Below are 71,379 nucleotides of genomic sequence, written 5' to 3' on the forward strand. Positions count from 1 at the left end.
CTCCCCGCCGCCTTCCGGCTTCCCTCCCTCCCCGCGCTTTAGGAAATGTTCTGCACAGCAAGCTGTCATTTCCAAAAGCAGAAAAACAGCAAGCAAAAACAGTACGAATCTACTCTTAACCAAACCCCAGCGCAGTGCAACGCGCTGTGACTAGGATGCATCCTCCCACATTTCTCTGGGGACAGGTTTTGCTGACGCAGTGCTCAGAGGCGTTGGTGAAATACAGGAGAAACACACGTGGAGCACGTGTACAGAGCTGAGGTTCTGGATTGTGCTGAAGAGAGTCCGTCCTCAGCTGACACAGTAATTGCATGCCTTGGTTATTCATTATTCTCATAATTATTCACGTTACAACAATTCATTATGTACACCGCCTGCATCGTGGAAAGAAATTGACTTTGCTTGGTTTCTAACAAAATAAAACCTAACAGCAACAAGTTTGTTTTGTCTCAGGTTACCTCTCAGCAGTAGACTTTGGAACCCAATGCCATTTACTTATGTAAATATTGATATCTGCCAATCTGATAAAATCCACTCAGTGCATTTCTCTTTCCATTTCTTTTAATAAAAAGAGAACAAACAATTGTGACTTCAAATGAATAGGCTTTTATGCCTAGCCAACGGTTATAGAAAGGCTATAGCAATGGCTGTAATTTTCAGTGCAGTCATTAGTTTCTGACTGAAGCAAGCACACGGTTCAGCGTTCAGTGGGGGAAGGCTCCCATTTTGTTCAGATCACTGAATGCCTTTCTCTTTAGCTGCATTAGTTGGGAGTGGGCTGAAAAGACTGTCAAGCAGTTCACCTCTGGGCTTGATTTGAACACGCAATTCTTTTGAAACAGCAAAACAAGAAACTCAGGAGCTATTCGCTGGGCCTCGGGCAGCCACTACGACGAGCTGTGCTGTGTGTGATCACCACGAGCGCTCACTCTCCGTGTTCTACTGCAGTAAGAACCGTCGCTCGCTCCCGGCTTGATCCCCCGGAGCACGCGTGCTCGTTTTTCCGCCCCGCTCAGCCATTGCACCCCGCGCTCTGCCCGCCCCGCTCACCGCAGAGCAGCGGACACGCGCTCCACGCCGCGCTTTTCGCTCTCCGTGAGCGCCCCCTGGTGATGCGTCCCAGTAAAGAGCGGAGCGGCTCCGACGCGCAGCGCTACGAAGCCCGGATCGCGCCCCCAAGCGGCGGGCGCGGCGCGCAGCCTCCGTGCGGGCGGGCGGGACTCGGCACGACGCATGCGCAGCTCCCGATCCGCGCGGCCGCGGCGGGAAGCGGGCAGCGGTAGCGCCGGTGCGGTGCGGTGCGGTGCCGCGGAGAGCGGCCCGTGGCGCCATGAACGCGGAGAACTTCGGTTCCAGCGAGCGGCTCGTGACCGCCGCCTACGTGCGCCAGGGGGCGCAGGGCCGCCGCGGGCACGAGCTGCGCCTGCGGGCGCTGCTGGAGCAGGTAATGGCCCCACAGGGGAACGGGCGGCCGCCCCGAGGGCTGTGCCCGGCCCTGCCCGCTGCTGCGTGCGGGAGCGGCCCCTCCGAGCCGCACCGCGGCGCCGGCGGATTCCTTCTGTTGTCACGAGTTAAGCGACCTCTGACCCTCTGAGTAGCAGTAGCAGTGCTGTGTGGGCTTACAGCAGCTGCACTTCAAGGTGTGCTTTGGCGGAGGTGAGCACAGCTCTTCGTGTTGCAGCTGACAGTCCGCTCCTGCCAGCAGCTGCCGGGCGAGCCGGGTCAGAATGCAAAGGAAAACACGCAGGTGTTCAGACGTGTTACAGCTGAAACCGTTTCCTTCCTATTTATAATCACTGTTTTGGTTTCTGTGATGTCCCAGTTCTCTGCATAGAGTTCTGTCCACGGAGTTTCTGTAGTGTTACACTTGTGTGTTGAGAATACATTGAATAACCCGCAGTGTTATAGGCTGTGATGAATGGCTGTGTACTGCAGTGGCTCAAAGAGCTCTTGGAAATGAGAAGTGCTCCAACTTCTAATATCAGGGCACCCCAGTGCCATTGCATTGGCTGTATCTGAAAATCATTAACTTTTTTTGGAACACGAGTCTGTAACGTTACATAATAAACAGAAAGCACAGCCAGAGAGAAACTGCTTTTCAACATCTAAGCGTGATGTCATTAGAACAAGTTATGTGCTTGTTCTTGATTTCCAAGTTTAAGAACTATTTTTCTCTTATTATTAAGGGAAAGTGCCCTGAAGATGGATGGGATGAGAGCACCATCGAACTCTTCCTTCATGAACTTGCCATAATGGACAGCAATAACTTTCTGGGCAACTGTGGTGTGGGAGAGCGGGAAGGCAGAGTGGCATCGGGGCTAGTTGCCCGAAGGCACTATAGGTACAAGTTCTATTGGCTGCTTGGTTTATTCTGTTTTATTATTAATGTCTCCAAAGTGCTTATTTTAATTGTGAATTGTTATCTGAGACCTAGATAGAGAAAAACAGTATGATGCAGCATGATTTTCTGTGTTAAATTTTCATTAATAACTCATTGGGCAGTGCTGAATGTAACAAAAGTATGTTTTTGGGTGTATGTCCTGTAAAACAAGTAGAAGCCTAAGATGCCAAATTAACTGAATGCAAGGAGAAGTCTTTCTGTTTTAAAATAATCCATCTATTACTTGCTTTTTTAATACTGTACAGCTTTTTATCAATGTATCCATCAAAACTACCAAATATTGTATTTGTAAAGTATTCCATGTCCCCAGTGAGCAGCTATTTGTATTTTTTGTATTCATTACTATGCTTATAATGTGAAAAGTTGATACACACATAAAAAGTCTATATGAAATGTATTTTATATGAAGTGAGCTGAATTTTGAAGACAAAAGGAGCTATTAATAGCTCACAGCCATTATGCTTGACAGGTACTTTGGAAGCTATAACTCTAGAGGCTCTGCATTAATGTCAGTATGAAGATAAACTTTTTTTATTTTTTGCAGTGCTCTGTGCTGAGTGGATTTGCTGTTTCATCCAACGTAAATGGAACAGAGTGAAATTTCTTGGAATGCTTCTCCTTGAAATATTAGCACAAAAGCATATTAGAGACCAGAATTTTAGTGATCTTTACCATATGGAAACTGAATTACTTCGGCCTAATGGCTTTCAGAAGCCCTAACTACCATGAAAAATTAATGAAGAAAACCACTAACATCACTTTGGGCTTTCTGTTCCCCATACTGCTCCCTGGTCCAAGATACATGAGGTGTGGGAGGCAGAGAGTTGCGCTGGGGAGAGTGCCCAAGTAATTGCTGGTGTTACTGGAGAGGGCATGCCCAGCTTCTGGCCAGAGTGAGCTTGGGCTGTCATTTAGCTGCTGTTGATCTCAGGCAGCTCTGTCACCTGGCATCTCACCTTCACCTGAGATTCAGCAAGAGCAAGGGAAGGTTTAGAGGCTTTCCTCCATGCACTGATGGCGAAAATAGTTTACCAGGTAGCTTTGGGAGTGGGAGAGGTGGCATAGCAGGAGTTGGTTGTGGAATAGTTCCATTATAATTAACTCTAAGGCCCAGCTGTAGGGAGCAGAGCTCCTCAGAAACAAGTATGTATGTGCAGAAAAGAAAACATAATGTGAAAAAGTTATTAGGAAAATAGTAGCAGAAATTAAAGGAGAAAATATTTTTGAAGGAGTGGGGCTTAGGTGCAAGTTTCAACAGATAGTCAAGCTAATGTTGATTTCAAGTTTGAAATGGGAAAAAAAAAGTAAGCTGCAAAACAGTGCTCATCCACTTTATTCACAATACAAAAACAGAATTAAAGCCATAAATAGGTGTGTATTGTTAGCAGCTTACTTTAATGGCTGTTACCTTTCAGGCATGACTCAGAGTATTTCTGTAAGCTTGCATTTTATAGATATTCTCAGGAACCATCCATCTTGAAAGATGGATCCTGAAAGAATATCTGGCGTTTATAAACATAGTTTTTAAACATTATTTATGAGTGAGAGATGGCATTGCATGGTATGTAATACTAAGTAGTAGAATGAGGTAGGTGAAGTGAAGGAGTAGAAAGAGATCAACAATATGATACGTTCACCTAAATGTCTTTCAGTTTATTTTGCCTTGTGGAGGTGAAACGTTTATCAGGGGAGTATCTCTGTAATACCACTGTGCCTATGCTATGCTCCACTGTAGGCAGCTGACTCTTGTTTTCTTTGGATTTACATGTCTGGACATAACTGCATTTATAATGCTAGCTCAGCAAGCATTGAGAAGTTGCTGCGGTGGACTTATAAGTTAGCCTGCTTGATGCTCAAGCTGTTGCTGTAATGGGTCTTCTTGAATTTATTTGCTAGATGGAATATTGCAAGTCTACAGTTCAAAACAAAAAATCCTTACCATTTCATAATAATATATGCAGTTTGTTGTAATGGCGCTCATGATGGATGCTGCATTGGATACAATATTTTCCACAGCTGTTTATGAAATCAAATTCTTTCCAGACAGCAAGAATTATTGCTTTGGGACATGAAAAATCTTGAACTGTGTTTTCAACCTTTTTTATGTAGGTTGATCCATGGAATTGGAAGATCAGGAGATATTTCTGCAGTCCAGCCTAAAGCTGCAGGGTCTAGCCTTCTGAACAAGCTTACTAATTCAGTAGTTCTGGATATTATAAAGCAGGCTGGTAGGTGTACATTGAAAAATCTCTCTCTTTTGTGGTGAAATGTCATGTGTTCTTCATGTTAATTTCTGATTTACTTTTTCACGTGCAGGTGTCCGGACAGCGACCAATTGCTTTGTGGTTCCTATGGCAACTGGCATGAGTCTAACTCTGTGTTTTTTAACATTGCGGCACAAGAGACCAAAGGCAAAATACATTATTTGGCCACGTATAGACCAGAAATCTTGCTTTAAATCGATGATAACTGCAGGTAACAGGGGGATGACATGGTGTGCTCTTCTAACAGATACAGAACTTTATCTTTCCGTGTGATGCTGAATTCATATGCTTGGAGTCATATCCAGAAAAGGTCTAACGTGTAGTAGTTGTTGATGCTTTATTTCTACACACCTGATTTCAAACACAAAATCAGACATGAGTTTTCCAGTTGCCTTATAGAATGTGGGAGAATGCTGAAGCAGGGAGATGTATACAGCATTGTGGTTTCTTAGAGAGGACAATGCTGAGGAATTCAAGTTCATTCTTCAGTTAGGAGCCTAATAAGCTTTCCTGAGAGTGATGTACGTTTTAGGTTCATGGTTCAAATCCTCCTCTGAAATTTATGTAAAACAAGCTGTCTGACTATTGAGACCCTTTGTTTTGGATGATGGCAAGTGTTAGCTGCCCCTTTTGTATTTAATCTTGGTGTGTCGATGCTCAGTCGGGAAATAAGTTTGGTGCTTTTCGTATTGCAAACTTTATTTTCTTCTCAAATGAAATTCCTTGTCTACCAGACTGTAAGTAAACTCAGGATAGAAGCCCATCCCTTTTCTGAAACTGTTCCCTCCTGCAGACAGACTCATCGGGTCAAGGAAATGGCAGGTAATGGATAGGATCATTTTCCAGCTCCTGCACGTAGCTGAGCAAGTAATGGCATAGGTTCTTGTCTAGTTCCTAGGAAATGTTTCTTTTCAGGGCCAGATTGGATGGGGCCCTGGGCAGCTTTATCTAGTGACCTTTAATTTAGTGGTTGGCAACCCTACCCACGGTAGAGGGTTTGGAACTAGATGATCTTTGAGTTCCCTTCCAACCCAAGCCACACTGTGATTTTGGATTTTGGCATAAAAGACTCATTGGGTTAAAACAACTAATTTTTTGCCAACGTGTCTATACTACTAATCCAAATCCGAAAGAATCTGTTAACGGAAAAAATAGGTTTTTTTTTTTATTATTTATGGTAGAAATGAGAACCTCACAATTGGAGATTTGTTCACGCATCCGGATCTTGTTTTTGTTGGTTAGGTTTTGAGCCTGTGGTGATAGAGAATGTATTAGAAGGCGATGAGCTCCGGACAGATGTTAAAGCAGTGGAGGCTAAAGTCAAGACTCTTGGTGCTGAAAATATTCTTTGTGTGCATTCTACAACATCTTGCTTTGCTCCAAGGGTACCTGATAGGTAAGTAGTATTCATAAGAAGTGCATTATTTGTTGTCAGTGAAAATACCTACATGTCTGGAATGCTCAGATACTGCCAACAGCTAGTGAAGATGCTCCAGTCCCTGTGCTTAACGGCAGGTTGTGAAACAATGCTCCAGTTCCAAGAAAGTGTATTAGGAAAATGAGAGTAATAGAGGAGGTCTTCCTTCTCTCATATGAATGAGGTTAATAATGGTCACTTTGGTTGAAATTAATGCTGCTTTGGCAGAGGTTTCTCATGTGATTTCATGGAAGTGGTAAGAGTAGAATTTCACAGAAACATAGTCCAGAAAATACAGTTCCACAGCTAATGACAGATTTCAGTATTCATTTCTACCCTTCTCCTCTAGTTAGCGACGAATTTTCACTGTTAAGAAAAATAACCTATCACCAACATTTAAAATCATGGCTTGAGTTGCTCTTTCCTGCATTGCACTGATGTCTGTAGCATTAATAAAAATGTACTGATAGAGGGAAACCCTTGAAAGCGTGTAGGGCAGCACTGTATAACATAAGATTTGCTCTACTGTGATGTATCTGGGTTTGAACGTCTACATTTGCTGCCTGATTGCTCAGTGCTACAGCTTACAATTTCCAGCTGGTAAATCGTTAAAATAAATTTAAACCACCTTGCACACTTTCTTCCTATTATGTGTTCATATGTCTAACTTCTGTAGTTGCTACAGGTGCATTGTTTCAAGCACTTGCTGAAACAGAGATGAACACTGCAATTATGAGATGAGAGAATGTTGGAGACATTATTTCTACACGTAAATTAGTCTTAAAATATTTGAAAACAATATTTATCATAGGTTTAGCCTAGTTGCTAGAGGGAAGTTAAAAGCTAATAATTCTGTCAGAATACTATGAACGCTGTTTGAAGTTGAGTTGCAGATTTATTGGCTAGCTTAAATCAAAACTATCAAAATTGAATGGTCTATTTTATAGCGTTGGTAAATGAATCTTTTCCTTATCTGCCTCCTCTTTTTGACATGCAATTGTTTTGTCCTCTGCAACTAAGATGAAATATTAGGTAGTGGTACTGTGTTATGATATACCACAGATATAAGAGAATTTGAACACATTTTCTATTTAAAGGATACTGTCAACTACTGAAGGCCATAACATCCATCTTCCTACAGGAAGGAAAATACAGCATTTCTGGAGGATGCCATTTTTTATGTGTCTGCTTTTAAATAATTTACATTGTTAAGGCTTTGTTTAGTTGTGATGGTGATGTTTTAAAATTTTAAGTGAGTTAGGATTGTTGAAAGATTAGGGTAAGAAGTTTATGTCTGTATACCTGTAGCTTCTTTGAAGTGTTACGTGACTTTGTTGATATAATGTACTACTGTATAAATCCCCTTTATTAGGGAGACATCAGTTCTCTGATGGTCTTATACCTGTTGCTTCAGGCTGTCTCTAGAAGTACTGTATTTAGGAGAGAACTAAGGGAAAAAGGTGACTTGTGAGTTCATTAATGAACTTCATAGAATTCTCTAGCTTGTCACTTTCATTAGTATTAGAAGAAAGACCAAAGTTGTTTTTTAAGAACTTTCACAGGCAGGAGAGAAAGAAAGGACTTGGAATGAATTGCAGAATATTTCTCCATTTGTGGCTTTTGGGAACTTGAATAATAACCAAACTTTCTCCAGTGCTTTGTTTTTCTGATATGACTAGCTGCTCTTTATGGTTTAATTTAAGCTTTAGAAGGAAACAAGTGGTGTGCTTTATTGTTTGCTTCCTATGCAGAATCACATATTCTTTTCAAACTGTTAACTCTCATCCTGCACTGTAGCATGGATACGATTATTCAATGACATATTTGTAGGAGAAGTGTTTTCAGGATCAGTAGAAGCTAGCTTATTGCTTTGGGAAGACTCAGCATGTGAGAAAGATGATTGATCATTTGAGGTGAAATTCTTTACCTCCACTTGAAGAAAAAAAACACCTGTAAGATTGGAAACTATTTTCTCTGAGTGTTGTTGGAAGGTGAGGAATGAATCTGAACAAGATCAGCAGATTAGAAGGCAAAAAATTTGTCCTGTGTAATGTTTCCTGTTAATTCAGGATTCAGAATGTTGTTAAATAGGAAAAATTAATGTACATGCAGCTCTTGCTGAATATCTTTACTGTCAAAGATGAATACATACATGATACTTATTAGTGTTACCTTGTCAGATTTGTGCTTTACATACTTGTTATTTCTTTAGGAATAATACTGCAATGTTTTTGTTTTCCTAGAGATTGAGGTTCAGAAAATTGAATCTGAGGTTTGTAGCTGAGTTTTGCATTACAAAAGAGCACAAGGCAATATAATAGAAATAGAATACAAAAGAATGTCACCTCTTGGGAAATGTTTTCCTACTCTTGTCACATTTTATATGGATGTCAGTAAATCACAGTGAGAGGCTGCATGTAAGGAGATAGGGTAGAAACGCATTGAAGACTTGGATTTTTCAGGTGCTTTTTTAAAATAATCTTTATCATCACTTTACAATATTATGTATTACCTTATTTTTGAAATAGATTTTCTTTTTAACAGCTATTCACAAGTTTGTTAAAAATCAAGGTGTTAATAAGAGCGTGTTTGGGGTACTTGGAAAAGGGTAGCGACTGCGTGTGTGCTTAAAAAGCTGAAGTCCCTCAAAGGAAGTGACCTCTGCATTCAATTAAATCCTAGTTTGACTGAGAAATAATCTGAGCTTTCCTCACTGTAATTGCGGGAATTTCCAAAGGCAGATGGAAAATTTCCTTTTTTTCTGAGGAATTAGTTGAATCAAGTTTTAATGTTTTGATCTGCACATACAGGCACTTTAAGGCTGCCCATTTAATGGTATTGTTTTAAGGGTATCCATCCCTTTTGAAGAATTTTTTTTCTGTTGATTAATTTAGCTGAAATATGCAAGTGAGATTTTAGCCAAAGGGCTGAAATAACAGTTCTTTGAAAAATAAAATAAAACAGAAGACTTTCTCTTTTATGAAGCTCTGAATTCTTCAAATACATTATGAAACTTCCACTGTACTGTTTTCATGCTGAGTGTTAGAAGAAAAGGAAAATGCATAAATAACTGTAATTCTGTTAGTTGTGGTTAAGGTAGGAAAATATCCGAAACAGTGGTTTGGGATCTGCATACTGGGTTCTGGAGAAGAGTTTTAGTGGAGCATGAAAAATCTCAGTTCACCAATTTGTAATACATATAAAAGTTAATTTAATTTTCTTCTTAACCTTTGTTGCTAGAGATGACTAAACAAGAAAGTTTATTTTCTCATTCTGACCCTGTAAACCTTTCAGTCTTTTAATGGTCTGATTGATAACATGGATTACAGTTATTAGTATTTCTCTAAATTACAATTTTATGCTCCCAGGCTGGAGGAATTGGCTATTATTTGTGCTAATTATGACATTCCCCACATTGTCAACAATGCATATGGAGTTCAGTCTTCAAAATGTATGCACCTTATCCAGCAGGTAGGAACTGTGTATTTTAAATATATTTATATATATGTGTTTTCTTTTTAACAAGCATGAGAAGACCTCTAATCATAGATGATGCTAGCAAGTTTTATCATGTGTCACAGCTTTGAAACTAATCCCATTCATATCCTATAGTTGGACTATTTTCTGAGAATATCGAGCAGAGGGGAATAATACTTAAAATGTTTGTTGTTTCTATTATGTGCTTTTTGTGTAATTAAATGTGTTTAGGCTTCATTTATGTTCAGGTGTCTTTTATAATGGAAAGATATCCTTATTAATCTTTCTTAAAATATTTCATGAAGTTATTAACACAGGGTCCTCTAATTATTAAATAATGGGTTGTTCTTGAACAGGGATTAAGGCTGCAGCAGAATGAGGCACTGATTTTCAAATTTTTTTTCAAGTTTTAAATTTTCCAAATGAAACTGCTGGGCACAGTGAAGGCACAAGATGGTACAGCCACGCGATGTGAGTGTTGTCACTTGTCAGTATTGTTGACACAGAGGACACCTGAGAAAACTGTTAAATTCAGTGTTGTATTCAAAACAAGTTCAATTTCTTGTTGCTGTTTTTGCAAAGCAAATTGCTTAATACCTAAGATCAGCCCCAAAACATACATTGCCTGCATTTTTGCTCATTGCAAACGCATGCAATGTTTTTTCAGTGTTTCTCTTTTCTCTCTGTTGCCTGTGTATTTCAGCAGGATCCAGGGAATCCTGAACTATTATAAATTTTAAATATGCTGATAAAATTTTTTTTTTCTGATTGAGAAGACGTGGTTATAAATGAGCATAGACCATCTTGATCTTGTTAGCATTTCTACGTTGATCTTGAGAGACTGAAATAATGTGACAGAAGCTGAAATGGTATGTGAAATAGAACACTGTATGTTTGATTTGTGATGGTTAACTTGTGTAACTGTAGAGAAGTTCTGACTTGAAGAAGGCTGTGGGATTGCTGAGTTTTACTGCATATAATGTCATGTCTAATGATGATTTTCTCTGACTGCAAAACCACACATGGAACTGTTTGTGTTTTTGTGTCTGTGTTTTTCCCTGGCTTCTTGGTGGGTGGTTTGGGTTTTGTTTTCTCTTTTTTGCTTATGGGATTGTATACATTTGAGCTCTCATTTGTTTCACATTTATTTACAAAAAAATACTTTCTCTGATGGAAAATGTACTGTCCATGAGGAAGCTATTCCTAATGAAATCTAGTGTATACCTGTCCCCCATGCACTAAGGTATTAAACACAGAAATAACAGCTATGTTTTAGTTTTTCTGGCCTTTTTCACTCTTTGTGCCATGGATGTTAGCTCTGCTTCTGTTTCTTGGGTTTAATATAAGTACTTATGTATGTATAATGTGTAAGTACTTGGATATCCTTTAATATGTATGATAATGAATGTACTTTCCAGGTTCTGTTATGATGTGTGCTTCTTAATTGCACAGTTCATTGATACTGTATTACTAAAACTAAAGTTGCACAGCAGAATCTACCTTCTTTTTGTTTTTCCTTTAAGAATATCTCATTGTCTCAATCTCAGGGCAAAAATGTTTTGTTTTCCAGGAAGGAGTCCTTTGGGGAAGTTATCTGGATCTTAATTTTGCAGGCAGCGCTATATGAAGGAATGCTGTCACAGTCTGCTTGTTTTGATGCAGATTATATGTATATGTCAAGAAAGATATTTTTAATTGCTGATGAAGCATTAACCTGTAGCCCTTTACTGACAGAATCTGTGAAACATTTTGAACTGGGCAGTGGTAACTGTAGAATTTCCATTAGATTCCAAGAGAAATTTTTAATAGTTGCTCCAAATGAGCTACGCTTTAGAAGACGTGCAGGAACTAAAAACAGTATTTTAAATCATAGCAAATTAAGATTGCTTAAGATAGTATCTTACCAGGCAGCAAAAAAAAATGGTAAGCAACGCTATGCAAAGGTAACTGCGACTTAGAATTTTTGATCACAAAGAATATATCTGGGAAAGTTTTAGGAATTACATTTGTTTTATTGCTGGATTATGGGCAATTATGGTGCTGTCCTATGTTTTTTACTAATCCATGCTGTGGATTTTTTTATTCCTTTTGATAAAGGGTGCTCGAGTAGGCAGAATAGATGCTTTTGTTCAGAGCTTGGACAAAAATTTTATGGTTCCAGTAGGTGGTGCTATCATTGCTGGCTTCAATGAGTCCTTCATTCAGGAGATCAGCAAGATGTATCCGGGTAAGCACCAATTGATTTCATCCATACAAAACAAGTGTAGAACACTTGATTATCAATTTTCTTTCACATAAATTTTGATTGTTTTTGTTGTTGTTGTTAATGAAAACTTAATCTGTGTATTTTTCTTTTCTTTTACTTTGCTTTTTCAGGAAGAGCTTCTGCATCTCCTTCTTTAGATGTCCTCATTACACTTCTGTCTCTAGGTGCCAGTGGCTACAAACAGTTACTGAAAGAGAGAAAGGTAAGCTTTTTGGGAAGCCACGTTTTCTTCAGCTGTTAAAGTCTTGTTGCAGAACTGCTTCATGTAGTAAATCCTGTTTCTGTCTTGAAAGCCGTTAAATTTCTTCGGAGTTTACAGCCCTTAATCTGAAAAGGCAATTACTGCTTGGCCAAATGATGTTCATGCATAAGTTTGATCTCCTTGTTGTATTTCAAGTGAGAGATTTTACATCATTTTAACTATCTCATACAGTTTTCATATGTATTGTTCAAGAGTATGACTGATGCAGAGGAATTTTGTCCAGTACAGTGTGAGAAGTGCTGTGCTGTGTAACGATGGTGGCAGTGCTTATCCCTGGGGGTCTTTGCTCATCTTCATTTGGCTGTATTATGCTTCTGTGCTATGGTAGTGTTAAATGCTCTGTACCATATTCTCAAGAAAGCGACAGCTTCTGATATGTTACAGGTACTCTTCTAAGCCACAGAAAGATAAAAGGCTGTCATTTAAGGCATCCAGCTAGATAAGAGCTAGGTTACTTCTCTTCATCTTCCATTTGTATTCTTGGATATAGGTATGTTTTCACAAATTTTCAAGTGTTCTAAAATTGAAACCTGTACATCTTGAGTCATCTTCAGTTCTAACAAAGGACATACTAAAAGGCTTATTTTTATGTTGTAGCTACTATAAGTTAATCGTTTTAAATCACGTGTGATTTGTTAGATGCAGTATTTTATTTAGGAAGTATGTTGCAGTTGTCTCCCACTGACAGCTTGCAGCTGCTTCTGATATCTGAGCAGGATGATAGCGCTGTATGCCATGACTTGTTTCTAGCTCCTTGTACTGGCATGCAGAAATTCTGTACTAGAATTCAGGTCCCATAGGAATGGCCAGCATATGAGAAAACAGCAGTTGGCTTTCAAAGGCTATGGTGTGATCTGTGCAAGCCAAGTGAAAGCATGGTGTGTGAGACACTGAAAGCAGTCACACTTTTACCACTAGCGTAATATAGTTTTTTATTCAGAACTATTGCACTATCACAAGATGTGAGTTTCTATCTTCATTTAAAGCAAGTTTTTATATTTTTCCCCTCTTCCTCTCATCTGCAGAAGAACTTCAAGTGAATTTATCATGTTTTCTGCAAAACTGATTTTGATGTTAGACTTACACTTACAGCAGATATGTAATGAGCAATATTCATTTTGCCATTCTATAAACAATGTTACTTGTAAGTAAATTGTCTTAATGAATCACTGTATAATATTTTAAATTATGTCATTTTCTTGAAAGTAGGATTCTAAAGTGAATAAAACATTACATTTTTACAATTTCAGGTCTGTTTTATTTCAAGTGTGAGTATACTCTATAAACATAGCATTATATATGGCATAAATATGTTTCTTTTATTGGATTTGCTGTAGAAATAGAAACCTTTTTTTTTTTTTTTTGCTTAAATGTGTTTGTTCCTGAATTGTAAAAATGTAATAATGACAGTTTATTGCCTTTGCTCTGTGAAGGCAGAGGCAGAGCTATTAGGCTCTCAGCAGGAGCTATTTATAGGTTGACATTGAGTACTCCTTTCTATATTGGTGCAGTTACACCTACTTGCACAAAGTCAGCTATAAAAAACTTCCAGTATTTTTTTCTCTTTTTATACTTATTCACTAGTGTTATTTCAGGCTATTTGAGCTCAAGCCACAAAGACCAGAAATATTACAATGGTGATGGCACACTGGAGCAGGTTGCCCAGAGAGGTTGTGGATGCCCCATCCCTGGAGGCACTCAAGGCAAGGCTGGCTGTGGCTCTGGGCAGCCTGCTCTAGTGGTTGGCGACCCTGCCCCCAGCATGTGGGTTAAAACTAGATGATCTTTGAGGTCCTTTTTCAACCCAGGCCATTCTATGACTACAAAGAGATTAATCTCACGCAACCAAGGGAAAGAATTAGTCATAGAATATCCTGAGTTAGAAGGGACCCACAAGGATCATCGGGTGCAACTCCTGGCTCTGTACAGGGCCACCTCAGATTCAAACCCTTTGTCTGAGAGCATTGTCCAGATGTTCCTTGAATTCCAGCAGGTGTCACCACTTGTTATGAAGAGCCTGTTCCATGCCCACCACCCCTCTGATAAATAACTTTTTCCTAACATCCACCTTGGCCCTCCACTGACACAGCTGTATGCTGTTTCCTCAGATCCTGTCACTGTCATCAGAGAGACCAGCATGTGCCCCTGTGCTCCCCTGGTGAGGAAGCTGTAGGCTGTCATGAGGCCTCCTGTCAGTCTCCTTCAGGCTGAGCAAACTGCATTATCTCAGCTGCTCTTCACGCATCTTCTTTCCCTCCTTTGGACCCTATTGAATAGTTTCACTTCTTTGTTATATTATGGTGCCCAAACCTGTACCAAGTGCTTGACATGAAGCTGCACAGAGCAGAGTGGGACAGTCCCTCTCCTCACCCAGCTGGCAGTGCTGGGCCTCATGTTACACTGTTGAAATGTATTCAGTTTGCAGTCAACCAGAACTCCCAGCACTGCAGGGCTGTTCTCCACCCTCTTGTTTCCCCGTCAGTACGTATATCCAGAATTTTACCCCATCCCAGCTGCAGTATTGAGCATGTGCTGTTGATAAATTTTGTGTGGTTGGTGATCGCCCAAGCCTCTCGTCAGTCAAGATCTCTCAGAAGACTTTTCTACCCTTGGGGACATCAACAGCTCCTCCTAATTCAGTACTGTCTGCAAACTTAGTGTGCAATTGAGTCTTGCACCCAGATAATTTATAAAAAACACAGAACTAGGCCCCAATTGAAGCCCCGAGGTACCCCAGCAGTAATTGGCCTCCAGCCTTCTGTAACCCAATCTACTATAAACCTTTGAGTTCAACCCATTAGTCTCTTGTTCACTCATCATACTGTGTGCTTGTCTAGCTGCATGCTGGATGTTTTGTCCAGAAGAATGCTATGAAAGTCAGTATAGAAGTTTTTGCTGAAATCCAAAACATTCACATCTGCTGGCTTTTCTTGGTCAACTAGATGGATAACCTTGTCATAAAAGGAAATTGTTTCTTAACAAGGACTTTCCTCTTTTGAACTTGTGTTGGCTGTGACCAATGACTGCAGTCATTTGTATGTGTTTCAGTAACTCCCATTATGATCTTCTCCATAATCTTACCAGGCACTGAAGCAAGACTGACAGGCCTATAATTACCAGGGTCTTCTTTCTTGCCCTTCTTGAAATTGGACCAATATTTGCCAGCATCCAGTTTCTCCAGATTCCTAAAACCATTGAAAAATAATTGAGAGGTCTCAAGATAATATCATCAAGTTCTTGCAGTACCCTGGGATGAATCTCACTGGGCCTCATAGCCTTTTGTGCACCTAACTGGAGGAGCAAATCCTGGATGTGTTAAGAGTCGGCTGAGACTTCACTGTTTCTCAGGACACAGTCCCTCAACTCAGGGCGGGAGGAGTCTCCTCAGCCTCCCCACCTCCTTCCAGAGTTCTCTCCCCATGCTGAACAGTTTTCCCTGTGCTCCTCCAACAGGCGTCCCAGGCCCTGACAGAAAGCTTGGGCATGCCCTGCTGCCTCAGGCCTGGGCGGGCACATATTGCTTGGGCAGCTCTGTCAGGGAAGCTGAGTCAATTCCAGAGGGTGCAGAGGCGGTAGGGGATGCAGAGGACACAGCTTTGTACTGGCTGGGTGCCATTGCTGATTCAGCTCCTTGTGAGCAGATTAAAACCTCCTTCTGAGTTGACCGTTTAACTGGTACTGTGACAATTTCTCTTGTGTGTCCCTCCTGTCCCTTTTTTCTTCTGTGCAGGGATGCTGTTTAATATAGGAAGGAGATTATATGAGACAGAGGAACATGTGCATGGAATGATATTTTCTGACAGGATGGCACTCACAGAGTATGAGGTTGTATGCTCTGATATGAGAGGGTAGAACAGTGCAATGAATCTGAGGGCCGAAGAGCAAGGGATTAACACACACCCACTGTCTGAGTGTCTGATAAATGTGGCTGTATGCAATAGCATAACAAGGAAAGGATTGAAAGACTATCATCCATAATTTTTCTCACTTGCACTAGGTTCTCAGTATTATTTTTTATATGCGTATGTCATGTTTTTAGAAGTGGTTTTTCTGATTTCAGTGAAGGATTCTAGGTGGTCTTGTAGTGCGGATGATGGCAGCAGGTTCATACTCAAATTTGTTAATACTGTTGCTTTTGAAGAACTCATTGTTACATAAAAGTTAAGCTTTTGAGTTGACTCCTTAGATTTCCTCAGTGCTGGTTATGTTTTGTCCCATATTCTATATTGCCAGGTCTTAAAACTCTGTTTGTGTGTATGTGCTTCTTTGTCCAGGACATATGTAGTAATTGCAATGACTGCACTGCATAGTATCACAAGTGGAAGACTTCAGTTGACGATCACGTCAGAACTGATAGACAGCAGGGAGCCTACATTCCATAACAGGTTTAATACTTGTTAACTATTTTCCAGTTCGTAGGTAACTGGCCTGTTAACTCAGTTTAACTAGTTGGTATTAGTGAAAAGGTAATAGCTTCATTTTGTTTTCAGCAATTAACATCTTTCAGCAGTCTTTTCCTGACAAACTAACGACCAAGATAATTCTGATCTTCTGAAATGAGGTGTGATGAAGCTTTTTATGTCAGCATTCAGCCGTCTGTATGCTTTCCAGAGTGATTAGCTAGAGTCATTCTTATGTCCTTACAGAGTGTGAATCTAAGTCTAAGATATTTAAACCACACTGAGTGGGAAGGAATTGTTTGATTTTTCCTTGTTGGTAAAACACTGTTTTTACATTTCATGTCTTACTATTTATGTATGAAAATGTAGTTTATTCTGATAGGAATAAATTATTTGAGTTTATATTGCTACTCTACTTTTGACTGAATTTAAGAGCAAGAGAAAAGATGTAAAGCTGGATATTAAAAATGTAAGATTCCAAATATTCTTGCAATAAGATTTTTTTTGACAGTTTGCTACACTGTAGTTTGTCAAGCCTGTGGAAGTCTTGCAGGGTTTTCATCATGTGAGATACGTAGAGCTGTGTCAGATTGTAGTCTGGATGGAGGCAACATAGTTTAATTAAATGTAATCACAAACTCACAGAACTGTAGGGGTTGGAAGGGACCTTCAGAGATCTTCAAGTCCCACCCCCCTGAATCATTGTGTTAGTTGGTGTTGTATATACAGCTTTACAGATGCCAAATAATAAATGGAAGCTTCAAAATGGTGGGCATACTTAGAGCATGTTAGAAAGGTATGACCCTCAAGGAGGCAGGTCTCAAGGCCTTCCAAGTGCTGAAGAGAATATTTGTTGATTTAATGGGAAAAAAAAAAGAGTAGTGATTGTCAGCATTAGTGGTTTCGTATTGGGTTGGCAAAATTTACTAAGCTGTTGCTGTTAGAGTTAGAACAGTTCAGTTGGAAGGGACCTTCAAAGATCATCCAACTACGTGTTATTGAGGGCATTTTCCAAGTGAGCACTGAAAGCCATAGGGCATTGAGCACCTCTCTAGGAAGTTCCAGTGTTTGACCACCCTCACAGTACAGAAATTCTTCTGTTCAGCCTGAACGTCCCCTGGTGCCATTAGCTCATGTTCTTTTGTTGGCTGGCCTCTGAGCCTCCTGTTTTCCTGTCTGGGCAGCCCAGGTGTTGTTACAAAGTATTTAGCATTTTGTAATCAATTTCTTTATTTTTTTTTGTTTCCACTGTGTTATGAATTCAGAACAAAATTATTGCTGTAGCAATGCAAGAGAATCTATACATGAGGCTGTGTGCTACGTGTAAGTGTTCCAGATGTACACATGCAGTGTCTCTCATGGTTCTGGCTGCATTTCAGGAATAATGGGGCTCCGTGCTCAGCAGAGCAACCTCTTCTTGTGTGTGTGAAGTGCTGTGCCCAGTGTCTGATCAGGTTATACATCAGATGTAGCTGCTCTTGTCCATTGGTGCAGCGACAGTTCCATCATGAAAAACTACTTTTGCAGCAGCACCAAAGTATCCTAATGAGACCAAATCAGACTCAGGTGCAGTGTGTAAGAGTTGGCAGTGTGTATGGAGCACCAAGAGACTAAAGTTTTGGGTTTGGGGTAAGTTTTTAAGGGGAAAGGAGAATTAATGAAACATAATTGACATTTAGTGCTCAGGTTGTTCAGTGCAACTTCAGCATAATAGTTAGCTCCAAAGGATAAAGCTTCATTGGCTGCCACAGAAATTCAATTCTGTAAGACCTCGTTTGTATATAATTGCTTAGGGTGCTTATAAATAGTCCACATAACAGAAAAATTTTGTAAAAGGGGTTGCTTATAGATTTGACCTCGCAAAAATATTTCGCATTTATTTATTTATTTGGAAAGGACGTTAATCTATTTTGTCACAATCTATAAAATAACAAGAAGGCTTCCAGTGGAAAAATGCAAAATGCTGTAGTTCACAAAAATAAGTTTTTGAATTTGTGTGCAGGTAGTTCCAGTCAAACAGATAACAGTGTAAAAATGTAAGTTCTTCTTTTCCCCATCTTTTTATTCCCTCTGGTTCTGCCAAATTCTTGTCTTTGTGAGGGCTGACGTAGTAACCTAGGTACATAGTTTCATTTAATACATGTGTACAGTGGGTAACTGCTTGTAATAACATAGAGTCCTCTCAGTAATAAATACCTGCTATAAGAGATACAGGAGAGAATTCCTTAGATATGACATACACAGATGAATTACTTGGGAATTTGTTCCTGTTCCAGGATAAGTTTTTCTCAGAACCAGTTGCATCAATACTTCCTCTGTAGTAAGCAGAGTTAATGTGTAGTGCTGTAATACTTTGCTTCACTGTGGAAGTAAGTAGCCAGCAGAGGGAGCACAGATTAATTTATGAAATGCATTATAAAAAGTAGTGGTCTAATGGCTAAATGTATTAATGATGCTCACTGTGGAAAGCAAATAACACATGAGTAATGTGTTTATATTCAGTGATGGAATAGGAGGAAGGGAGATGTGTTTGAATATTTGAGTAAATGTTTTTCAGCTTCTACAGTTGACCTGCAAATGAACTGATGGATTGAAACGACTAAATCATTTGATTTCAGAATGCCCCTGGAAAATACGAATGATTCTTCACACTTTTCAAGTTCTGATAATTAACCATAGATGCCTCCCATATTTTTGTTGCTGTTGTTCTAAGTGTTGTAGAAAAGCTGCATGCTCTTGTTGATAATGAATCTACAACCTCATTTGTTTATACAGCAGCATCCAACTTTTTCTCTCTGGCAGAATTCATCCCGTGGTATTAGGAAGCACAGGTCAGGAGCAGCGGTCATTTGTTTGCTCGTGAAGTGAGGCTGGGCTCTCTGCAGTGGCTTAAGCAGCTGTAACATTCTTCTAACTTAGCTACTACAGAACTCATTTGGTTTCGTAAGACCTGTGGGAGGCTCTGCTCAAGAGCATAATGTTGATCACAAGCTATAATTTGTGCCTGTCAGAGTGTGAGGGTCAGAACAGGATACTGGTCTGCAAACAGGAGAGACAACTCTATTTAAGGAATGAAAAATCACTTGTCAGTCCAGAAATTGATGAGGATGCTGAAACAGGCAGTCGCATTGAAGCGGATGGGCAACACAGTCTTTTTGACCAGAAAGAAGGAAAGGCTGGTGCTTAGTACTTTTTGAAAGAGAATACCCGGTGTCTACATCTTTATGCCAGTTTTCATGAGAAACTAAGCATAAAAAGGACAGAAAAGCAGCCAAAGGGTACAATAAGGAGAATGGTGTTTATTCTTACTGTGTTGTGTTTTGAGCTGATATGTGACGAGGAAGATAATGAACTGAGGAGGACTATGAGCAGCTATCATAGGTTATCACAGAAATGAAACAGAGGTGAAGGAAGAGAAGCAGGCTTTAATGTGAGTGTGAGCTGCATCTTAGCCAGGACACGTATGAACCCCAGTTTCACAACACTTTCACAATAAGAGTGGAATCTAATTAGGAGGTATCAAGAATTCAGTTGCCTCAATTTTTTTTAGGAGGCTTATACAGGAGAGGTTGGTGATGGGAAGAGGACTGGCAGGAGAATGTATGTTGTATGAAATAAAATACAGTCACGTGTAGTCATAGCCTTCTCCTTTAAAAAAAAACATACTGCCTTTCTTGTACAGAAAGAGTGGTCTATGAACCAATGGTAGCTGTGATTGTATAATAAGTGGTAACAAGAAGTGATCGTTTTAGTCTGGAACATACTGATAGAAAATAATGAAGGAAGCAGTTTGCCATATCATGGCCATCTGTGATGGCTCATTCTCTGGTTCATGGGGCTGGAGTGAAGGAAGCTCTTGCAGGAGTGGGGAAAGGTCAGCTCCTTCAGCAGGATACTGACACAGGGGAGGACCTGCTGTACAGTGGTAATCTCTTTAAGATTTTACTCCTCTAGGTTCCAGTTCCACAGAGAGAATGGCTGACCTCCCAGGCACATATATTAGACCAGATAGAGAGCTGTCCACCATCCTGAGGGGAAGAGCAAGGTTAAGGGAATGGAGCTGTTCCTTTATAGATGGGTTTTGGAGAAGTGTCAGTTCAACTTATTTGGTGCACTTATAAAGGATGTAATAGTAACTTAATAGTTTTGTGAAGTTGATAGTATTTTCTCTGATAGCCAGTAACAAAAATATTGTGTCCTTTATTTTTCCAGGAAATGTTTTCCTATCTTTCAAGTGAGTTGAAGAAGCTGGCAGATAACCACAATGAGAGGCTGTTGGATACACCGCATAATCCCATATCCTTAGGTAACTGTGGGGTTTTTAATCTTTAAAAAGAAATTCTAATATGCTGTGCATTCATAATGCACTTACGTATACATTTGCTATACATTAGGCGTTGCACACTGCACTCCATTAAATTATTATAAAGCCTAGATGAAACCATTGAACCCAATAACGTAACCTGCTATCAAAGCAGAGTAGTAGGGTTGTGACTCAGGCCCTTTTTACAAAATTGCTCCTGTACAACATAATCAATTATTGTAGCCAAGGCAGGCAGAAGATGTTAGCACATTACTTTATAAATAAATAGGTTTTAAAATAAATTAGGGTATAATTACTTTACACTTCATCTTATATTGCTGTAAAAGAGATTATGGAATTCCTACTCAGGATATTTGTTCTAACTGAAAATTCTGTTGAACACCAAAGTAACCTTACACCCCGTGCATGGTCTCTGCCTTACATACAGTCCAACCAAGGAAGTAATTCATGCCAGCTTGTGGAAAACTGGGAACAATGAAATGCAATATTTATGTTTTTCTTTTGTGTCTGAGCACAAATTCTTGGATAGATTTTATTGTTGGAAGACACCTTATCCCCTGCAATTCTTTTTTTTTCCTTCTTTTTCTTTTTTGGAAATAAAGAAAGAAGCTTCATAGTTTTAATCTGACCTTTTGTTACTTCAGCCATGTCATTGAAGAATCTAGATGAAAATAACGATGCTGCTGTTACCCAGCTTGGATCTATGCTTTTTACAAGACAAGTTTCTGGAGCAAGGTGAGAATGTTATGAATTTGAAAATTCTGGGGAGTTGCGTTAGGATTTCATAAAATGTATGATACAATGTTTACTTCATACCAACTGACTCTTGATTACAGATTTCAGTCTGGCAATTACAAATCCAGAAGTATTACACCTTTCTTCCTCAGTATTATCTACTAATAACTTTTCTACCTGCCTGAGTTAGCAATGAGGCCTTCTCTGTTAGCTTTGGTTTACTAAATAGATAATCTATCCCCATTTAATTTAGTGTGATTATTTCCTAGGACCCTTTGGTTTCATTTAGTTTCCAGCTGTTGTCTGATCTTACAGTTAAGTTGTAAGCTGCTTAGGGAGGATCTTTGTTTTGTTTCTTGCAGGACAAATGTGGTTGTGCTGGATGTCAGGGGAATAAGCTTTTAATACTGTGCTTAGCTTTTTGTCATCTGGAAGAAAATCCCACTTTCTGAAACTAGCTATGTTTAAAAGAAAAATTCTACAACTTGAGGCAGTCTGGGCTGAATTTATTCTTAGTGATACTAAGACATGGTATGTGGAAATATAAACCAAATCATTTTTAATGATTTTGGTTTAAACCTTTTAGAAGAAAATGATTTAAAATTTGTTTTGGCAGAATTCCTTAATATGAATAGTACTGCTGCCATACTAGCTTCTGCTGTAGACCTGATGTCATTTTCTGTATCAGTGCTGATTGTTTCCACATCGAAAGGTATGCTTCATTAGCTTAGATTATTCCACTTTCTGCGCAGAGAAAAGACAGTAAATCTATATGTTCTGTAGTTAGATGCTCTTTATAATTCGCCTTTCCCAGCCTTGGCATGTCCTGCAGTTTCAGTCATCGTTGGCTGAGGTTCCATATTTGAAAAGTTAGGGCTCTTCACTCTTTGTCTGATTCAGAGGTTTCAGTTTTTTCCTTATATATACAAGTAATTCTTCTGTGGTACGTACACTATTTGACTTCGGTCATTACCCTTGAATTGCATGGCAGCAGGAGCAATAGCAGCTCCCTGCATTGCTCACAAACAGATTTTTGCATAACCTCAGCTTTGAGCACTTTGGCACAGAAAAGATCTGCCAGTTGTAGTGGTATTTGTCTGAATACAGCTTCTTATATGAACTGCAGGGATAACAAATTCTTATCAATTGATCGGTGTTAATTGCTTGTGTAAGCTGTATCTGTAGCCACAAAGTGAGTTGTTCCTTTTACCAAGGAAATGGGTGGTTTAAGGTTGTGGTTATCGGGTAGGAATGTGTACCAGAGTGCTGAGAAACAGTGTAGGAGGCAGTGCTTCTTTGTATGAGGAAGAGGTAAAAGCAGCACTGAAAAGTATCCATTTGAGAAGGGAATGGGTGTAAGGTTACCATCATAGGATGAGAGGTCAGGGAGTTATAATAGCATGGTATGCATGTGAGAAAATCAGGATCCTGAATTGAGGAAGTAGGCTGAAACAGGAGGACAGAAGGTGGTAAAGATTAGGGAACTGATTTGGAAAAATATGTAATGCCATGGAAGTGGTGCACATGTACTTCCAGCTACCTGTGAGGCTGAGCCCTGTGAAGCACTTGAACCCAGACGATTTGGGCTGCAGAACGCGATGCTGAGCAGATGTCTGCCCTAAGCCCACTCTCAGCAGGGTGACCACAGAGAGCTCAGGGTCACCAGGCTGTCGAGGAGAGATCAAGAGAGATCTTGTTACGGAATAGAAAAGTTGGCTGCAGATGTCTTTCATGTCATGCTGGGGAGCTCATAAATGCCAACAGTGAAGACAAAAATTTAGCTGAAGAGGGGGAATGAATGCTCACCTATGCCCACAGACTTTATCTAATTGAGGATCTGCTACTACTGTCACTCATTGCAGTACTTGAGCACTAACTTGGAGAACACCCACTCTGAGCCCTCCTGCAGGAGGTTCTTTAGCAGATATACACTCCATAGGAATTTGTGTAAATATATTTATCATAGTGCATCACAAAAAATTATTTAAGTCATCTTGTAACTGAATCACAATTTTGTTTGTTCATTTCAGGGTGGTTCCCCGTGGGTCTGTGCAAACAGTGAATAACTACACTTTTAAAGGCTTTATGTCACATGCAAACGACTATTCCTGTGCTTACCTCAATGCTGCATCAGCAATTGGAATTAAAAAGCAAGATGTAGACATCTTCCTAAAAAGACTGGACAAGTGTTTGAAGGCTTCTAGAAAAGGACAAGAAAAAAGCATGGATGAAATGTGTACTTCTAACACAGGCACAGAACATCTTGAAGACCAGAAGATACAGACGTAGTAACACAGGAAGATGCACTTTTTTTGAAGTGTGTCAGGTCTGCATTTGGCTAGCACTGTGAATCTGCAGTACAGAAAGTTTGGTCCTGATCTTAAAAAAAAAAACAAAAACACCAGAAAAATGTGGGTTAAAAATTTAGATTTAAAGGAAGTAGGTGATGTTCTCCTATTCTCTCTTACTGGAAAGTCAGGCACAAGCATTTTGCACCACATGAACATAGTTAATATGCCAAAGTAAAGCTCTACATTCATAAAATCCTTCAGCTGTCAGTCTGTGGCTGACTGTTGGGGCTGGTGTTCATCAAATCACAGAATACTTATGCACATGTTGATTAACAACATTTTCTGTAGCAGTGATTGAATTTCTTCTTAGGTCGACAACCAACAAGAAATGTTTTGCTGCTCTCAAAATGTCTTCCTTTTACTCAGCTTACTTTCCATTTTTTCTTTTATTTCCGAAGATTTACATAGAAATGTTGGAGATAACCCTAAGTAAATACAGTGTTTAAACTGGATGAAGAAATTGTAGAGTTGGAAGCAGTCTTTTTAGATACTCTTACCTCTCGTGAACCACCTAAAACAAAGCAGCCCTCAGTGGCAAAGAGCTTACAATACCTAATATCTTGTCAGTGTCATTTGCATAGTTCAGAAACCCAAAGGAATTTTTGAGGGAATACAGTGATGAAAATGAGGCTGAGGAGTGGAGAATTGTCCCCTTTATACATTTCATCTCTTCTTTGATAGTTGCTCCTGAATAGGGCAGTCAGATCAGAGATCCACTCAAAAGGCAGAATGCTTTGTGGGCTGACTGCTGCAGTGAGACCTGAGGGTATTTTGGCATTTTTAGTCCATTGTTTTTAAAATTTTTTAGACATCCACTTCTGAACCCTGAACACTTCCTGCCCTTGGCACTGTGGCCTCTGCGTCCGTGTGCAGTTACTGATTTGAATTCGTTAATGAAGCGATAGATTCAGAGCCTGTTCCTGAAACAAAGGTTCCGTATCACTGGACTGGCAGTGCTGTAGGTTACAGAAATTCTCCTTAATTATCCTTAAATGCAATTACCACACTGTATGGAGATTTTTATGTCATTTACTGTTCAAAGTGAGCTTAGCACGCAAAGACATTGCTCTTTGTTTGTCACGCAGTAATCCTTGGGATGCCGCAGTTAATGAATTCTAAATGTCAGGAAACATTCTAGTGACTTTGTTTGGTGGGATCTGAGACACGTATCCTCAGAGCCCGCTGGAAATTGCCTTATCAGTGTGGTGCTTCGGAAAGAATTGTCCCTCTCCTGTGCTTAAATGAGCTGATACAAGAGGTGATGTTAAGATGTGGAGATTAATGGTATGCTAATCACCATCAAGGTGGTCTCACTTAGAGAAGTTCATTGTATCTTTAGCCTACACTGAACTGCTGCTTCAATGTCATTTTTGCTACAGTTACACTTCAGATGGATTAAAGCTGGAGGAAGGGAGGGCTCTCTGGGCTGCAGGCACAGTTGTTACATGCTGTATTAGCATGTCTTAAGAGAAAGGTAATGCAACTTGACCACTGAGTCCTTATGGCCATAACTAGATGTAAATTTTGTTTTGCTTTTTTCTGAGATGATGCTGTACCACTGTTTTTCCAGTCAGTAGAGCTCTTGTTCAGCCCTGGGAGACAGAGCTGTGCAGCTCACTCTGCCCTCTGCATATTGGAGCAGCCACTGGAAACCACAGAGCCTTACGGATACGTTTCTTCCTGTTCTGGGATATAGTCTCGTGCTTGAATGAGCATGAGTTAGTGATTTAGTTGATGAGTTTCAGACTACAAATATTAGAGCTATTGTTATGAGAGCTTAGGGAGGTGCATGGTAGTGGCTACAATAAGGATTTGATAAGCAATATCCTGAAACTGAAAACAAGAAAGCAGCAATTGCCTTTTCTGAAAGGAAAAGACCTCTACCTTTTATGTTACTGTAATAAATTGTCTGCTGCAGATAATTCACTCTCTTCTACTCTAGATTGAACTGCTTTCTCAGATGGTGTTTTTCCCATCTTCAAAATGTTTCCCATTTGAAACCAAACGTAAAAATTTCAACAAATCCCTCTGAACAGGTATCCAGGGAAAGAATTAGAGGGCTTCATTCCAATTTTCTGCTTCTAAAACTTGGTATTTTCTACTTGAAAAACATTTGAAGATTAGACTTTTGGTTACAATATATATATTTTTTAAGTTTGTGTCACTAAAACTCCTCACAAATCTCATTGATGCCACCTGAAGCCATGCGGTTTAAAATACTTTGAGAATCGTGCCCACTGTGAGGTACCATCTCTTTGAACTAAATGTCAGTGTTACTTTACTTGGCTGAGTTGTACCAGTTCACAGTTTTATTTGCTTGCTTTGTTCCTTTAAGTGTATTAAGTCGTAATGCATATTGAGTTTCTAAGAGACAGAAGCATAATATAATTTCAATTATAGTTATATTTAAATTAAAATAAATGGAGAAGAAATGGTTATTTACGACATATTTGAAATGGGAGATTCAGTAGATAAACTTAGTATTTTTCAAGGAAGAATATGCACCACTTATTCTCTATTCACCGATGTCTATAATAAGGTAATAAAACAATATTGGAACACACAGCTACTGAGTCTTCATTTTCTTTATGTAATAGATAGGGGAAGATTTCATGTCTGTGGCAGGTCTCAGGCACTAAGAGAAGTACTGCTGAAGGATGGTAATAGGTTGGGTATCAAAAACACAGAGTAAAACAGACGTATTAGAGATACTTGCTTTCTATGAAGGTCTCTCTGAGATTGCACGATGAAGTAAGAAGTTCCTTGGCTCAAAAAATTAACTGTGCATCGTGATTCCTGGCCTCTATATATGCACATGGCACTGGAGGTTTCTACGTACCTCAGAGATCTGCTAGAGCCAACCTGTAATCTCCAGCATCCGTGGTACTATTGAGATGTTTAGGAAAGCAGCGTGGGTTCCAGATAATGCTTGGGGTTGTGTAGCAGGAATCCTTAATAAAACACCATGAAGAGTTGCCCAGTTACCAAGGCTGCATCCCAACTGCTGAGTATGAAGCTACCTGTCTCTTGTTGTAGGTCACAGCATGTAGGCTGTTAGTGGTGACACAAGAAGCACATGACATTTTCCAGAAGAAGTTAAGGTCCAGAAATGTAGGTTACTATTTGTGCTCCCAGTTTGTTGCGCTGCCAGCAGGTACTGCCCTGTAGCAGGGGTAGCAAAGCCATCCATCTGCTTGGCAACGGCCGCGGTCCGGACAGTGTTGGAACGAGTGCTGAAACGGAGGTGAGTTGAAGTGAGCACTGAGGGTATGAAGAACTGTGCCTGTGAAGCAAACGTGTTTCCTTCTCTACAGAAAGCACAGACACAGATAGCAGCTTCTGAAGGTGGTAACCTTTGGCACCAGGGCAGTGTGTGTGGGCAGGCAGGAGTCCCTCACACTGCTGCAGTTTGAGTCACTCAAGCAACTCCTTTATGCCCCCTAAGGTGCCTGTAATTGCTCCGTGAGATGCTTTCCTTTCCCTCTGATATGACATCTTATGCTGTCTGGATCTACATAGGTGAAATAAATAAAGGAGCAGATGGACTTGCCTTAGAAAAATAGCACTGGGATAATACAGTGCAAGCAAACTGACACTGAATGACCCATCTCACAGACCCTCTCCTAGTTTACTTTTGTAGTATCTGAGATAATGAACAAAACTAAGGACTATTTGAGCAGTAATATTGCCTATTCACGCTTCATTCGTAACGACTGCCTCAGATACAAAGCAAATAAAAGCTACCAGATGCAGCAAATTCTCTTGAGCCTAAGAAAGCAAAACTGTAATGTTGCAAATGTAAATGCTGGCATTGCAGCTTAATACACATATAAACCGAGCGATCTATATTGTGCCATCATCATTTTTTAAGAAAGGCTGGAGCTCAGAGACTACCAAATGTTCTCATCTGCGGCGTATCAGCAGTTCTCAGTCTTCAGCTGCTGTACAGATAATAATTCTAATTGAAGAATCATTACACTAATCCATATGTGAGTGAGAGATGGGCTGTAGCCTTTTGTTCGCGATGCTTTAAAAATACAGTTGCTGTTCTCACTTTTTATAAAGGGTAATTAGTTTGCTTCGTTTTTTCAAATGCAACATTTTAATCAACCTGAATCTGAAGGAAAAAATAACCCATGCAACTGACAGATTTTAAACAATAGTAATTTAAAGGCTTGATACAGTTACAAAGTGACTTTCCTCTGAGAGAACCTTTGTTCAAATGGCTTTAATTCTGAAACTGGTGCTTGAAAAATTGTGCTGTACGTGCTCTTCTATAACAGGTTTTCATGTATTACACTTTTTTTCCCTCAAACATAGCAACATTTTAGTGGTTTAATGCTATTTAAAATTATAGTTAAAAAGGCATTTGCTCTGTCAGAGTTACTCATCAAGCATCTGTCATATCAAATTTCCAGTGACAGATTTATCTTGATGGACCAGCTCCCATGTTTCAGACCAGTTTCACTATAATTGGACCAAGCTTACGTTGCTCCTTTTGGGGACCTAAAGTCAAGTTCAGAAACAAATAAAAGGGTGGTCTGATAATTTTATCTGCTGCTGAACAGGAGACTTGAGGCTGAAATAAAAGCTGCAGCTCAAATGCAGTGGCAAGGTCTGGCTGCAGGAGGAAAAAGGATGGGGTGCCCAAGCAGAGGAAGACACTCATTTTGGTATTGGACTGCCCAGCAGGGGTAATGAGTAAAATGAGTTTGCAAACCAAATACTGCTGAGCAAGTTATGCTCTAGCTGTTGTTTTTTGGAGTCTTAGGAACTATCATGGAAAGTACACTTAGTTTGGTTCAGTAATGTCAAACAAAGAATGCAGCTGATGAAGAAAGAAGAACCTGTCCAATAGAACTGAAGAGAAGCATCAAAACACAGTTCTCATTTTACACCCTCCTTATAATATTTAGCCTATTAGTTGTTGTATGGCAACTGCTGAGCTGCAGCCTGAACCTCTGATTGAGCACCTGGAGAAAAGACCCGCTCAGCCCTGGGAGCACAGGTGAAGGCAATTCAATGTGACCAGAAAGGGTGGAGTCAAGCTCTTGGACCTCATTTAGGGACTGACTGCCACTGTAAAAGGACCTCTGGGTAGAGGTCCCTCCTCTGTGGAGTTTTCCCATATGAGCCTCAATTATGTGGAGAGAGGTGAGCATCATTTTCCCTTCTTTTGTAACATCTTCTTGACTGCTGTACCTATGCATAAGAAAAATGTGCTCCCCAGCAGTGCGTGACCGTCCCTATTGATCCAGAACTTCACAAGCGTGAGAGGGCAGCAGGTGTGAGCACACACACTGCTGGCTTCTTTCTGTTTGAAGGCTTTTAAGCAGGAAATAGATTTGAATACAAAAATGTTTGTTAAACATGATATAGCTGGTGCCATTAAAACTTGAGTTTGTGCTCCAGGCAGATGGCACAAGCAGTCACGCTCTGGCTTTCTCTTTGTTCTTATCTTTTTAACAATCAGCCCAGTGTTAATTATGTGTTCTGTACCAGGACAGTGCCTCCAGCTGCAGGAAGATGTGCAGCACGTCCCTCCCTGGCAGCAGCCTGGGCCCCTCACAGTGTCTTGGCCCTTTATGAGTCTTTCTACACTTCAGCCTCCTTTGCTCTGAGGCCTCCTGAAGTCACGTGTTTGTTGGTGGCTACTGATGGTCTTTATACCTACGTACACTTTTCAGAATGCCCTGTGGTGCCCTCATGCAGTAATTTCTGAACCAGTGTGTTCTGAGGAGGTTGAGTTTTCACCCTGAGGTTAGCAGGACAATGCTACCTCATTGCCTCCTCAGCAAGACACAAGGGCCACATGGGTTTGCTAAGGGGAGGAGTGGGGTGGAGGTGCTCTTGACTCCATGTGAGTGGTGTAGATGTGTTTCATGCCCTGAATACTGAAATATTACTGCAGCCACCAGGCAGGGAAGGCACTGTGGCACCCAAAGGTGGAAGTTAGGTAGAGAGGAGCTGCACTGCCAGCCTGAGGCTGCCTGGTCTGCTGATCCCAGAGAGATCTGCGATCTCTTCTGTAGGTGCAGCAGCTCTGCAGTCCTTGCAGGAAGAAGAGATTATACAAATGTGTTTTTGTCGTGGAAGCAAGTTGCTGTGACAGTGCTCCTGGGGCACCGCTGAGCTCAGCTAGAATAAGCTGCATGCTTAGTTCCTAAAACTGCATTTCTGAGGCTCCTTTCACATCCTTCTCACGTGAGCTTTTACAGGCCTTTGTTTTCCCCTACCTTGCACTTTCTGCAGGTTTTTACATCTGTGCAAATGGTGCTGAGACTCAACCTTTTCGACGTGATAGCATCTAGCATATATGCTGCATTTCCTTGGCGGTGGCAGGGGCGAGGCAGCAGGGGATCAGCCAGTTGTTTGCAGCCTCCTCGGCAGGCCGCAGGTCAGAGCTCCTCTCCTTGCCCCCAGCACTCCCCCATCAGCAGCTGTTAGCCGTGTTAGCACATCGCGCTTTTCCCCCTCGAGGCTGAACACATTATCTCTGCAACGCTCCAGCACCTTGCTGGGAGCATGCCACCGTTCTGCTTTTGGAGTGTTTTGTTAATGCTGGTGACCTTGACGGTGTGACCACAACACCTGCTTCACCTGATAAGATCATTAATTTTTCTCTGCAGCCTTTGTGTCGAGCGTAAGCAAATCATTTGTACTTGGGAAACGTTGCCCAAACACCAGCTTCCTGAGCACTGGCCTGCATCTCCCTGTATTTTTTAAGGCACAAAGTAGCCAATTAGAAGAAATCCCTTCAATGGAAGTAGGGTGAAGGTGGAGCAGGATACGGGCAGCAGCAGCTGTCCCTGTGCTGCTGTGGCAGCTGCCTGTCAGCCAGCATGGCAGCAGTGAGCTGATCCATACCTTCCCTGAGCCGCAGAGATAAGCTGCGCGCGCACAGTAAGTGCACTCTCAAAATAAACACATTGGGGTCTTTCTGATGATAAACGTTCCCAACCTGCTAGCAGCTCTCTGTTAGCTCACCAACCTGCTGCTGCTCCGTATGCCTGCATCCTCCATCTCTCTGGCTGGGACAGTCCTGGGGCGCGCAGACCACGCTGTCCAGGCCCACTGCTGCCATAAGCTGCTGTGCCTCCCGGTGTGGTGTTGGCCAGGGTCACTGGCAAAAGGCTGCAAGGGTTTCCACCCATAACGAGTCCTGGAGAGCTGTAACCCCATAGTGCCAGGCCCTTGTGCAGCAGGACTTCAGAGTTCACATTTGTTTTTTATTTATTGATCAGGCACAAATGTATTAAACGATAAGGTGGCTCTGGCTTCCTTCTCCAGTTCTGCTCTTCTACCATGGCAGTGCATGGGTCAGGCTCTTCTCTCCCTTGCTCACCCATACTTTGGGTGAAAAGAAGCAGATTTCCTTGGCAGAAGTCCTGTTCTGAAGCCCCTGATCATAGCTTTCCCTACTTTCCCATCACACTTGCACTGAGGCTGACACTGTTCTGTATTTGGGAATCTCATTACCTCAATAAAAACACAGTGGTGTAAGCATGATGTCCTGGAAGTGCAGGGGATGACAGTATCTCAGAAGTCTGGTTGTATCACTGGTGCAGGCCAAGAGCACATGCATCAAAAGGGAAGATCGCTGTCTGCAGGACTTGGCATGGCACGGGCAGCTCCAGCCTGTGCTGTGTCACTTCTGGGAGCGAGGTGCAGATTGCTTCGCTTCAACTCTTCCTTTTTGAGCTTCTTTTGAGCCATTTGCTTATTTAGACAAGGATAAGTACATTTTTGCCTGGATAAGGTTTGCCATAGGATTCACAAGACCAAATGCCACGTTGTGGCAGATACAGGGACAAAATCAGCAGCTCCCATTTTCTAGGCTAGTGTTTTTGACCAGCTGGCATCTTTGATAATTTCAAAGGGCCTTGGATAAAAGGAGCTTAGAAAATATAAAGGCCTCTGATTTCCTTCCAGAGTCACTGTGCAGGAGCAGTAAAGAAACACTTAACCATCAGCATTTCTGTCGTTCTCAGGTTATGGCCATAAAATTCCAGTTTTCAGGCCTGTCAGCAGATATTTCTCTTAAGTATTTGAAGCACTTCAGCAGCGTTATTTACACAGCCTCTTGTGCACTTGCAATCCTGCCTTTGAAGTCCACGGTTTGAGGAAAGTTGCTTACAAACAACTTATCCATGCGCACTGAAAGTCTGTTTGTATTCTAAAACATTTTAAGCCGTTCCTTGTGCCTTTCCAGAGATCAATCTAAAATCAGATTTTGACAGTGAATATTTCAGCCCTGTCAGTTAATCAGAAACGGTTCTTTTTCTTTCTGGTTCTATCTTAGAGCAGATATTGCCCATCAAAGTTTAGTGGAGGGAGTGCAAAGCAGCAACATGCCCAGCATGTCTCAACAATAAAATAGAAAAAGTATAAAAACGCACACACAAAAAAAGGCAAAAAATAACAAGCAGAAACTTCTGAGTTATGTTTCTGAAAAGAATATATCCTAATTATTGGTTTGATTTGAACTGTTGTCTTTATAAAATAAAATGCCATAAATCCCAACCCACCTAAGGCACACTCAATCCAAGCCTATACAAAATGCTTTATATTTTCCTGGAATATTTTCACAAATATATTTTATGGGCTGCCTGTGAAATCCTGGTATTGATAATAGCTAATAGAAATAGTAACTAGCTACATTTAGAAATGCCAAATGTTTAAAAACAAAGTCGCTTTTTCTTTTAAGTAATAAACACATTGTGCAGGGAGAGACATAAATGATGCATTCTGTATTTTGGACAAAGCAGTGTTTGTAAATGGACTGGAACACAGCAGAGTATTGATCGCTGCCTCTTGGGCTCGCCAAGCACAGGCATCTCCCCACAGAATTGTTCCCTCTTGCTGCTGCCCTTTATTTAACCGCTTGTTAAATGGAAGAAAGATAACAAAGGCATGAGATAAAACAATGCTGTTTGGGAACGCCTTTGAACAAATCCAATTATATGCTAAGAGAGCTGCAGAAGCGAGGGCTGATCCTGCAAATTAACTTTGGGGAAAGATGAGGCTCTCACAGGTGCTTGGCACCGTCCCAGGCAAAGACCTCAGTTCCTTACAGGTCATCAAATCTCCCCACACCAAATTTTCCCAATAATATTTAACCCCTCTATGGTGATTTCTGATTCCTCTCAGTGAAATTTTCTAGCTAAGAGGCTAGCAACAAAAGTGGTAATAATAATAAAAAGAAAAAGGAAAGATGGGCAGAAGGAGCAGACAAATTATTGCATACAGCTTGTAGATTTACTATGACAGAAACTGTATTGCTCCAAGTCAGTTGTGCCATTGTAGAAATCCATTTATAGCTGGTCAGTTGACATCTGGTAGCAGAAACCCCCAGAATGCTCAGTTCAACAAGTCCTAGCTTGTTTCTACACAGCTCTTAAGACCACTGAAGCTATGATGGATGGCACCTTGCATGAAATCTCCTTTCCTGAAAGGCACAAGGCTGCCAATATTTGTAAGCTTTACTTACGCAGGTCAGCAAATATAATAGACAAATATGCAGGGCAAAATGCATTTTGATTGATTAGGTCAGCTTTAGAGAGAAGGCACAAGTTCTTTATTAGGGATATTTGTCTTTTCCACTGTGCTGCTTGCTAGAGCTGATGGAGCTTTTTGCATGTATTTTTAAATACTGGTAAGTGTGAAAGACATAGGAAAGGCTTTTCAGTGGATTTTCTCTTACTTTACTGAAATGAGGTCAAATCTAACACTGACCTAATCATATTTTGTTAAGCTCCAATAGAACTTATTTCCCAAAAACTCACTGCATTATTGAGGATCAACCTAAACTACAGCACAAAAAGGGCAACTAAGAATCCTATTTTAAAAATAGTTCGAGTTTTGGTTATTAAAACAAATATCACATTAGCAATATTTTTTTTTTCTGTTTTATCTGCACAAACGTGCTCGGGAATCCTCCAGCTTTTTCCATCTAAAATTGTCGCCAATAGGTGGTGCTAAGAATTTCCAAATTCAGTCCGAGTTGGTCCCCTTTGTTCCTCAAGCAAACACTCCTGCCCGCCTCATCTTCCTGGCAGATCTTCCTCTAAGCCTGTTCTTGATGATATGCGATTCCCAGCAGATTAATCTAATTTTTCATGCTCCTCCTTCACTGCTCTGACCTTTAGTCGCTCTGGTGTGCTGGTCTCTGGGTTTTCCCTGTGCTCCATTTGGTCGCAGCCAAGTGTCAAGCAGAAATTCCTGGGAATGCGATTCCCATGCCCAGGACTTTGGCTATGCTCCCAAGGAACTTACCTTTGTCTTTGTTCAAAGTTCTTTCATCCTGACTGTATTTTTCTCTTCTTTCTCGAAGTGGGCCTTAACACTGCTCCAAAACAAACAAATCATTTTCACTCCAACTCATCTTCAATGTTACTGCATGTAAAAGCAGAAGGCGAAAGGTAAGGGAAGGAGAGGTCGCATAAATGTAAAGCGAAGTCAAATGATACAGAATAACTGGTGGTTTCAGTCTTCTATTTTAAGCAAGGGTACTCCTTAAGATCATGGATTCAGAATTCAGTCCCATAGGTATTTTCTGTTTTCAGTGACTGTCAGTTTCAGACCAACACCCCGTTACTCCAGCCAGCAGATATCGCACAGCTAAATTCTCCTGGTGTAAGACTTGCACAGATGGGCAAAAAAGGCTGCCTCTGTCCCACCATCAGCTCAGTGAGTGGCACTGCCCAGGGCCCTGTGCTGGAGCCAAGAAGTGCTGGTGGCTGTGGGAGCAGGGCAGAACTGCAGGAAACACACTGGACACCAACTTCACAGCTGGAATACTCAGGGAATGTACTGTATTTGTACATTAAGAAAGCACAAAGGAACAAAGTTTTCATGGGAACCGAGGTAAAGAAATGTGCAGTTTCTGAATCTCCCTTGAATTTAAGTATGTCTGATCTAGAGCCCTACATCTTGGGCAGTTTTGGGCATGGGGGCCTTTCAATTTGGGAACTACCAGGCTGAGGCAACAATCAAGCACTCTGAGAGGTGGCCACCTCACTACTGGACCACCTCTGTGGTAATGGTGATGTGATGCATCAGCTTTTATTTCCCCCCAGCCTACCCACATTAGCTGTTATTGATCCTTCCTCCTGCTGGTGAGAAGGAAGCATCTTGTGCCCTCTCAGGTGTCCATCGAAGCAATCTGATATTTTGCTGAAGTTTCTGTGTCCTACACTTAGACCCTGTACAGAGAGATATCACCTTCCTTTCCAAGCCTTTCTTTTTTTTCCCCTTTAACAGAAAGGAATAAGCAATGCCTGAAATGCAGCTTCTAACATCTGCATTGCTCTAGATAAGATCTTGCTGACCCTGCAAGAGATTTCACAACAAAATAAATTATTTTGTTACATCACTATGATTTATGAGTATTGAAATGCAGACAAGGGAAATAAATATCTAATATAAGGAAAAAATATGCTGCTTAGGTATACAAATTGGAAACACTGACTTTCTTGTTATGGATCTGAAGAAACTGGATCAGATGAACCATATGACCCAGAATATAATGGAGTGTTTGCATTAATTTTATAGACCTCAGAAAATGAGTAAATTGGTGTCCAGAAGGGTGAAACAGATGTCCCGAGTTTAAATTCTCATCTTTTGTCTCTAGTAGGTTTTATACGTACTAATTTGTGTTGCAGAGATTGATGAAGCCACCATCTTTCACTTAACACTGCAAGTCCCAGTGTAAGATGCACAAATTCACTGATGGAGCCCTATCATCCAAGAAGAGAAACTTTCCTGATACTTGACTATAGATACAAGGGAAGAGAAAAACACAGCAAGTCAGACTTACCCTGAAGAAAAGCCTGGAGAGGCAGTTTTCAAATTATGCTGTCTGGAAGGGACTTGGTAGAAGCAAAGAAATTGCCTTTGTTTATTTAATCCCTCCAATGCCCAAAGGAACAGGGCTCAGAAATGCTGTAACAGCATTGCATCAGTTTCTCCTGAGCAGAGTAACTTATAAGGCCTCCACGTTTTTGGCCCGAAAAAATCTTGGACTGACTGGTTCACAGCTGCTTTAGGATCAATTTTTTATAGGTTTTCTAAACTTATCCTTTTTTCTTCCCAGTTCACTCCACTTTATCAGGCTTGTTTTGGGTTGGTTGTCACTCCTCTGTCAGTGAGGAAGATTAGAAGCTTTGCAGCTTGCTTTCTTGTTGATCAAGAAACCTGTGCTGCAGAAATTCATCTCTGAAATGTGTTTCCTTTACCTGCACACTGTATGTGTTCTCTGTCTGTATCTACACAGATTTGAGAAAATCCCACGTCAAACCTAACAGCTCCAGACAGACCTGCCACAGCTGCCAGCGGTGCCTGAGCCTCCTTTATGCTGCTGGTAAATCGTTGGCATGTAGTGACCACTGCACGTTTATTTGTTTATTTAACATCGGTTAAAAAAGCTTAAAATAGAGATATGAAAAAGATTACCTACTAGCACTACAAGTAAGATCTTCTCTACTACTGCATAAGGCAATTTCTGTCTGAAGGAATCATGACTCTGTTGTACGATGTCAGCAAAAAAGAAGACATTTTTATGTCTTTCAGCTGTTTCCCAATTTAGATGCTCTCTCGTTTTATTCCTTTGCTCTATGTTAGAAGGCTCCAACTTATTTTTCCTGTTTCCCAGTGTTTCTAATGAAAACTTCAGCAATAGCAAGAGCAATAAAAGATAAACTCCCACTTCAGCAGAGATTCTGTCATTCACTTTTCATGCTTTCCCAAATCTAACCCTGTCCCAAAACCAGCTGATAGTAAATAGTTATTTCAAACAAGGTATCACAGCAGAAAGTAGACAGTGGTATCCCCCAGCCTCCTCTCACATCATTAACCAAATGGGAATACTTGGAATTGGATTAATAGGTATTACTTTACTGTAACCAAATACTGAATATTGCATTACTTTGCCATGAAATAGCTAGATAATTTCACAAATAATTTTCATCTGTGTTACTGCATAGACTTAATTCTGCCCATAGGATGTCCACGTGAGCCACACACATAAGGAGGACCAAGCACATGTGACAAAATAAGTTTTCAAATGTCACTCTTAGACTTAAGAATCTACTGCTAATGCTGTGAAAATCATTCAGTGCTCCCACCTGTCATGTAAAGAATCAGGGCAGGATGCTCTGTCAGACGGTGACAGAAACAGCAGTGTGAGTGTTGTGCTCAGTGACCCTATGGAATTGGCACTGGCAGAGCCTGGGGGGCCACATCTCCCTCTGCAGATAGTTGGAATTGAGTAAGATGGAAAGATTATGTCCTTTGAAAGGCTGCCACGGCTGTTCCCTTGGTTCCCTTCAGCAAGGTGGAAGGTTTTTTTGCCAAGCTGAGCACAATTTGCTGGAGCAGGTCCACAGGGATTGTCCTTGGGGTGCAGGTGGGCACTGTGCCCAAGCAAGGCAAGGCTTCACCATCCTGCACAGAGCCCACAGTGGCTATGCACACATGAAGGAAGCTGTCGTGGGCTGCTTTTCTGACCAACGGGTCTCAACATTGTGCTGACTTGCACTAATGAGCCCAGAGGTCCCAAGGAGTTAAATGCAGCAGATACCATGTTCTTTCACTGACAGCATGCTGGGCATCTGCGGGCAGAGTTCAGCCACGACGCTAAAATCCCATTCAAGCAGAAATGTCACGTTATTTACTTACTAAAACAATGCTCTTATTACAAAGACATGTTAGGAGTGAAAATATGACAGCATCTATTTTGGGTTGTCATTGATCTTTAATTTGCTGTGACCTGAAGGTTTTCTATGTAGTCAGTGCTTTTTGGCCAAAATATATGACTGCAGGGAAATGAATAAATGAGTGCCAGAGATGTTCTTTTTTTCCTATGAAAAGACTGAAATTGCTTTGTGTAAATGTGTGGAAAATGCTGATATTTTGTTTCTATAAATACTTCGCCTCCTGCGTGCTGTATTTCATTTGTGCTGTTTCCTAGGAGTATTTGGCTTCTTATCACTTTTACGCAGGGTGCTGAATACAAATGAGCCACAGTTTACCCAGCAACCAATCTGTGCAGCATTTGTGACTGTTGTGCATTTCCTGAGCAAGAGTAACTACTGAATGCAGCAGATTACTCTGTAGCCTTGCAAAACACTGAGGATTATAAAACATACATTTAGTGGATAAAAACACAGGGGAAAATGCTCAGACACTCCCTGTTGCTATATATACAGATGAGCATGTATATGAATAGATCTGGGTGATGTGAAAAAGAAAAAAAAGCTGAAATTATCCATCATTTATAATGAGAGTTTAAACATAGGGCAGGAGAAAAGTTCACAGTTGCATTTATAATTCTCAGCGATGTCACCTACAACCAGGCTCCTTGTTCATGGGGCCTATAAGCAGGGCTCCATTATATGGATTCAAATGATCACAGAATAATCCCCAGGAGGTGTCCAGTTCAACCTCTGCTCAGAGCAGCACCAGCTCTGAGCTCACACCAGGTCTGATCAACCATCAGGCCTGATGTTCACCAGGCGGGAAGGCAAGCAGGGGGCCAGTCAGCCATGTGCAACCTGTTTGCAGGTGGCTGCTTCATGAAGATTGAGCTGGTGAGGGGACAGAGCTATCTACGGGTACTCCACTGTATAAATGTTGTGGTGGGAAGTGAGCTTTTCAGATTTAGAACCAAGCAGGACTTGACGAGGTCCCTCTGCCTTCAGGCAGCACTGCCCCATCACACTTCCAGCAGCATTTATCACATCCAGGCTCCACAAGAGATCAAAAACCAAGAGAAGTTAGGAAAAGCTATCAAAGATGATGCTGAATGCTATGCTGCCAGTATAGCCATGCTATCCCAGTCTTGTATTGCTCTGTCTGACCACCTTTGCTGTGAAAACGGATTCTGACTTACATGAAATTCAGAAAGCACCAGTAGCGTTTTCTAGCATATATAAAGCTATGTCAGATTAAGACCAACTATTTTGAATAAAACTGGCATTTACAACCTACAAGCTAGGCAATGTCTGTCGTGTGACAGACCTAATCTCTAGCTTTTGCTCACATGTGCAGAAGCCGAGATAATTTGGGGTCACTTTCAGCAAAACTGAGAATGCGGAGAATTGGTGCTCTTCTGAAGCAGTTCAGTGCACATGAAATCAATAAGCAAAATTGGGGTGAAGTGGTCAGGGAACTGCAGTTGATCAAATGGCATTAAAATGTATTGGCTGATTGTACAACTTCTCAGTAAGCAGGTATATAGAAGGCAAAGTCTTTATCTTCACGGCGTCCTGCCATGATTCCCACAAAGGCTGCTGCCCTTCTCCCACAGCCTCCCTGTCTCTGCTTCTGTTTTTTCCCTGGGTTATCTGAATTATAGGTTATCTAAGGATTGATTTAAAGTGCCTGTGGTTTTGAGAGACTGCAGGTTATCTGAGCCTTGGTCATACATTAAAATCAAACAGTAATTCTGTGTCATTGATTTCAAAGGGCATAGTCCACCTACAAACGCTTCACTTTTTCTATAGCAAACGCTATAGATATTCTGTCCTTGAGAATAAAAAGGATGAATTTTGCCCTCATTTGCAAATCTAATTTAGAATTTTAGTTACTGAGTTCAAGGCAGAGAGAGAAAAATGAAAATTCCTACTTCATTTTTGGGGGCTAGTGGTCAAACAGCAACTGAAATCCGGTCCTCCTATAAATATACACATTTCTACCATGCCTTTTTCCATTTTGTCCATTTGGCCATTAATAGATGAGACTTCTGTTACTGCATTGTCTGCTTGCATCTGAGTCTGTCTGACAGAACCGCTGGATAACTGCTGATAACTTCTGAATGCTTTTAGAAGAGGTCATGGAGATCCTGAGTTCATGCCAACAACTACGGGAAGTAGAGATGCCATCAGTCCCAGATGAGGGGTGGGCAAGGAGCAAGAACCATGCTGCTGGCCCTGCTACAAAGGCATTTTCTGCAGAAGGACTATTGCCAGGTAGGCCTGTAGCTGAAGCTAACTGGGAGCCCCATCTTGCTCTGCCTGCCTCCTCTTTCCCACAACACATCTTTCCCTGGGGGTGAGGAGCCACAGTGAACCCACATTTAGGGCCCTCTTGGAGACCATGCAAGCAAGGACAATGCGTGAGTCTGAATTCTCCAGCAGCTTGCAGTGTGAGTTGCAAGCTCCAAAGGCAGCACTCAGCTTACACCTGGAGTAAGAGTGTGAGGAGGAAAGCAGGAGATTTCCAAGTCTCCCAGAGCAGGATGTGGCAAGCTGCAGTTTTGTTTGCTCCCTGAGAAATTTCTGAAACAGTTAATGAAAGCATACTTTGTAGTGCTGCACTTCAGCAAAGAAAACTGCTTTTGCACTTCTTTAAAAGCCAACTGCAGGAGCATAACAGGTGCGATCTGGAACAGAAACCCACAGAAGGCAGAAGCAAAGGACATTTAATCCTGACCAAGCAGAGCAAACATTTGGTACAAAAAGCTGGAGAATATTCAAGAGAATAATGTACTCCGCATGTTGCAATGCATCTCCTCTAGCAGTTGGACTCCAAGAAGGTCACATCAGCCACGAGTGAAGAAAGAAAGGAAAGCACTCAGCAAGATGAATATTGCTCAGAGCATTAATTTTCCCATACTTCCTCCACAGCAGGGTCACAAGCAATTAAGAGTCCTCATAGCGGGAGCACTGCTACTGACATACTTTCTTCTTACTCAAAGTTTTTACGGATCTCTTACTTTGGACAGGTGGTTGATGGTGATCCAACAGAACTCATTGCTCTCTGCCAACTAACCTAGAAATTATATTTGCTCAGACCAAAGGTTGGAATCTTTCTTTTCTTTCAAACGTCTTGCTTTGTACCCTCACTGGGGGTCAGCCTCTTTTTACAGAGGTAACTGGTGACAGGATGAGAGGTAATGACTTTAAACTGTGCCAGAGGAGCTTCAGGTTAGCTATTAGGAAAAATTTCTTCTTAGAAGGAGTAGTTGGGCACTGGAGCAGTTTTGCCCAGAGAGGTGGTGGAGTCACCATCCCCAGAGCTGCTCAGGAACCGTGGAGATGAGGCACTGGGGGATGTGGTTTAGTGATGTGATGGTGATGGGTTGGCAGCTGGACTAGATGATCATAGAACTCTTTTCCGACCAGAACGATTCTGCGATTCTTCCCTGATTCTATGAGTTCATCAGCAGGTTTCTGCCCACTGTTCAGCCACCAGCAAAACACAACAAAAGGATTCGCACTGGTATTATGCTTGATAAAGGGACTGGGAAGTGGAAATGACAATGTGTGAGAAACACCTTCCTGATCCTGAGGAAATGGAGCTGACAACTCTCACATCTGGATATGCCTTTTGATATTTATGTGCTCCTCCATGTTAGTGTGATTCCATTTCTCTCTGCAGTTCAACATACACCTGAGATTTTGGAAAAAGGAATGAGTCATTGCATTCGTAGAAATGATGGTCATAACACTTCAGAGTAACACAATGAGCCATTTTCAGCTAGGAATCAGTGTTTTCCACCCCACAACCACCCAGAGGACCATGCCCTTACATGTGTGGCATTTGTGTATGCTCCTGTGGACACCCTTGGCACCCGCATGCTGCTTTGTGCGTGTTACCATTTCAAATGCTATCTTTTCTATGTGTATCTGATGGTACAACCATTCACATGCAGTTGACTGCATTTATTTGTGTCATGGATTAAGTGGTGGGTGCATCTGCAGGCCAACAGAACAAATCACGTACATCTATGAGCTGAGATGTGAAGGAAAGCTGGAGAATGCACATTGTTTCCAGTTCTTGGGAGCCCTGTTTCAATGCTGTTTTCCTTTTCACAGGAGTAAGAAAATTTCGTTCTTATGTTGAGCTGCTGCACAAATGCACTTCCTAGATATCACTTTCTAAAACAAGCAATTTCTGAATGTTCTTTCAAGGAGATTTATATGTGGGGTAGGAGTGTATGCATATTTACATTACTATACTTTCATGCAACTATTTCTGTTTTCTGAGTGCTGAACGAATCACTCCTTTTTAATTAATGTGACAAGGTTTCCTGCTGTACCCCACCGCTGCCAGGCCCTTCCTCCCCCTCCTGAGAAGAGGCAGCGGGCACAGGTCGCAGAGCAGCCGCGCAGCTTGCACAGTACTGCTGGTAGCTTCCTCGCAGCTTCGCTTTGCTTTCTAACGACAGCATACAGCACCCACGGCCCAGCGGCACCGGGAAAACAAAACAGACACGCGGAGATCCTAACTCAGAAACAGCCCCGGCCCGCCGTCCCAGCGCGAGGGGCGGGCCCGCGGCGCGGGGCGGCGCCGAGCTGATGTCAGGGCGCGGGAGGCGGCGGCGGGCGGCCGGCGGGCAACGGCGGCTGTGGCATGGCGGGCCCGCTGCGGCTCCTGGCGCTATGGGCCGCCGCGCTGCTGCTGCCGCCGCCGCCCGCCGCCCCGCGGAGGCCGCCGCCGCGCTGCTCGCCGCCGTGCAGCTGCTGGCGAGAGTCGGCGCTGTGCGTGGGGGCGGCCGGGGCGCCGCGCAGCCTGCCCGCCGGGCTCGGCTCGCTGTGAGTGCGGCGGTGCGGGTGGGTCTGCGGGGCGCGGAGCCGGCGCTGCCGCCCGCTGCGAAGCCGGGGTGCTCGCGGCTGCCACGATGCAGCGCTGGGGCTGCGGCTGCCGGCGGCCCGCGCTCGCTCAGCTCCCTTCTCTCCCTCCTCCAGGAGCCTGGTGAACGGGACCTTCTCTGAAGTCAAGGACAGGATGTTCTCCCACTTGCCCTCCCTGCAGCTGCTGTAAGTATCGCACTGAAGCATCTCGTTAGCGCTCCGCTCGTCGCTCCTCGATGTGGTGCATCTCGGTGGCAAACACGGGGGGAATTTTCTGTATTTCTACAGCATCGTGAACCAGTTCCTAAAGCGTGTATAGTTATGCGCTAAGGGACGAAAAACTGTTATCCGATGTCCTAAATGCCGCTTTGAATTAAAGCTTAAAGAAGTTGAAGGCGGTGTTTCCCCCTGGAGCCACACCAGCTGGGGTTGTGGCAGTGAGCCCAGCTTTGTGCTGTGACACTGTGGGGCAGCACGGGACGTGGCTGTCAGGGGCAGTGGATGCTCATGCCCACCCGAGGATTGCAGTGCACGTGTTGAGATTTGGCACCTGGCCTCCAGGGTGGCTGTCCCTTCCATTGCCTCCCGGCCCTCCCTGGTGACCTTGGGTACGTCCCTTGGTTGTGCCCATGCTGCAGTTGTGTGCCCGCAGCTCAAGCAGTGTGCCCCATGGGCTTTAATTTAGCTGTCCTGGGGGGCAGGAGCAGGGCAGCACGGAGATGCGGGTACCTGTACAAGCTGCGCAGCCCCAGCTTGGTACACCTCACCCTGGAAGGACTGGGTTACTCTCAAAGTAACTGAGGAAAAATACAGTGAGAAGATGCTTGGCCTGCCAGAAATGGAGGCTGAGCGCCTGCCACAGAGACGTCAATTAAAATTGGTCTTGGCAAGATGCAATCCCAAAGGGCATCTGGTAGCATGGTGGCCTGCTGCTCCTGGGCTGCCTCGACTCGTTCCAGGGTGTCTGGCTCACCATCCAGGGCAGGGGACTGCACCTTGTTAAAAACACTGGGTGACCACTGAGGGATGGAGGCCTGCAGGGCTGGGGCTGCCTCCTTGTGTGCAGCACTGCTGAGGCCACAGCTCAAGTACTGCACTCAGCTTTGGGCCCTTCACAGCAAAGAGGATGTTTTGTTGCTCACATTTGTGCAGAAGACCAATGAGGCTGGCAGAGGAAGTGGGAAACAAGTCATGAGGAATGATCTAGGGAACCAGGGCTGTTGGACCTGGTGAAGAGGAGATGAGGGGAGACTTCATTGCCCTCTACCCCTCTCTGAAAGGAGGGTGCAGCAAGGAGTGTGCCAGTCTATTTTCTCTGATGACAACTGATGAGCTGCAAGGAGATGGTCTCAGGTTGTGCCAGGGAAGGTTTAAGTAGGACATGAGGGAGAATTCTTCAGAGCAGCTGGAAAGGCGATGGTCAGCTGGGGAAAGTCAGAAGTTGCCCTTTTCATTTCTGTTGCAGTGGGAAGGGTTTGTAACCACTACTGGCATCATCCTGGGCCCTGACAAATGTTGGTCAGTGTAATTTGTAAGTATGTCCTTCAAACAGGAGAAAAGGAATGATTAAATGATGAAAAATTAAACACCGCATGGAGCACTGTTGTACATCAGGACTGTGTCTTCAGCCACAGTAGCCATGATGAAGCAGTAATGCAGTGATTGCTTTTTGATTGCAGCCTGAACCTTTCTTAGATTTTTATGGGATAATTTAAGGAGCATTTGTCTAGTATTAGCGTCATAACCCAGGATCACAGGGAAAGTTTGCATTCTGTGTTCATTAGTCTTAAAAATTAATTTTAGTATAATGCCTAAAACCATACAAAAAGAGGATTAATAAGTTACTACACTAAAGCAGTTAGTGCAGGCATGTTCACTCGTAGCTGAAAATTCAGAGGTTTTAAAAAAAAGGATTTATTTTGAGCAACGTTTGATTTTTAGACTGAGTGGAAAGTTGTGCTGTTTCTTCAGATGGGATCACCATCTGTACCTTAACTGTAGGCATTGGAGGTAGCCTACCTTTATGCTCTCACACAGCAAAGAGGGAGCTTCACTGGCCAAGCTCTCCCATTGCTTCCTTCTCCTTAACTTCACTGTCCTGGCCCAGGTGACAGCTGCTCAATGCAGCTCTAACACGTTTTGACCCTGAAGTTCCCGAAGGAGGCAATGCAGAACCAGGAGCCCTTCTCCTTGGGGCATGCAGGCGCTGAGTTATGCTCTCCAGAGACAGCAGGGCTTTCTATCTCTGGCAGTTCAGGCACTTCTCCATTTGCAGCTGACAACCGGGCGGTGTATAATGGGTGCTCTCCTCCCACACTGCAGGTTAGGCTTGGGGCAGCCCCCTGTGAGCTCCCAACAGGTGAGCCCCAATCCACCACGACTGCTCAAATGAAAGCTGGTGCTTGTACAGAAGGGCTCCCCACTTCTCAAAGCTTGGGAGTAGCACTGAGATGGCCTCTGGAAAATTTTCACCACAGCTTGAGGGTGGTGGGCACCTGGGATCCACACACAGCAGACTTACCCTGAAAGGACAGCTTGTCCTACTTAGGGGACGAAGCAATCTAGGGCTAGGCTGTATTTAGCCAAGGTGAATGGTACAGCGAACATATTTCCTGGGGAGTGGTGGACTTTAACTAGCACTGCATTATGCTTTTGTTTTTTTTTTTTTTTACTTTTTATAGATCGTTCCACAGTATTTTATGTGTGCTGCATTGGTGGGGCAATATGGGCTTGAGTCAGTAAGATGGGTTTGGTCATGGTCAATAAACTCAACTGGCATAATCCAGTGTGTCAGGCTTTAATATGCTTTCCCAATGCCTGCTCTCTGTTTTCAGCTTGCTGAACTCGAACTCCTTTACTGTTATACGAGATGATGCTTTCGCTGGTCTCTTCCATCTAGAATACCTGTAAGTTTGTTGTTTGTTTTTTTGGTATTCCCCCAACCGTTACAAGTCAAGGTGTTCTGATAAGTTACCAGGACTCCTGCTGTGGAGTCTTAGTCTTTACTGTGATTACCAGAAGCAGGGGCGTTGAAGGATTGATGTTCCATTTCTGTGCAAACGTCCTTTATGGTTGCTCACCGTTTTTCAGAGGTTGCAGTGGATTTTTAGTATATGCTGTGAGTGCAAGATGGCTCTGTGTAATTACAGTACACTGAAAAAGCGTTGCTGAGCAAGAGCTTGTCGTGGCTTCACAAAACAGTGCCATCACTTTGAAGGAGTTTGGATCTCAGGAGAAGCGGTGAAGCCTCCCGTGGCCTGCTGACAGCCCGAGGAGGAGTTGCAGGGTGTTGGTGTACTGCCCAGAACAGCCCTGATTACCGCACTGGTCCTCTTTCCCCAACTTTCCTCTTCAACTTTGTCTTTGTTCTGACATTCCATTTAATGCCCGTGGCATTTATTTTTACATTACAAATAATTACGAATATATGAATATATAAATATATATTTCATATAATATAAATCATTGTAATTATTTACATTATTATTTAAATTTATTTAACTTTCCTTTTCTGAACTTAGTTCACTTTTCTGTTGATTTTTACATTATCTTCATTTCCCGATATTTTTTGTTTTCTTTTTTTAGGTCACCCTTTTTTCTTTTAAAAAAAGTAATAGCCCTGGTACCAGGTTGTCCTCACTTCATTCTCCAAAGGACTGCCATTTCTCTGTGTTACCGGACACGAGCTGGTATGTTCTAAACTCTGAATCAATGATCTGAAAGAAAGTTCATCTTTCCACCCACCTTTCTGTGCTGAAAGGTAGCTGTGGAAAACATTTGCATTTGTCTAAAGGAAGACCAGTGCTCATAAAACTGACTCTTGCTAAAGTCCTTCAGGTAAGTAGGATTAAGTCGGGGTGTATTGAGGACTGATGGTCTAATACAGAAGAAGCAGCCAACAGTAGAATTAGCAGACCAATAAACAGAGGATAATTGTATGTGGCGTATATTGGAATCCACAATTCAGCTACATCTAGATTTTTGAGTGATAGTTATCTAATCATTCTCTTTTCCATGTGTCTACAGGAGAACAAAAAAAGTAGTTTTCAGAAAGCTGATAAGAAGGAGAAAAAAACCTGCAAATATTTTTATGTTGTTTCAGTGATGACTTCCTTAGGCTTTGAAGTGCTGATGAGTCTGAAATGGAGCCTGCCACAGCAGCATGCGCCACAGTAGCTGTTGCATTGGTATTTTTGGCCAGACCCCTGTTTGAAAGAAGGGAACTCTGATCCTCCTCATCTTATTTAAGGGACGGTTTCTGTCCCTGGCTGCTAATTGCAAACCAGGGTACAGAATTAAGACTGGTAAAGCCTTGCAGATTCAATTTATTTTAGTAACAATGACTAACTGGTCTCAGTTAATGGTTGTGGTCATCCTCCTCTGCCGAATCCCCAGGGCACTTCCTCTTCCAGCAAATCTCACCTCTGCCTTTTGGGAGCTGAATGTGAGTGACCTTTCCTTTTCTTTTCTTTTTTTCTCTCCAGTTGTGCAGATGGTAACACTATTACAATTGTAATAACTCATGTCTCTCAGTTACCAATGATCAGATCTTACAGAGAAAAAGAAGATGCTGCTGATGAACACGATCAAGACTCTTTGTGTACTGATCAGTTTCCAAGGGAAGAGCAGTTGGGGAGCACACTCAGCAGATGTCTGTGTATCCCTTAGCAAGAGCTGCTCTTGTGCTTTGTCACCCTGTACTCACAAAACTGATGGTGGTATTTCATGCACCTTTAAATCTGCCTGGCTACATTTGCAGAGTCTGGATAAGAAAAATGTCTGATGAAGATGGGAGCTTTGCTGGCATTCCCAGGGTAGCGGCCCTTTAGTGACTGGGTTTGGTCACAAAGGAATCCAGCAAATTACTGAGTCCCAGCCCAAATTTCCACCATCCTGCTGCATTGTGTTCAGTGTTTGCACTGGCTGGCAAGCTGGCAGTGTAGTGGGTACTGTGTTAGGGAGCACTTCGGCTTTGTGCTCTGTGGGTTGAATTCATGTCTCCAGCCTGCCTTGTAACTGAGTATGGTTGACCCATTGCTGACACCCTCCATGCATATGCAGTACTTAATCACCTGCATCTTTTACTTGCAGTGAGGATACCTGTCAGCTCATGAAGGATTTTGGCTCTGTCTAAACAGAGCTTTTGTCATCTCCTGCATTCCGCTGGGGGCTGCAGCCCCTTCTTGACTCCTCAAGAAATGACCTTGACCTGCAGCATTTTTCCTCTATTTTCGTAGATGGCAAACAAGGACCTGTAAAGGGAAAAGAAACACTCTTGTCTCACAAACTGTTTTTGAAGTCAGTATGCAGCTTTCTTCATCCAGATACAGCTGTACCATGCAATATCTTGATGGCCACCTGGCTACAGCCACTTTGCAGAACCGATGGTGTCCTCAAGTGCTGTAGGCACAGGATGCTCAAATTTCAGCTCTTTCTCTAAATGCTGACGTGAAGTCAAGATGAGCAGCATTCTCGTGCAATCAATACATGGCTATCAGTTCCCCCAGCACACAGTGCTGTGACTTACGTGCGTTTAGGAACCCTGCAGAGGTGATGTCCTGGCTGGAGAGCACTGGAACATGTCAGCAGGAGGACACAAGGCTTTTGGCAGCAGTGTTGCCATATAGGCAGACTTTGGACTTGGGATGCTGCCATATTGCTGTGATTCCTATCACAGCAGTGACTGCAGTGGAGAGCCCTCTGGTTCTGTGTGTGTCGAGGTGGCACTGTGGATGCAGCCCCCTGGCCGTGCACACCATCTCTTCAGGCACAAACTCTCAAGCAGTGTCCTGGCACTCTTTGCTGCCCTGTCACTTCAGAATTCAGGTTGTGTTGAGGAAGGCAGGGTTCGATCTTACAAGTCTATCTAAGAAGTCTTTCCTACCCAGGTCTCTTTCCTCATACAACACATTCCATAAGAGTTAAACAACAAAGGAATAATGGTTTTTGCTTTGCTCATTTTGTTTCTCTGCTGCTGAGTATTTGTATCACTTGCTCTCCCTTGTGCTCCCTGCTTTGCTTCTTGCAGTACACCGGAGGAAAGGTGACAAGGAAGTGTGACCAACTCCACTGAGACTTCCCCCTGTCTAAGTCTGAAGGGGCTACGCAGGAGCCTGCTGAATTTGTTGGACGTAGGCTGAAGCACTGTTGGTGCTCAGAATGTTACTTAAAACCTTCTAAAGTTTTTGTTTGTTTGTTTTTGCTTAGATTCATTGAAGGAAACAAAATTGAAACCATATCAAGAAATGCATTTCGTGGCCTTCGAGACCTGACCCATCTGTAAGTTCTTTAACACTTAGTAATTTGTACTGGAGTACAACTCTCCCTTGCAGATAGATGGTTTTCAAGCCAACCCCTCTGGCTGTTGGTAATGTGCCTTCTATAAATTAAAAAGTGGCCTTTAAAGAATGCCTGCTTAGGCAGCACTACAGCACATCCAGCTGCCTGTACACGCTCACAGGTCGCGTTGGGGTGCAGCCTTTGCCTATGGGTTCTGCCAGTGGTGCCACTGTGGTATTATATACTTGTAGTTAACATTCCTCTTTATCTTCAGCATGTTCAGTCATTGCTCTCTGATACATTTCACTCAGGCAATAAAACAGCTTTATGTGTTTTACTTTTGCGTCAGCTTCATTTTCTTCAAGGAATCACCGTTCTTAAGTAAGTATAATGAATGCATGCATATTTCTGGTAGTCATTAACAATGCTGGTAACTGGACAGTATCCCATAATTAATGTTTTGTAGGTGAGTTCAGACTCAGTAGGCGTCAACAAGATGATATAACGGATGATGTAACAATGATATTAAGCTCTGACTTTATTTTCTAGTTCTTTGGCCAATAACCATCTGAAAACTCTGCCCAGGGATGTCTTCAGTGATTTAGATTCCCTAATTGAACTGTAAGTAATGAAAATCTTTCTGTTGACCTCCTGCTACTGTCACTTTGTTGCTCTGTGGTTTAAGTTATGCTTTTGAGTGGAGCTGTGTGTGATATCTGCACATAAAATAAATGTGCACTTTATTGTTCCCTTTCTCATTTTAATATTATTTACTTGATGGACTTTTCTAAAATGACTGCTGTTACTCAAATCACTGTTGCTTCTCATGATGCAGTGTATGGCTTGTGTTATTGTACTTCTTTCTGATGTTTTGCATATTTTTTTAGCAGAACAGACTATTAATTTTATGACAGCGATTTCTCTGAATAGTTTTTCCTGTTATTGTTGCAAGTATTCCACGAGATTATTTTAGTCAAAGGCATTAATTTACAAATTTACTTTCTTATGTTTTGTGCCATTGTAACGTATTGCTGTCTTTATTGCTGGTGTTTTCATGTATAGTTAAGCTGCTAGTCAGCTTCCCCTGATTTTGGCCTGGTTCTCTCAACTAAAGATTGTAAGCCACAAGAATGGCCATAGGATTGAAGACCAAGCACAATAGCAGGGGGGAGGCTAAGCAGACTAGACTCCGCATCAGGAGTGACTCTAAGAATACCAGCCTTACATCTGTATTTCACTATAGCAGAGAGATTATGCCAGCAAGACCACCCTGCTCACAGAGGGTTTCTGGGTAGTTCAGTGAAGGAAATGGGATTTGTCTGTGTCAGCAGAAGGTGATGGGATGCAGACTTGCAGCAGACAAGTGCTCTGTGAGGATTTATTTCGCTATAGTCCTAATCCTATGGAAACTTACAACCAGGAGTGTCTTTACATGAATCATAGTGCTTTTATTACTAGCGCTGTACCTGGGCTTATTTCCTAGACTGAAGCTGTTTTTCCAGGGTCAACACTCCAGTGAAGGAGTGTAGAGATTAAGAGTACATTAAGAAGTCTTTCCTCCTCTCATTTCAAAAACAGATCAAAGTTACTCACGTGTTTCAAGTTAATTTTGTCAAGGTGCTAACAGTTCTGTAAATTTGTATTGCTGTCAACCTTTTCAATTATGTTTATTTCTGTGTGTTTTTTAGAGATTTAAGGGGAAATAAATTTGAGTGTGACTGCAAAGCCAAGTGGTTGTTTTTGTGGTTAAAGATGACAAATTCCACTGTTTCTGATGTCCTATGTATTGGTCCAGCAGAATATCAGGATAAGAAGTTAAATGATGTGACAAGTTTTGACTATGAATGCACCACAACAGGTATTTAGAATGTATATTTCTAAGCACGCTACAAGTGGTTAAATATCAGAGGTGTAGACTGCACTATTTCACCTCTGTGCACATGATGTGGTGGGAGGAAGGGAGGAAAGGGTAACATATAAAGCACTATGGAATACTAGAACAAGGATAAAGTGAGAAAATCATGTTTTGTAGCTAAAGTACAGTTTTTGCCTAGATTAAGTGATAATGGGAGAAGAGTTGGGACTAAGCGTATTCCATAAGGCTTGATTATGACTTGCTGGTGACCTAATTTTCATGACAGAATGCATGAGGTCATATAGCTATGTCACATGAACTTCCTAGAATCGGCGTTCTTCACAGAAAGCAATGAAGAGAAGCTCTAATGATTTGGATATATATGCTATCTTTATTCAGTAGACCACAATCTAATATCACCAAATGTGGCAGCAGTACTGGCAGCTGTTTTTTATGGAACTCCATTAAATTGGAGATAAATGTCCAATAATATTCCAAGTACTGTCTTGTTTAGGATCTTGTTTCTTATTTTAGGTAATGTAAAGCATGCAGACCGAAGTGAGGAGACACTTGCGTGTGGGTATGCTTATATTTCTTGACCAAATAGCACCAGTTGCTTGTATTTAAATGTAGTCACATCATACAACTGAGAATATCTGCTGCAGGTATTGTTTTCATGTTTCTTGGATGTGATGTCAGCACTTGGCCTTTTATTTTTCTATACAGTAATATCAGAGGCATTCAAGTTCTTTCATCTGTCATCAGATCAGTTATCATCATTAAGAGACAGTAGAGAAGTTGATTGCTAATAATATAAAACAAAGTTTCAGGACATGGTATGAAAACTAATCCAAGGGCAATATTTAAAGGGAAAGAGAATGAATTAAATATTCAGAAACCTGTCAGAAGAGCAGCAGGGTGATAATGTGCCACATAAAAGGATGTCAAATGCAAGCGACCAATGTAGCTTAGAACTGTGCCCAGGTTAGTGTCTGTAAATCCATGGATATGCAGAAATAAGATGTGAAAATAAGCTTCATTTCATTTCAGATTAGTTTAAGAAATTGCATAGCACTGCCAGTATGGGAAAACAAGCCTTACTTTCCTGGTCCTCAGACCTCAGTTGACCTCCCTAGACTCTGTTATCTCTTTGCATTTAGATAGCTGACGTCTAGACATGAACTGAAATGGCTACAGTCTAAATCCATCCTTAAAATTAGCCCCTTTGTCTGCTATAAATGAAATTTCACTGAGCATAGATGTAACATCACGGGGTGTAGACTTTTCTGGGTAGCTAGGGTGTTTTAATTCAAAGGCTTTCTGTGCTCTAGCCACAAGTGTATGGATATAACATACTCTTCAGATAGTAAAGGATGTTATCCAACCAAAGACAGCGTGCCTAACCTGCTTGGCTTAGGGTAGTCAGCAACCTGAAGCTCAGGTTGGTAGTGAAGGTGTGGAAGATGTGGGGCCCCAGCATCCTTATGGAGCATCTGAGAGGGATAGAAATGACCTAGAAGAGACTATCAGGTGGAGTATAAATGTAAGTCTTCAGGACTGTGTCATCTCAGACAGCACCATGTCCCGTACATTGAACCAGGAGCTACTTTGCTGTGAACTGCAGCCCTCCAGTGGGCCTGCTGGTGGCTAATGGTATTAGGCCACAGCTGCTTTTTCCTTCTCTGCCTTTGCTTCCCTCAGATCTGGGGGGAGACAAAATATGCCCACATTCATTCCCTGAGGACTGTTGTGTTCAGTGTGACTGAGTGTGAGATTTGGTAACAAAGGAGTTTGCTTGGTAAAGTATGTCTCGTCAGCTCCACTGGCTCATTGCAGCTGCTGAACTGATGCAGTGGTGACAGAAAGGGAGATGTAAAGAGGTGCTGCCAAATTAAAATAAAATCCGGAGGATGAAACTCTTGGTCACTTAAAACGAAAACGATTGTCAGTGTCAGTGACCTGCACTTTAAACTCATTTAATGGTACCAGCCTGTCTTTCCCATTTCTCACAGCTTGCATCATGAAACAGGTTAATCTGTTTCACTTTGTTTTTTTTTTTTTGGTGGTGTTTTTGTTTTTTGTTTTGTGTATTTCTCCCACAGACATATGCAGGGGCACTGTGGTTTGAATATAAGCCTCTTGAGGGAATGTGTACTTGCTTTCAGGAGACTTGGAAACAGGCTTTCCACTTCTGTTGCCTTTAATGCCTAAATCTTTGTCAAGCCTGATGTGGCAACATCTCTTTAATGTCTAGCTCTGTTCTACATTAGTCTGGTATTTACAGCTTGATTTACTGTTGTTTTTTTACTGATTATTGTCTGATTTAGTTACCCATTTTTAGACATCCAGTGACATAAAGAGCCCAATGACAGGTACAAGTAAAAATAGCAGTGTTAACACTGAATCATTTCTGAATGAGCAATGTATTTTAACACATGAACTGGTCTGATTTAATTTGCAGATTTCCTCAGAGTGCTTCAAAACTGTTGAGGTGTCCTTTTCAGTGTTAGAACTATGCTTTTTTCCCCTCAAGATTTTAAAAACATTTCAACTTTCTGTGAATGCATCTGTTCCTGTCCCATCCTTAGCTACCTCTTATGATTTATCACTTACTTCTACTTTCTACAAAATTTGTTGTTGGTTTTCTGTTTTTTTTTGTTTGTTTGTTTTTTGGGTTTTTTTCCAGTGGGAATGAAGGTAATTTACTTGTTCTCCTACCTGCACTGATGAGTCAATCCCTGCTCTGTCTGTAACAGTCCCTCAAAGAATGGTGACTGTCATTTCTGTTGCAGCTCTGGAATCTGTTCTGTTTGCATAATTGTTGTAATCTGTCTTTGTTCTCCAGAAGTGTAACTTCTCAAGAGTAAAAGCTTTCATGCATGAGGAGACAGAGTTTCATTGAAAAACAAGCATTTCATAACATGCCAGAATGAGGGACCAGAGTGAGGACTTGAGTAGCATTTCTCCAAAATCCCTGAATACTCAGGCCCTTCCAAAGTAGGAGTGAGTAGTGGAAGCATGTAGCAAGTGGATCTTGAAGCTAAGCAGTGTCTGGTTCTCTGGAGAAACTCTACCTTAGTGGAGTATTCATTTCCTTTTCTGTATATTTATGTCTACGCAGGTCTTCTGGTACCTTCTAGACCAAAGCACCTTATAAGTGCTGGATTTTCTTTGTCAACTCTGCTATATTTCTTTCTTTCTCTGATAATGATAACATTGCCAACCTATCAGGCCAAATATCAACTTGAAGGTTTCCTTGTTTTGCCCCTTGTTTTGCTCTGTGCTGACTACTGACTTAATCCTAAAATTCACATCGAGCTAAATCTACATACAGTTGGATTTTTAGCAAAGTTCTTGAAATTTGGGCTGGTCTTAACACGTTGTTCCAACTCCTCAATCTTAGTATTTAGATTAAGTTTTCCACTGGATAGTAATTTGAAGGTTGGTTGTATTTTATGCTTAAACTACTTTACAGTGCCCCATAAAACGCTACGTTAACTGAGATTTTGATTACACCATTTTGTCTGTCGTCTAGTCAAAATGGGGTTATCCCCAGGCAAACTTCAGATATTATTTCACTTTCTGCCTGGTTTAGCGTAACACAAATTGCTAGTGATTAAATTTGCATGTCTTAAGAAGTTATTGGACTTCAGCTGGAAGTTGCTGGCTCTCAGCTTGAAAGTGATTCTACCAAGGCCATTTGACTTGATGGGAAAGCAACTTCCAGCTGTGGGGAAAGAGTCTTCTTTTTGACAGCATGTGACTGTTTGAATGTGTCCTGATTTCAGGGGTACCAGCCAGCCTAGCTGGAAAATCCAAATTCTGACATTATTTACCTGTTTGATCTCCTTTACAACTCTTTCCAGAGGACAGTTTAGGGATACTTGAAGCAAGAAGACACTTTCCCCTGTTGCTGCATGCCTAACGTGAGCACTGACACTTCCATCTTAGGCCTATATAGAATTCAGAATGTATCACTCATTTGCTGTTTGTAATCAGCAACTACCTGTTTGTATTTTCAGCAAGAATGTATCCTAACTGTTGTACTGTATTTTTTTAGATTTTGTTGTTCACCAGATTTTGCCCTACCAGTCAGTGTCAGTGGATACATTCAACTCTAAAAACGATGTGTTCGTAGCCATTGCACAGCCCAGCATGGAGAACTGCATGGTGCTCGAGTGGGATCATATTGAAATGAATTTTAGGAGTTATGACAACATCACAGGTAATTAACAGTGGGATTCTAAGTGTTGATGGCAATTCTCAACGAGTGTGGGATTCGTAGATGTGACCAGTTGGTTTTCATCCTACATCAGTGTTGAAATTAGCCAATTAAAGTATGCAATATTTGGATGTGAATGAGTAGTGCATCTTGTTCTTACTTGTATGTTTAACCTTGTTGTAGCACACCAACTGGGCTTTTTCAGTCTGAACTTGTAAATTGTTCTGACAGCACAGATACTTCCTGTGAATGTAATGTGGTGGTCCAGCTCAGATACTCACTGCCTGAATCATTCTGTAACTTAAAGGACAGGTGAAGGGAGCCCTTGTTGATACCAAAGTGCATGCAAAAAAAAAAAAGATAAAAATACTCTATTGCATGTAGAAAGAAATAGGTCTGAAGGGTGCATCTAGGCAGACTGGTCTTATTTCACAGCTGAAGAGAACATAGATATATCAAAACCGTGTCTGTTACTTTAACAACTGTACTGTAAAGCTTCCATGTCTACTTTCTATTTTCAAAAATGCTGAATTTGCATCCTGGCCAGATTACTTACCAAATAAAAAGCCAGTGTGGATGCCAGTGCACTTTCCAATGCTAACAACCATTCTGTTCCTAATGACACTGGCAGTGCTGTACAGAGCTCAGTCACAGAATCGCAGAATGGCTGATATGGGAAGGGACAGCTAGTTCATCTGGTGCAACTCTCTGCTCAAGCAGGGCCATCTAAAGCCTGCTGCCCAGGAGAACTGTCTGCAGCAGGAGCACAGTCTTCAGAGCTTGGTTATACACTGTCCTTTCCCACCTATTTCAGCCTGTTTGTTCCAAAGACTTAAGGGATAAATTTATCCATGGAGCATCCTTCTTCCCTTTTCTTTGCTATGTATAATGGATCATGTTTTTACTTTTGAGTTTTGGAAGCAGAGTATACTGTGTTCTCATTTATTGTTCTGGGGTGTCTGCAAAGGCAGCAAGCACCGGCTTGCTCAGGTCACCTGTGTGTGTCACTTAGGAAAGTTAACAAGGTTCCATTTCTGTGCCAGGAAATTTTGGAAATGAAAAAAAGTGTCATTTTTAGGTTGCACTGTGTTTTGGTAGATGAGGGGAAAATAAGTGCCAGTGAATATAATTAAGAAGTAGATGCCTCACAGGTAGCTATCAGCTCCAGAAGAGCTCTGAAAATGAAGTTGAGAGTGTAAGTTGTTTCCAAATTCAGTTTCCTGTGAATGATACAGTTAGGAGTCACTTCTCCTCAGGACTTTTTCCTTAACTTCATACTCAGAAGGCATGTCAAGACTGGTTTCACAAATGACTGTCCTGCGTTCCTGGGAGGCCCCAGACTAAGCTCTGGACTCTGAAGTGAACTGGAGAGTTCAGGCATTCAGAGAACCTTTTGTGGAGCCTAAAGAGCATTTCCAGAGCTCTGGAGCAGGCTGTCCACTCTGTGGGCAGTTTTGCTACTAGCTAGACGGTAGTCTGAATTTAGCCCATTTCAACGAGGGCTCATGGACCTAAACCAGTTGTTGAGATTGCCTTTGTATTCAACGTGAAGAGAAATAGATGTTCCAAGCCTCTCCCAAAGTAGGCATCTGCAGGCTAGGTAAAATCTTTACTATTCTCTGACTAAGGTAGACCAGAAAGAGCCTGGATGATTAGCTCCAGTATTCCTGTCTACACTGCAGATATATTATGGTATTCAAGGTGAATCCTACTCCTCCAGTGTCATGGTTTTATGATTTTTGGTGCTGGTATTCCACATCCAGAATCTAAGATTTTAGGAATAATTAAATACTTAGAAATCTAACCTTGCTGTTTGTTCTTTTTCATCTTGCTGTTAGGGGCTACGTGCACAGTATTTCTGCTTACAGTAGCAAAAAGCTGGCTGTTAATATCTTGGACCAAGAAAAACAGAGTATATTTCATTTTTTCTAGTTAAACTGGAAATATAGATACCCCATGAATAAAAGAATATCCAGTTCTTGCTGAATCAAGAGATAACTCACGTTATTTTGAGTAATAAAAACTGGATCAAATAATTGTTTTGGATAATAGCATGTATTTGGACAGAGAAGGAGGTATTCACACCTTGAGGGGTGTGATTTGAAGTCATCTGTCCAGATACTGGGGAGAAGAGAGCAAGAAAAGAAGCTCTTACAGTGCATACCAAAAGACAAATTATGAGATGGAGATTTAAAAGGCAGAGGGTGATTTGATGATGTCTCTGTGGCTTAAAGGGTGCTTTGTACTGTGCTAACGATTGTGCTTTTCTTTTCTTTGGACATTAGGTCAGTCCATAGTGGGATGTAAAGCCATTCTTGTTGGTGACCAAGTCTTTGTGGTGGTGGCGCAGCTTTTTGGTGGCTCACACATTTACAAGTATGATGAAAGCTGGACAAAGTTTGTCAAATTCCAGGATATTGAAGTATCTCGCATTTCCAAGCCAAATGATATAGAGCTTTTTGAGATAGACAGAGAAATGTTTTTTGTCATAGCAGATAGCTCCAAAGCAGGTTTGTCAACAGTGTACAAATGGAATAACAAAGGTTTTTACTCCTACCAGTCCCTTCATGAGTGGTTCAGGGACACTGATGCTGAGTTTCTTGATATAGATGGGAAATCACATTTGATCCTCTCTAGCCGCTCGCAGGTTCCTATTATACTCCAGTGGAACAAAGCTTCAAAGAAGTTTGTCCCACATGGTGAAATCCCCAACATGGAAGATGTCCTGGCTGTGAAGAGTTTCAGGATGGAGAACAACCTGTACATCACGCTCACGAGATTCATTGGGGACTCCAGAGTTATGAAGTGGAATAACAAGCAGTTTGTGGAGATACAGGCTCTTCCATCCCGAGGAGCCATGACACTGCAGCCTTTCTCCTTTAAGAATAATTACTACCTAGCCCTGGGAAGTGACTATACCTTCTCCCAGATATACCAGTGGGACGCTGAAAAAAAGCTCTTTAGGCTATTTAAGGAAATCTATGTGCAGGCGCCGCGCTCTTTCACAGCTGTGTCAACGGATCGAAGAGATTTTTTCTTTGCCTCTAGCTTTAAAGGAAACACACAAATATTTGAACACATAATCATTGACTTGAGTTTATGAAAAGCTGCTAGAATGAAATTCCTGTAGAATGGCATTTATATACAAGCAAAACAGAGACCTTTCCAAGAACAGGGTGCGCCTATGGAGTATGATGACATTTTCTGAACTTTTAAAACTTGCATATTAAGCAGGGAGTGCATTTACTTGACTGCTGCATGACATGTCTGTTTTATCTTTTTCAAAGGTACTTTGCAACCTGCAGCCATTCAGAGGAGAGTGCAGTGCATTAGGATTAATTTTGGTATCTCAGAGAATGATCTAAATTCTACCCAGGAAAACACTATAAATGGAGATGGAGCTTCTCGTAGAAAAAGTGACAAGGAAGACGTACTCTTTCTGTGCTAAAGCACAGAAATGCTTTTGAGTCTTAAACTAATGTCTCACTAAAGGTTTTAAGATTAGAGGCGCTTCTTTATGGTGGCTGATGAATGGTAAAAGCAAGCAGTAACATTCCAGAATACACTTTATTCTGATTTCTTGAGCTCTACTCGCAAAACCTTCATCTATTTGTGTCTATAACAAGACCAGGATGTTGTTTTAACTCACTGTAGATGAAAGAGGAGGTCAAAATCCATTACTATCTTTTCTTAATCACTATTTCAGCAACAAATTATGCGTAGCAAATAGCTCAGGCCAGCGTACCTGGGTGGCCAGGAAAGAAAGATATGTCACTTCTAGACTGTGTGATTTTAACAAGTTAATTAGACAGAAGGTAACACAGGTCTGCTTGGTGCCATGAATGAGAAGACTGGAGATGGAGTCCACTTTGTGTACTACTAATAGGCATTCCAGAATGACTAATTCACTCTCTTCTTGATGATACCAGTAGATTCTGGGGTGTATCAGCATGGAAGTCAGTTGACATTCCTCCACGAGGCACAGCTTAAATTGAGTCTGTAACATACATTCGTGTTCTGTAGCTCATCTCTACACAGTGAGATGATTTATTTACTGAGCTCTTCCTCCAGCACAGCTCACAAGCAATAAGTTCAGGTTTCGTTCATCACAAGCTGTACCTGGGGAGTCCTCCTGGCTGAGGACCAGATATGACTTCAGTAACACCAAATCTTTTGAAACCAAGGCAGCTGGAACTGTTCCAAGTTTGAGTGTTTTCTGCCTCCAAGATGAAGAGTTTTCTCTTGGTGACTCCAGGCTTTTGCCAGGTTGCCGTGCTGCAGAAGGTCTTTTGGGTTAAACAGTAGGATGCGAACAGACCGTATTGCTTTGGTATTTTGGGTGGCTAAAGGGTAAGGCATTCATTCCTTTTAAATAAGGCAGTCCTAATGTGCACTGAGTTTCCGTTGGGATAGCAGCTGGCATCTGTTTTCCTGGGAAGGCTCTCTAACATACTAACCAACACAGCTGGACACAGAGGCTTTCTTTTTTCCATAGAGTGTCCTTATGTTTTCATGCCATGTAGCCTATCAGGTTATTTTCTTATGAGTCTTGCTGCTGCGTTTCTGCCTTGGAGACTTGCTGTAAGGGAAGCAGAGCAAATGAAGGTGTCCTTTGTTCTTCCACATTTGCTTCACCTTTTTGCTTTGGACATGTGAAACATGGCTTATTACCAAAAACAGAGAGATTCTCACAGGTTTTCCCACATCCAGGTGTGAACAGTGCTGCAGATGAGGGTTGTGCTGAAGGGCTCCCACAGGAAGTCACAACCTAACAGTGACCTGGGATATCACAGCCTTCTCCAAGTTTTGCCTTGCTGCTACGAAATAAAGTGTTATTATTGGCCTGTCAGAGATATAATTCATTGTATCCTGTTTTTAAATTACATGTTAATTTCTTTTTTTCCTGTACGGGTGCTCATTCTGGTCCATACAGCCTCTGAAGTGCTGGTTGGTGCTCTGCACTCCAGGTTTTAGCAATACCTCTCCTGGGAGCAAACTAACAGAGCCACAAAGCTAGGAAATGGTTCATGTGAATAAAACTTCTTACTGTGTTCCTTATTACCTTTTAAAAACCTCTCTTCATAAAGCCAATATTACTGACAGGAACTTGAAGTTGTGTTGTAGGAAGGCATTTTCTTATTCCCTTTCTGTCTGACATGTTTAAATGCAGTCACGTATCCTGACGAGGAGGGGCACTTCTCAGCACTTTCTTTTAGGGCTCGCTGCTCGTGCTATGTACTCGTTGATGGCACACGTCCAAGAGCTAAAAGCTGGCTTAGAGAAATTGGATCTTGATATTTTTGATTGGAGGGGAAGCAAGAGGAGGGTGAGAAAGTGCTTTTGTATCCAATACCAGGAGATTGTACTGTTGCGAGGGAGTCCAGGGGATTTGAGACTTGGCTATCAAGTTGAATTAAATTAAAATGGTCTCCACAGAGACGGGCTTAATAAAGAGGATGAAGTGATCAGCAGGAGCCTGGCTCGTTCTCGTGGGACCAGGAGAAGAAAGAGGGGAAATGAATGCTGCAGGCAGGCTGCCATGGGTGTGAGGGGCTGTGCTGGGGCATGGGGAGCCAGGCTCAGCATCATGCTTCAGGATGGAGCAGGAGCTGTGCTGCTGGGTTACACTGCACAGGGTGGGGAGAAGATCCAGAGAGGATGGAACAGCACTGGTTGGTGGGAAAAAGGGGTTAGGGATAATTCCTCAGGGTTTAACAGTCTCAGCCTTGCTGTGCCCTTCCTGCTCCCAGTGTGAAGTGACTGTGGAGAAGCACCTAAATTCTGCCTGTCCAAACACGACGACGGTTCTGTCTCCTGTATTCTGTAATAGCAATTGTTGCAAGTAGCAAATAATCTATGCATATCCAGAATGGATTGCAACTGTGGGAATATCTCATGTGAGACAGGACAGCAGAACATGCCACTGGTGACATATGACGTGTTCTAAAGCGCACACAGTTCTGTAAATAGTAGCTGCTGCTAACGTGGGCCTAACGCAGCGTGCCAGCACCTGAAGGCTGTGTATACATTGGGCTGTTCTTGCTAAAGAGGTGATGTACTCCATGCTACTGACACTGTATGTACTCTTTCAATCCGTAAATAAAACATAGTTACTGAGACTGACGTTCAGCCTTCCTATGTCAGGTCGGACACACAGACCCCCCGGGTCCGAGTGGCGTGGGCCCTTGGTGAGCGGGCCGAGGGCTGAAGAGGAAGGAGCCGCGCTCTGCTCTTGGCTCTGCTGTTGGCCGAAGTTTCTGCGGGCTGTCCCGGCCCTTGCTTTCCCCGCTCGCTCTTTCCTTACACCCCCTCTAGTGTTGCCGCGTCCGCACTGCAGCTGCTGCAGCGTCCCACGGTTCGCATTAAAGACATTCTTTTCCTTTCATCTTTCTTTTTTTTCACTCACCGCCGACCCAAAGAGATCCTCGTTTTCCAAACGTAAGAGCCTTAAGCAGTTTCTTAAGTGCGAAGTGGATGGGGACCAAACCCTAAAGTTAACCCACAGACTTTCACATCTTTGCTGTGCGGTCTCTTAAGATTGATTGGATTTTATGCACTCATCTGCATTTACTTTGACATGGACAAAATAGATATAGATGTACCAATGCATGTTATTCGAAGAGCATGATCCACTGATCACTAGTGCAAGGGATCACTCATTTTCTTCCCCCTTCCTCTTCGGGCAGGAGCACCATTCTCTGTCTCTAATTACAGCCTGTGCATCCGCAGGGGGGCTGGCATCTGTGATGGGATGCAATTGCTCCAGGATCAGCGCCTTCCTTTCGGGCATCCCACCTCTCTTTGAGGCAGTGGTCTTTGTGCTTCACTGAAACCCCACCGTGGTCTGAATGTCAGCTGCAAGTCAGTTTCTCTTCATCTCTCAAAGTCACCCGTACCACCTTCCCTATATGTGATTGCCACTCTTGCCACAGAGCCATGAGCTGACTTGTAGTGGTGTTTGGCAAAACTTCTTCTGGGAGGGACATTTGTGGAGGATGACGGTTGTGTCCTGCAGCACTGGGAAAATCCTGTTATCTTCAGGGTTCTGAGCAGCTGCTGTTGGAGCCACACACACAGCAAGCTGCCTACAAGGGAAGTTGGCCATGGCTCTGTACAGAAGCATGCACAGTAAAATCAAAGGCGAACAGCCTGACATCAAGGATCAGTGAAGGAAACACTGCAGGGAAACTTTGGGAGCTGCTCAGAGTCACATTGCAAACACTCACGGACAGCTGTGATGCAGTGTGACAGGCCAGCAAGGAAGGAGCTTCTTAGAGTCTGTAGGATGTGTTGAGAGAGAAGGGATGGGTCAAGATTAGAGATTTTTGTGGGCATGTCCTTATTCTGGTTTTGCTGCTTCAGTGAAGTGGCCTGGTCATCATTTGGTGGAAAGCAAGGAAAGCAGGTGGCAGGAGTTTAATACTGGAGTACTAGAAAAATGGAGATGATGAAGCTGCAGACAAATGCTAGAGGAAAACAAATATATTTTCTAAACGCTGAGATATATCAATGTGAGATCAGGGAGAACAAAATAAATGCTTCTAAATAAAGGAAAAGAATAGAAATGGCACATTTTGAAGCATGTGTTTAATTGCTTTCTAGAGAAAGTATCTAAATGCATTTCCAAGGTCACTCAGAGAATGCAATCCACATCATTTTCCTTTTCAGAGTCACCCTAGTTTATGCTTAATTAAACTATGCAAGCTCTGCACACTCTAGAAAATGCCCTTTTTATTACATTGTAGGCAATTTGCATTTCTGAAGGGCATTTGGGAACCATGACATCATCAAGATGAAGGGCTTCTGGTAGCGTTGCTCCCATTTTTATTCATTCACAATTGTTGACTTTTATTCCAAAGTCCATTTCTATTTCCTGCCTGGACATCAGTGCAGGATTGTACAAGAATGCTCATTTTCTGACTTCATTGGTTGTTTCAGTTCTGAGTCAGCAGTCCCACGGCAATGACACATCCCCCAGCTGCAGGTGTGCCCTGGCAATTACTTCTCCATTTTCTTCTGATGAATGAGAGGGCAGCGGGTTATGAAATACTCATCACCCATGGCCACTGGGGTCAGCATGGAGCTGGTGGGTGAAAGGAAACAGCAGTACTGCTCTCCGCGTGCCGATTACTCTCTTCCATTTATTTTTTTTCTGGCTTTGGCAGTGTGGCAAGTGGTTTTACCAGAGTTTAATAGACAGCAAAGTGGCAGTGAGGACAGGATGATGGAGATTTACTTGGGATGCTTCTCAGAGCAACCTAGAATTGAAAAGGGGAAATAAAAGTTAAATCAGCAAATCTGCTTAATGGTACCTGCCTACTATTTGTTTCCAAACTCCTTAGCCCAGGGGTCTCCTTGGATCCCAGCTCCTCTCAACTCCTGCTGACAGCATTTTCTGACTCTGCCTTCTCCCATTAGTCGCTGAGAAGGAAATGACAGGACTTTCATTTTGGAGGAAGGCTCACTGTGATTATCTGTGCCTCTGTCACCTGGGGATCTGATTATGTTGCTGGGGTTGCACCTTGAAATCATTACAATTAAGGCTTAATGAAGTAAGTACTGAGTCCTGCAGATACTCCCCACCAACATATTGCATCTGCTTCCATCACAGGAAGAGCTACCACCTGATTTTTATGAATTTTTAAGAAATAAGCCTCCTGCTTGAAGCTTGTCCTGTAAAATCCTAAAATGTTGGGGTTCTGTGAGCAGCTTTCCTTCCCCATCTCAGTGCAGACCAGGTGAGCTTGGACTATACTGCTGGCTGAAGATGGGTGTGGGTTGGAGGGAGTGGGGGAGAATAAAAAACTAACGGAAGCTACTTCTTTTTTTTGTCTGGAAAGCATCCTTGAATAATAAGGAAATGCTGGGTTTTTTCTAGCATTCTTTTCTAGCATGGAGGTATGGAGAAGCACAATGACGTGGAAAAGCCTCAGATTTGTGCAGACAGGAGCCAGGCAGGGCTTAATGGGCAGCACTCAGTGGGCAAGAGATCAGGGCTCCTGCTGGCAGTGTCTCCTTGTTTTATCCTGATGTGCATTAAGGATGTATCTGACTTGAGTTAAGAGAATAGGGTAAGCTAATTGGCACTTAAATGCCTTTTGGTCACTGTTGGCTTAAAATTGAGCACACATTTGTGTGTGCAAATACATTTCCTGATCTCGTGCTGCCTTGCTACTAACAAACTGGTCTGTTCCTTTACTTTTCTGATATGGATCAGATTTTGGGGTAGAATGAGAGGTAATAGAGAATTTATCTCCACTTAATTTTGTTTCTTTGTTGCTCCAATTCATTTGCTTCTGTCTTTCTAGTCTCTTGGAGATTATTATGTCTGAATCATTAGGCTTTAAGAACCATATGCCATTTTCACTTAAATGGCAACTGAGGTGTTAATCTTTATTGTTGTAGGGAGACTCATATCAACATCTGCAGGCTGGATGAGGATTACTTGTCTTTTCTTGCCTGAGGGACTGTCGTTGGGGGCCAGCTGGTGCAGATCTTGGTCCTTGGGCGTGGAGGACAGAGAACATAATTTCTGGTAGTTTGGCATGAGGCAGCTCCTGGCCTCTTTTTTTCTCTATGAAGAGAGCAGCTTCCATACAGAAGGGATGGAGGGAGAGCTAAACTACTAATCAGTATAAGTAATGAAGTAAAATCTAAATCTCTCTTCTGAGAAGTTATTAACTTCAGTGTCCTGCTCCACTTTGGATCTTAACAAATGTGACTGGGAGTTCAGACTAGTGTCTGTGCTGTGGCTCGGTTGCAGGTTCTTGGCCATGTGCAGTTTTCAGCTAAACAAAGGTTTTGTACTGGGACAGGAAGGGAGGTTTGGATAGGAATAGTCTGCTTGGTGATTTGCTAATGCATTGAGGGGAAGAAAATCATCCTTTGAATTTGGGAGTTCATGAAGATGCTGTAAGCTGCCAGGTGGATCTGTATGCAGCTCTCTGCTGTCTGACCACAGGCACTGAGCAACCCTCTGGCAACACAGAATCATAGAATGGTCTGAGTTGGAAGGGGCCTTTAAGACCATCCAGTTCCAACCCATTCCTACAGGCAGGGACACCTCCCCCTAGACCAGGTTGCTCGAAGCCCTTGAGTGCTTCCAGGGAGTGGGCATCCACAACCTCACTGGGCTACCTGTTTCTGAGTCTCACTCTTTTCACTGTAAATAATTTATTCTTAATATCTAGTCCAAACCTACCCTCTTCCAGTTTAAAGACATTCCCTTCATCCTGTTGCTACCTACATTTATGGAAAGTCCCTCCTCAGCTTTCCTGTGGGCCCCCTTCAGGAACTAGAAGAATGCAATAAGGTCTCCTTTCAGCTTTCTTTTCTCCAGGCTGAAGAGCCCCAGCTCTCTCTCATCCCTTTCTCATAGAGGTGGTGCTCATGTGAGCCATAAAGAGGGCAATGCAAAACTGGAAGACTTCTGCTATGAGAATTGCTGCACATCTACTGCAGCCATCCGCAGAAGCATGCAGGATTGTTGAAGAAACACTGTGGGAATACTCTTTCTTTTTTTTTCTGTTACTCAATTTCTTATTTGTGTTATTGTCCTTAGCTTTTTTGAGTCTCCTCCAAGTTCTATTCAGTGACCTGAATATTAATAGTGTTTTCTACCTTTTATATTTTGTCCATGGTGACCAGGCCTGTGATAGGAAGGATCAGCAGAGACAAAGCATTCAGATAACTTAAAGAATATCAGAATAGGGCTTGAGTTAAAACAGAAAAAGTCACAGAACCACAGCATGACTAAGATGGATGGGACCTCTGAATTTGCCTGGTCCCAGCCCTGCTCCTTCTGGGATGCCAGAGCATAGTGCCCAAGCCAGCATCCCGGTGGTTTCTGACACGTCCAGCCTCTGGGCAGCCTGTGCCAGCACTCCATCATAGCACAGTACTTTTTTTGTTTTTTGTATGTTCAAGTCCTCCCTGTGGAAGGAGAGCAAGGAAGAAATATACTGCTTATAACCACTTGCATTGAAAGTCCAGCCATTTGAAGACTATTTAGTTCCCTGTTCCTCTTATCCTCCTCAAAACGCATATAGATGAAATCACTTCCATGTCATTTGCAGTGACATACTGTTCCTAAGTATAGACTTAGCTTGGTGACCTTGTGGTGAATGTCAACAGTCAGTTAAGTCACCACTTAGCACTGACACCGAAGCTATTTAGGAAGTAATGAGTTGGCACAGCTTACTAACTTCTGGAGTAACTGGGAGCTAATGTCTGCTGCCTGCCCCACGCACTGGTATAATTTAGGGAAGAGAGTGAGTCACTCCTACTGCTTCCAACTGCACCCAAGGCATTAAGTCTGTCTTCACTAAAAACAGCTTGGGTTGATCCATGTGTTTCTTCACCTTCAGTTGCCTATGCTGATGACTGGCTTAGGATCTTCTCTTTCAACCCAAGACCAGCTCTCTTTGTACTGTGATGCTGAGGTAAATTCTGTAAAATTATCTAGTTGTAATGATGGCTGAATGGTCTTTTGCAACTCCCTGATCTGAAGCAGGCTGTGAATTCCTGCCAGGGTCTCCCCAGTGGGTGGGTGAAGGAGAATATTTACTGGGCCCTTTTATTTGTAAGAACTTTGGTGGTAGGAAAGCCCCAGTCTCTCTATGCCAAGAGGAGTTCTGGGCCTTCCCGCAGCCTACCCTTTTGCATTGTGGCCTTGAGCAGTGCCCAGGTATGCCAACTGTGTGTGCAATCTGGTGGCCATCCAATTACGGGTACTCTCTCACACCTGCAAAATTCCACTTCTTTTGTTTCATATTCTCAAATCAATACCAGTCCTCCAACTGGTTCCTCTGTAGAACTGAAAGTACCTTCCTCAGAAGGAGTGCGCATCTTCAGTGTGAGGTAACTTCTGAGGAAGACGGATGAGATGGCCTTTTTTCACTGAGTTTGTTCTTCAGTGCCTTCAGATCTGAATTCTCTCAGTTTAAGAATATTTTCTGAAAAATCTACTATCACGTGTCATATTGCACAAGTGTGTGAAAATCAAAAGCAAAACAATTATGAGAGGTTTCCCTCCATTTTTTTTGATACTGTTTCTTCTCTGTCTGAAGCCTTTCACATGCAGACGCTGATGGTATGTCAAGCACAGAAGAAACATCTCAGACTCAGAAGTTGCAAGGAAATAGAAAATCTAAGGGGATGGCAAAAAAAAAAATAGGAGTAAATGAAAGATCTTTCCAATAATGTGCAAGGTTATGGAGAACAAGGATATTCTGGAAGAGCTGAGTACAAAGCAATGAGATTGTATTTACTTTAACAGAAGAGCTTTCTTTTGTCTCTTTGTATTAACTCCATATTATTTGCATTGTCTCCCATGGCAACAGATTCCATCCTTTGAAAATATACTTGCCTTTTGCTTGTAATGTCTATTACAGTAAAACATACAACATTTATTGTTGAGAGCTGTGCGGACACAGCTGGAAATTCAAGAAAGGTAAGAAGAGTTGTATACCATGTGTTCAGCATACCAAACTACATAACTTCTTGCCTTTGGTTTTTCAGTCCTCAGGTCAGAAAGCTTTTGAAGTATTGCCAAGATAACATACTCCTTTTGCATGGACCAGAGACTGCTTAGTAGTGACCTCTCTGCCCATTTAAAGGCTGAACTGAAAAGGAGACAGTGCACCTCTAGGGAGTTCTGCCTTGTCCTGCCTGGCTGCCTACTGAGAAAGACCATGCAGGCAGCAGGTCCTTCAATGCCTTTCAGTAAATAGTAAGAGAGAACAACTTCAGTTCCTGCAGGTTCAGTTTGGCTTAATTTTTACAGATGGATAAGAGAAACACCAAGAACACCGCATTAATTTGGTGTAGTTGCAGCATTGCTGGGTGCTAGGATGAAGAGGAGAGCAGGGAGGTTTGCCCTTTGCGCAGCAGTAGGTGGTGGAGGCATGTGCTGCACAAACACAGTGTGTCTGGGCTGGCGGGTCCTCAGGTTTGTTGGGCTAGGCTTCATTGAGTCTCTCTTTGTTGGGGTGTGCTACTAGGCTTCAGTGGCTATATGTGTCTTTGCCAGGAGCTTTGGCAGTGAAGTTCTCCCTTAACTTCTGACTCTTTGGGATGAAAAGATTACTTCAAAAATAGCAGTCCACTTACCCTCAATTCCCCTACTGACACCTGATGTTTGTGATAAATGTGGGGTCATGAATAGCCTTGGAATGGGAAAAGGGGAGCCAGGGGAAGAGCAGTGGGGCTGAGTGAGCTTCAGTATGTGCTCTTCTGATTAAATTCCTGACAAAGAGCATCACTGAGGTAGCCCAAGAATGACTTGTCTCCCTTGGGTACATTCAGTGTTCTGGAGTTTCAGGATGCAGACTGAGCCCATTCTATTACTCGTTAGCTTAAAGTACTTGAACCATCTGACAGCAAGGTGATGCATTTAAATATTCCTGAGATGATAGTAAAAACTCATTGGTTTCAGTGGAAGCCTCTGTGGAGTTCAGGCATCTGAGCATCTCCACTTAAAATTTGTGTCTTATCCCATTGTGTGGTTGAGATTAACAGAAATGTGAGACAACGCTTTTTTTTTTTTACCCTGCAGCCTGCATACTCTACAGCCTCTGAATTGCTAGAAAAATATGCTTTAAAAAAAACGTGAAATTTAGTGAATGCTGTAGATTTTCCCATGCGATTTTCCTGACCATCACTCTAGTTTATGATTCTAAAGTGTCCCTGTTTATCTCTTCCTGACTGGTGAAGCTCCTCTGTTTCTCTCTTTTTCTCTCTTGCTGCTGCTCTTTCACCCTCCAAGCTGGAGTGGGCAGCTAAGCTAGAAGGAAAAAATGGATGGAAGGGAAAAAATGGAAGAAGTCCATCAAGAATTTATGTTGGATAGGAATTTGAGGTATTCCTATAGTAAGAGTTAAGAAGGTATTTCCAGAGGTCTTTATGTCTTTGTCATGGGATTTACTTCCAGGTTGGTGAAGCAGATAAAAACTGTTGGTCAGAAATCATCTCTGGGACTAAAGCCCTCAAACAGCCATGAAGCGGTCACATTCAAACTGGGCCAACTGTGGCCAGACTCTGCCAGTCCCAGGTCTGGTCCCATTCCCAACCTCACTTTGAGCTGCCCCAGCATTTTTCAGCACTGAGTCCCAAAAGTGCTTACTGCTCCTTCTGGTAAATTTGATTGAGAGATTGAGTAGCATCCTCCTCACAGCAGCCTTGTGTTCCTGGGATGGTGCAATGGCTACTTTCCAAACCATGCAGTGTGGAGCAGGAGGGCTTAGGAGACAGCTCATAGAATTATCCTGATAAGCAGTGACGAAGGAAGCAGGGACATTAGTCACAAGGAGACCAGGGCTTTGACAGTGAATGCTGATGATGTACAGCATCTGCATTTGGTTTGCAATCAGTTCAAGCTACACTTCAGACGTTTAGATGTCTTTTTGGGGTTTTAGTTGCTTCAGCATAGCTGAAAAAATTGAGTACTTTGCTTTCAGTTGTTGTGTGTGTGCCAGAATGAGAAAGTGTTCTCTTTCAAATCCCCAATGGCCTGCTAAAGCCCCAAAACAAGCAGCAAGGATTAATTCTTCCCCTGATAAGATTCTCCTAAATCCTAACCGATAATTTGTTTGAAGTTTAATTTTAGTCTATTATTACACACATGGGTCTTATCTTCATTCAGAGTCGTTAGCAAAATTAAACAAGTCTCCTCAAACAGGAAAGGGAAACATTGCAAGAGTCCAGGCAACTGGCTGAAATGCAGCACTATTGGTAGGCTGGCACAGTGCTGGCAAGCTGAGCCCTCAAGAAAGCCCCAGTTTGCTGTGTTCTCCCATGGGATGGAAGTAATCCCACAATGCTTAAGCTACCTTTGCTGTGACCTGAGCTAGATTATGTATATCCTCTGTTTGCATTTTGTCGTGCATCAGAGAGAAGATAAAGCAGCAGAGCACAACTGGGTGAAGAAAATAAGAACAAGGCAATGTTGCATCTCTTGTACAAGTATATAATGTGCACTGTACCAGTGGTCAAGCAAAGCTGAAGTCTGTCCCAGTTGCTTGCATGGTGAGTCTGTTCCTCCCCCAGTGGGTCGAACCCTTCCCCTTGAGGCAGTATAATGTAGCAGCCTGGGGCGATCACCTCCTTAATGCACTGTCCCATTAATAGGACTCGGACCCAATCTCAAGTTGTAGAAGAATGTCTAAGTTATGCTAACTTCGTCCTGCTGTTTGTTATTTAAGTGAGTGCCTAGGCAGTGCTTATGCTCTCTGACCTCATGAAATACTGTTCAGACCACAGCATTGCTGGCCATGATAGTATTTGATATCATCTGTGATTTCAGCCAGGTTGGGAAAAAATCAGCACTGCTGCTGTCTGTCTTTAAAACCGCTTCATTCCTTGCAGTCAAAACCGGCGTGTTTCCTTAGCATTGCTGGGATCACATGAGCTCCCCCTAGTGAGCGCAGGACAAATTCCTCTGCACTGAAGCGAGGAAAGCTGCCTGAAGCTCGGTAACTTTGGCATACAGGACGGGGCGTGATAATGTTGTTAGAACATGTTAGACAACGTTAGGGAGATTCGGATCCAGGTCGGGATATTGAAGACCTAGGTTGCATTTTGCTTTGTCCCAAGCCTATATCTCACTGACTATGACCGACAGGGGAGTTCCACCTAATTTAATATTTAGTTATGGTTCCAAAAAGCATTACAACAAATAGAAATTTTAATTTTTAAATAGAAAAGTATAATTGAGGCTCTCAGTAACTCAGTTAATCAAAAATTAAATAAGCCAGTCCAGACTAAGAAGATACAGACATCTCCTACGCAGCCTATCTATATGTTAGCTAATATAAATACATACTATTAACTAGCTACTTCACTAGTTAATACCTTCAAGGCCTGGTTGGATGGAGCTCTGGGCAGCCTGACCTGGTGATTAGCAACCCTGCCAATGGCAGGGGGTTGGAACTGGGTGATCTTTAAGGTCCACTCCAACCTAAGCCATTCTATGACATCTGTGAATAACCCTCAGTTACTCATGTTCTAAAGACAGAACTATTACTGCCTCTTTGCTTTTTCTGAAGTTGATTGTTTTCCCCCTTTGCATTTTTCTAGTCATTTATTCATGATTCCTTATATCCAGCCATAGATATTTTGGCCTTTGCTAAGCCTAGTTATACAATGCATATGTAATTTTAAGACATAATTATTTCTTAGGGTTGCTTTTCAGTAATTTAATTTGAGTAGAAGAATAAGTGAATATCACTAATGTCTCATATTTCTCATAAATATGAAACATCTAGAGTACTTATACCATTGAAATGAAGACTTGTTAATCCTCATAAAGGCAGCCTTGAGGCGCAGAAAACCCTGTATCTGAACACCACTGTGATGCATCAATAGAAAACATTTAATTCAGCCATTACCTTCTGATAATGGAGAATTGACTGTATAATTTAATTTAGGGCAGCCTGCAAAAAGAAACTCTAATAAGCAGAAAATATCTTCATTCTCCTTGCCTTGTAATGTGGGTAGGTCTACGAAGTGTTAGATGGAATAGAGAACGGTTTTTCTTCTATGTTCAAGTGTTGC

General features: G+C 42.2%; 2 protein-coding genes across 3 annotated transcripts; both read left to right on the forward strand.

Annotated features, from left to right (window-relative positions):
• Positions 1-1,330: 1,330 nt before the first annotated feature.
• On the forward strand, positions 1,331-24,609 carry SEPSECS (Sep (O-phosphoserine) tRNA:Sec (selenocysteine) tRNA synthase). Its single transcript, XM_065736136.1, has 11 exons — positions 1,331-1,444; positions 2,187-2,341; positions 4,511-4,629; positions 4,718-4,876; positions 5,908-6,061; positions 9,451-9,553; positions 11,657-11,786; positions 11,936-12,027; positions 20,700-20,793; positions 21,456-21,546; positions 23,577-24,609. Exons 1-11 carry the CDS (start codon positions 1,331-1,333, stop codon positions 23,833-23,835), a joined length of 1,470 nt encoding a protein of 489 aa, XP_065592208.1. The 3' UTR covers positions 23,836-24,609.
• A 17,634-nt stretch (positions 24,610-42,243) lies between these two features.
• LGI2 (leucine rich repeat LGI family member 2) lies at positions 42,244-59,451 on the forward strand. Of its 2 annotated transcripts, none has more exons than XM_065735715.1 (8): positions 42,244-42,433; positions 42,587-42,658; positions 45,307-45,378; positions 48,680-48,751; positions 49,301-49,372; positions 50,440-50,609; positions 54,667-54,831; positions 57,114-59,451. In XM_065735715.1, exons 1-8 carry the CDS (start codon positions 42,252-42,254, stop codon positions 57,929-57,931), a joined length of 1,623 nt encoding a protein of 540 aa, XP_065591787.1. In that variant the 5' UTR covers positions 42,244-42,251; the 3' UTR covers positions 57,932-59,451. The 2 variants fall into 2 exon arrangements, with proteins under 2 accessions (XP_065591787.1, XP_065591788.1); XM_065735716.1 differs by having other exon boundaries at positions 42,400-42,451.
• The last annotated feature ends 11,928 nt before the right edge of the window (positions 59,452-71,379 follow it).

The sequence above is a fragment of the Cyrtonyx montezumae genome, unplaced genomic scaffold (assembly GCF_038088225.1).
Source record: "Cyrtonyx montezumae isolate F1298 unplaced genomic scaffold, pur_monq_1.0 scaffold_2, whole genome shotgun sequence".
Lineage (NCBI taxonomy): Eukaryota > Metazoa > Chordata > Aves > Galliformes > Odontophoridae > Cyrtonyx > Cyrtonyx montezumae.

What these genes read in the sequence shown, in the direction of transcription:
- LGI2 (XM_065735715.1), top strand. Translation starts at nt 42,252, where the DNA reads ATGGCGGGCCCGCTGCGGCTCCTGGCGCTATGGGCCGCCGCGCTGCTG. An exon ending in TTGCCCTCCCTGCAGCTGCT is followed by an intron (nt 42,659 to 45,306) that starts GTAAGTATCGCA and finishes CTCTGTTTTCAG; the next exon opens with CTTGCTGAACTCGAACTCCT. An exon ending in CTTCGAGACCTGACCCATCT is followed by an intron (nt 48,752 to 49,300) that starts GTAAGTTCTTTA and finishes TTTATTTTCTAG; the next exon opens with TTCTTTGGCCAATAACCATC.
- SEPSECS (XM_065736136.1), top strand. Translation starts at nt 1,331, where the DNA reads ATGAACGCGGAGAACTTCGGTTCCAGCGAGCGGCTCGTGACCGCCGCC. An exon ending in TGCGGGCGCTGCTGGAGCAG is followed by an intron (nt 1,445 to 2,186) that starts GTAATGGCCCCA and finishes CTTATTATTAAG; the next exon opens with GGAAAGTGCCCTGAAGATGG. An exon ending in GGATATTATAAAGCAGGCTG is followed by an intron (nt 4,630 to 4,717) that starts GTAGGTGTACAT and finishes TTTCACGTGCAG; the next exon opens with GTGTCCGGACAGCGACCAAT.